At 37.6% G+C, this 72,089-nt stretch overlaps 2 long non-coding RNA genes across 2 annotated transcripts; one reads left to right on the top strand and one right to left on the bottom strand.

Annotated features, from left to right (window-relative positions):
• Positions 1 to 36,767: 36,767 nt before the first annotated feature.
• Positions 36,768 to 43,893, top strand: LOC109193536. The gene is made up of 3 exons (XR_002056300.1): positions 36,768 to 37,087; positions 40,124 to 40,289; positions 43,876 to 43,893. It is a non-coding gene; the product is annotated as an uncharacterized LOC109193536 (long non-coding RNA).
• LOC109193535 lies at positions 38,654 to 39,263 on the bottom strand. Its single transcript, XR_002056299.1, has 2 exons — positions 39,140 to 39,263; positions 38,654 to 39,019 (listed from the first exon to the last, which is right to left on the bottom strand). It is a non-coding gene; the product is annotated as an uncharacterized LOC109193535 (long non-coding RNA).
• Positions 43,894 to 72,089: the final 28,196 nt, after the last annotated feature.

The raw sequence follows: 72,089 nt of genomic DNA, 5'->3' as shown, positions 1-72,089 counted from the left end.
TCACATTGGAGAAAAATAAAGACAATATAACTAATGAAATTATTTCTCTTAATTAATTTATTGATAATGAATACTTTTTTTTTAAAATAAAGACATTGTAGAGACAATGTAGCGAATATAATCAATTGATGAATTTTAATTTTGAATGTGAAGAATTGTTATATTGGAGAAAAATAAAGACAATATAACTAATGAAATTATTTCTCTTATTTAATTTATTGATAATGAATATTTTTTTTGAATAAAGGCATTGTAGACAGATAATTCTAAATTAAAGAAATGCATATGTATTATTTTTTTGTTGTAGCTACTAAATTATTATTTATATTTATTTTAATTTAATAAGAGTAAAATAGAGTACTAACTATGCCAACTTTGATTGGGATGGGGTTCGAACCTAATACCTTTCTTATTAAAATCAATAAGTAAGTTAACGGTGAACTGACAGAAATTAACGGAAAAGATAATATTTAATGGAAAAGTTAACAGATAATCATATTCATTAAGGATAAATTAGGAAATCTCAAGGAAAAATTAAAATCTGATCAATCTGAGCCATTCATTTGATTAAAAAAATTTGACCGCCATTTTTTCTACCCATTATAGGCCTAACTCTCTTGGCTTCTTATTAGTATAGTAGATTATAGGCCTAACTCTCTTGGCCTCTTATTAGTATAGTAGATATATAATATATAATATATATACATATATACGGTTAAATACAAATATAATCTATACATAATCCTCAAATGCATATATTTCTATATATATATATATATATATATATATATATATATATATATATATAATAGTTTTAATATTAAAGTAACATACCATCAAATGAGGCTAAGGAGGTGAAAGTTGTGATGTCGTGATGGTAAGGATCTTCATATTTCAAAGGAAAGGTTAGGGTTCAAAACTCAATATAACCAATTTAATTTTTCATACCTATAATGATTAAGTATTTTTCCTACTTAAATAATTTAAAATTTTTCGGGGTATCACAATCTACCCTCTCATATATCAAAGAAACTATTCCCATTATCAGCGTGGATAGAGCAGAAAATATCATCAAAGTAACCGCATAATAAGATCACGCATGGCTTCCCCCTCCACCCAATCCCCACAATCATTCATAAGTCTAGAAATAGTATTTTTTTTTTTTTTTTTTACGATGAGAAACATACCACTGGAAAAATTTGGTATTGGCATCAGCACCCTTAAGCCAGTGTTGCTTGGCCCTTTGTCTCCAATAAACGTCCTCCTGGTTCTCAATTCGGGTCAATTGCTCTTCCAGACGTTGAAACTCAGCTAGTGAAGCTGGGTCATTACGACCTCTCAGAAGTAGTTGCTCTCTTCAGAGGTTCATAATTCGCTCCCCAAACTTATGGAAATGGTCACCCCCCATCGCGACAATCGGGTGTCACATAACTGAATGCAATCCTGTATGCCCCTGCCTCTCCCATCCTCCCACGACTCCTCCACTACAGCCCTACACCCCTCATCATATCCATGTAAGTGGACACATAATGATTTGATGGGTATATATATATAGCGGTTCAAATGAGGTAAGGATTTCATTTAAAATGTGAAGACCATCACAGATCAACGATTTAGAGTTTTAGTAATAATAATAATTAAAAAATATATATATGATTCAATTTTATAATTATTGTAAATTTTTAAGTTTTTAATACTTATATTTTCAATATTTATAAAATTTATACCGTTATTTTTCTATTTATTTTTTTTAGCAACGCTCAACTGTTTGATCTATTGAAATAGATGGATCATATCAATCCTAACTCTTTACCTAAGATCAGAACATGTTCTCACATGAACCATTCCATATACACCCACAATAAGATCTCCATATCTTTCAATGTTGTCATGTAACCATTAAAAAGAAAAAGGATATATATAGGTATAGTTTTAGAAGAAACTTTTGTTTTTCTTCAACTATTGATATGATCAAAATATCCTATTATATTTTTGGTAGAACACATCATAAAAAATTTCATTTTATATGTGTCGCATAAAAAATTTCATTGGGGAATGGTAAAATGTATTACACCCTCTGTCCCATTTTGTCTATTCTGTTTACTATTCATTAGTCAAATCAACTCTTTCTTCATTGCTTATTTTTTAGTAATTTTTAATTATTTTTAAATTTATTTTTTTTTTTGTGTTTAATAATACTCTAAATGTAGTTTCTAAATATATAAATTTTATATACTAATACTAAATTTAATATTATGAAAAATGGAAGTAAAATAATTTCAGTGAAGCCTCATTAATCGAACCAGACAAACAAAATGGGACGGAGAGAGTATATCATATGAGAACAAGTGTAACACCCCCCAAAAACAAGACCTAAAAACAAGTCTTAACACATGCAGATTAACAACAAAACACTAGCACAGCGGAAGATAGAAAGATAACTGGATAAAAGGAATCCAAAACGGGGTGTTATGCCACGTATACCACACTTGGCATACGCTACGACGACAATCTGCAAGTGTATCACTATCCCAAAAACAACAAACTAGAACAATCTAAAGACATTGGCACACAGACCTCAAAAATACTGTCTAAAGATACAGGTGCTAAGCTACCGGCTCTAGACATCGCGCTCGACTATGCATCACCTGAAAGATACAAAGATAAACATCGGGGCGACGCCCGGTCAGCGAAAGATGCTGGTAACCCACCAATACCGTTAAGTATCATAAATAGGTAGATATATAATATGAAAACCATTTTCGAAACGGAATACATATATATATAAGTCAAAAGCCAAGATCAAAATACAACACAAGACTCACCACTCACAAGGATAACACCGGGAACACGTCCCAACCACAAAGGTTAACCACACACAAGGATAAAGACTCACCCAACGGCAACACATGCCAAAACACCACAAGAATCCGTGACTACACACGTCACGAGAGAGGATCAAACAACAACAGCTTCACAAGCCCTCGTGACATCACACATCACGAGTTGATATACCTTCCTTATGCCCAGTTCCAACCTTATGGCTACCCCCAACCTTGTACCTTCAAAGCCAACCATTACCTCCAGAAAACCCCTGTACAGCCAAGTCCAATCTTATTCCTCCGGGACCGTCGTCCCCCACCTATAACCACCAATGAAAACCCACCAATTCACGGCAACACATGCCCGAATAACACAATGTTATCCCCCAAACACGTGGGCTCAGCCACAACTTCATAATCACGTCACGGCCACCACGAGGACCGCTGCAATACCTTGGTGCCTAGCATCCCATACCACTAATCGTGCAATCCAGGTAGAGCCACACACACACCACCACTCACACGAAACAAGCAACGGATTGCAAAAGAGGTATGAAACATACTCAATCAGGAGACGGGTCACCACCCATCGACAACAACGACGCTAGCATTAGGATAATAACTAGCAAGCTCAACAACGGGGAAACTCAAGATAGTTCCGAGGAACACACAAGACACCACACAGTTCAACGAAACACAATGTTGAACACTTAGCACGATTCACAACACCAAAGATCCTACATGGATACCTACCATAAAGCTCTAGACCTACGAAACATCAAGAAGACGCTCAAATAGTTTCACAAAAGAACATCGGGAGGCCAAAAGATCAAAGACCGAGACAAACAAATCACGAGGAACAAATCCCATCACAACACCAACCATGTACCCGCGGGTGGACCCACGGGTAGCGCCCCACCCATGGTTCCGCCCGCGGGAACATATTCCCACAGGCTATGTACCCGCGGGTAGGCCGGCGGGTGGTGCCCCGCCCGCCGTTCCGCCCGCGGGAACATCCCTGTTCCACAACAAATCCCTTCGGGAATTTTCTCCTCCAAACACAAATTCAAGTCCAAAACATGCCAAATCTCACCAAACACAACAAAATGACTTGAACCAAGGAAAATGCCAAGCAATGGCACAAAGGAATCCTAAACACAAGCTCTAGATATGCAATATCACAAGATAAATGCATAAACTCTCACATTTCATAGCAAAACACAAATAGAAGCCAAGAAATCATATATAGGTAAGCAAAATAGGTTTTATAGAGGATGGGTTACCTCTTGAAGACCAAAAGACTCTTCTTACACCACAACAAGCTCTCCACTAAGCTCACTAGCCAAACCCACTTCAAGATCAAACCAAAAGATGATAAAGATCCAACCTTTAAGAAAAAAGACAACTAAGATGGAACCAAAAAGACTAGACAAGCTTAGATCCTACCCTTCTAGATGCCAAAATAGAGGAAAGATTGAATCTTGGAAGCCAAACTTGGAATCTTGACAAAGGCTTCTTTTGACTTGAAGAACAAGCTACTCTTCTATTCTAGAGAGAAGGTAGAGATATTTTCTAGGAAATGTAAGGGATGAAAAATGAAGAAGTCTTCTAGGTTTAGGTTACAAGACAAGGATACCCTTACTAACTCTTAGAAAGTGTAAGGAACAAGGGAACTCCTCTCAAAGCACAAGGTACAACACCACTTAAAGATTGACTAGTCAAATACTAGTCCTTGAGTATCAAAAATCAGGATTTTAGGAATCAATTCCTCAAAAGAAATAGAATTAATTACTCAATTAATTCATGGTTTGGAGTGTGGATTTTTGGGGTGTCATATCCTCTCCCCCTTCAAAGAAGTTTCGTCCCCGAAACTTGGGTACAACGAATTAAGAACGAAAGGTAACAAGGAAACAAAATTGTGACAAGATGTCCAAGAATATCCCTTTTGGTCAAAAACTCCAAAAGTTCTCACAAGGTTCCAAGGCAAAGAGAAAGACATTACGAATTCAAGGATAGGCAAGAGGTCAACAAACGGATAGATTGGCCATCAAGAACTCTAACCTCAACACGAAAACCAACTTCTAGACTACAACCAAGAACTAAATTACTAACCCAAACACCAACTAACACACTAGCTAAACAACAAGGCAACAAACAAAACAAGCAAGCACACAAAGCACACAACAACCAAACACCAAGCTACAACAGCTAAGAAACAACAAGGAAAAAGCGAACGGGGTTACCACAACACCACTAGAACTCTTCACTCTCCAACTCTTCGGCCTCTTCAGACTCTTCTTCTTCGGCTTCATCTCTGTGACTAGAACTAGCTTCAAACCGATCCAGCCTCTGATGCACTGCGGCAAACTGCGACCTCACAAACGCAAAACCTTCGGCGATCAAACTGTTCTGCTGACGAAGCAAAGAGGCGACATCCTGCCCTCTCTTGGTGCGAGCTTCTTCCCTTCTACGGCGTTCCTCACCGTCTGATTCACTTACTTCAGCTTCAGCGGTCTCCGGTGCTCCTTCCTCTTCTTCCTGATCTGCTTCCTCCTCAACTTCTTCGTCACCACCCAAACTCTGGACTGCAAGGCTCAACTTCCTGGCATGAATCTCAAGCCCAGCAGCTAACTCTGCTCTCTCAACAGGTGCTTTCCTAGCAACCTCTTCAAGCGTGATGTACTCACCACTATCCAACTGAAACAGATTACAACTTCGGAGATTGGCGGTATCCAACACCATCTTTCCCACAGCCTTCGGGGGACAACCATCCACACTAACACCTTTCTTAACCAAGATCCAACTTAGCACCATGCCATACGGCAAACTCTTCCGGTTGTGATCCCGGCAAAACACCATGTGTTGCATCATCAAAGCAGGCAGATTGAACTTAACCATATTCTTCAAACAGAAAGCAAAGGTACATTCCAACTTACCCAACAAACTGCTCTTGTTGTTGTTAGGCAACAAACAATCTGACACCAACATCACCAAGATCCTTTGTTCCGCAGACAACCACTTCCTTTCCGGCCTCGAAGCTTGAGTGAAACCACTCGTACGGCCAAACAGATAACTTAAATAGTCACGGTACCCCATGGTATTCGTACTAATCCAAGAATGGCCACTGTACTGAGCCACTCCGGTAGCAGACAAACTCAACAACTGAGCTAACCTCTTCCCAGACAACACAACCTTCACACCTCTCACCTTAGAGGTGATCTCAAGCCTTTCACCTTCCTTCGTCACCACCATATGACGGTAAAACTCCTTCACCAAAATCGGGTAAGTCTCGGCCCTTATGGTGAGAAAACCATCTAGCAAACCTTGAAACTTAAGCAAATCCAACAAGGAACTTGAAAAAGATTCCGGGTCAAAAGCTTTACCTTCAAGCACAAGGTAGTGGGCATCCACCCATTCCGCTTTTCTTGCCAAACTTGACCTTCTAGGCATGGTGAAAGATGATCCAAAGCTCAACAAACAAAGCCCACAACTTCTTCTTCTTCTACCACACTCTCGTTGCTCTCTCTCTCTCTCTCTCTCTCGCTGCTCTCTCTCTCTCTCTCTCTCTCTCTCTCTCTCTCTCTCTCACGGTTGCTCGGCGGCACGACACACAGCAGGACGGCGGCGGCGACGGGACGGCGAGGTTCCGGCGGCGAGGCAGCAGCGAACGGCGATGGGCAGGTTGGTGGTGGCGGGTTGCGAAGGAGCGACGGGGTGGGGTGGCTTCGGGTAGCTCACGGGTAGGGAGAAGGAAAAAGAAGAAGAGAATTTTGGGGGAAGAAATTAGGGATTTGGGTGAGATTGGGGAAAAAGATGATTAAATTTGGGGATTTTGAACAAAGTGGAATTTAAGGTTTAGAAAGAATTAAAATGGATTAAGTTCCAAGAAAGATAATTGGCTCAAGTGGTTTAGAGGTTGGGTAGAAAAGAAATTGGCTAGGGTTTGAAACTCAAAGGTTATAAAGAAACATTAGGCTCAACTTTTAGGCTACACAAGGAAAGATTTTGGTAGGGATTGCTATTTTCCAAATCAAAGAATACTTGGAAAATTTAGGGAAAAGCTCAAGGAATTGTTGTAAAAACAACCAAGTCCAAAGGTGAAAGAATTGGGCTACACACAAGATAACTCAAGGATAGATGGCTACCACAAACAAGGTGCCAACTAAAGAAAACACTTAGCAAGAAAAGAGTCTATACTAAGCATCCAACGAAAAACAAGCAAGGGAAACAAGCCAAGGATTGCCAAACAAAGACAACTACGAAACACAAGATAGCACCCAAGGCCACAAAGAACACAAAGACAACTACGAAACACAAGATAGCACCCAAGGCAACAAAGAACACAAAGCTCTCGGGGACACAAGGATAGGCTCAAAACAAGGGTTACCTGCTAACTCCTCCTCCACCAGACCCTCCGACTCCGCCTGCGAACGCGCCATCACAAAAACTCTCCCCGGCGGCCTAGCTCCAACAGCTCCACGACTCGAACTCCCTCCTGGTGCTCCTCCGACTCCCGGGGGTGGCGGCAACGCTCTCTGACCGACAAGCTAAGGACACTCCGCAACTCTATGACCAACAACCCCACAGCGAAAACACTTAAACGCCTGGCCAGAGCAAACTTGACCCGGATGCACCTTCCCACACTTGCGACAACCAACCGACTTAGCTTGAACCGGAGGCTCCATCCTAACTGGTCCTTGAGAAGAAAATGACACAACTCTAACCGGAAAACTCGGTCGGGGCTTCTTGAAAGCAAAAGAACCACCACTCTCAACTCTTTTCCTAGCCAACTCAAGTGAACTCTTCTGAAGCTGCTGAACACGAAACAGATCCGCGGCACACAGATACGCATCCTTGAGAGAACTAGGCCAACTCACCGTCAACGCTTTTCGTGCCTCATAATTCAGACCGGCAACGAAATGCTCAACTTTGGAAAGCTCTGTAGGCACCAACACCCTCGCGAAGCGCGCCAGCTCTAAAAACTTCTTGTGGTACTCCACCACAGATCAACTTCTTGGCAGAAGTAGAACGTTGCCAGTTCTACTCTCCTCTCTTCGGGACAACCCACCAAGGTAAAAATCTTATCAAACACCCGTAGCCACTCTTCAAGGACTACAGGGTCTTCTTCACCAGCAAAGGAAGGCGACCGATGCCTGGACACTAAACGACCCACATCGCGGTGCCCAACCGGAGGCGGAGGCGGCGCAGCTTGATTGTTGTTCAACAGAGCTTCACTGAGAGACTGCATCGTCTACGTCAACTCATGGAGATTCTGGGCGAGCTGCTCGTTGGTCGGGGTCTCTGGGGAGCGGGCGCGAGGACGAGGAGGCATCTCACTTCTGCTACAACAACAAGGTTACCACAAAAAGCAAGCAAGCAAGGCAGAAAACAACACACATCTCACCGCGCATCCTAGAGTCCTAAGCTTAACACTTAGCTTCTTAAGGTCACTTAGAGGTCTCAAAACAACCTAAACACTTAGAAAGTCTAGACTCAACTCTTCCTAGGCTCTAAACCAAGGTTCAAACCAAGGCTCTGATACCAACTGTAACACCCCCAAAACAACAAGACCTAAAAACAAGTCTTAACACATGCAGATTAACAACAAAACACTAGCACAGCGGAAGATAGAAAGATAACTGGATAAAAGGAATCCAGAACGGGGTGTTATGCCATGTATACCACACTTGGCATACGCTACGGCGACAATCTGCAAGTGTATCACTATCCCAAAAACAACAAACTAGAACAATCTAAAGACATTGGCACACAGGCCTCAAAAACACTGTCTAAAGATACAAGTGCTAAGCTACCGGCTCTAGACATCGCACTCGACTACGCATCACCTGAAAGATACAAAGATAAACATCGGGGCGACGCCCGGTCAGCGAAAGATGCTGGTAACCCACCAATACCGTTAAGTATCATAAATAGGTAGATATATAATATGAAAACCATTTTCGAAACGGAATACATATATATATAAGTCAAAAGCCAAGATCAAAAGACAACACAAGACTCACCACTCACAAGGAAAACACCGGGAACACATCCCAACCACAAAGGTTAACCACACACAAGGATAAAGACTCACCCAACGGCAACACATGCCAAAACACCACAAAACTCCGTGACTACACACGTCACGAGAGAGGATCACACAACAACGGCTTCACAAGCCCTCGTGACATCACACATCACGAGTTGATATACCTTCCTTATGCCCTGTTCCAACCTTATGGCTACCCCCAACCTTGTACCTTCAAAGCCAACCATTACCTCCAGAAAACCCCTGTACAGCCAAGTCCAACCTTATTCCTCCGGGACTGTCGTCCCCCACCTATAACCATCAACGAAAACCCACCAATTCACGGCAACACATGCCCGGATAACACAATGTTATCCCCCAAACACGTGGACTCAGCCACAACTCCATAATCACGTCACGGCCACCACGAGGACCGCTGCAATACCTTGGTGACTAGCGTCCCATACCACTAATCGTGCAATCCAGGTAGAGCCACACACTCACCACCACTCACACGAAACAAGCAACGGATTGCAAAAGAGGTATGAAACATGCTCAATCAGGAGACGGGTCACTACCCATCGACAACAACGACGCTAGCATTAGGATAATAACTAGCAAGCTCAACAATAGGGAAACTCAAGATAGTTCCGAGGAACACACAAGACACCACACGGTTCAACGAAACACAATATTGAACACTTAGCACGATTCACAACACCAAAGATCCTACATGGATACCTACCATAAAGCTCTAGACCTACGAAACATCAAGAAGACGCTCAAATAGTTTCACAAAAGAACATCGGGAGGCCAAAAGATCAAAGACCGAGACAAACAAATCACGGGGAACAAATCCCATCACAACACCAACCATGTACCCGCGGGTGGACCCACGGGTAGCGCCCCACCCGTGGTTCCGCCCGCGGGAACATATTCCCACAGGCTATGTACCCGCGGGTAGGCCGGCGGGTGGTGCCCCGCCCGCCGTTCCGCCCGCGGGAACATCCCTGTTCCACAACAAATCCCTTCGGGGATTTTCTCCTCCAAACACAAATTCAAGTCCAAAACATGCCAAATCTCACCAAACACAACAAAATGACTTGAACCAAGGAAAATGCCAAGTAATGGCACAAAGGAATCCTAAACACAAGCTCTAGATATGCAATATCACAAGATAAATGCATAAACTCTCACATTTCATAGCAAAACACAAATAGAAGCCAAGAAATCATATATAGGTAAGCAAAATAGGTTTTATAGAGCATGGGTTACCTCTTGAAGACCAAAAGACTCTTCTTACACCACAACAAGCCCTCCACTAAGCTCACTAGCCAAACCCACTTCAAGATCAAACCAAAAGATCATAAAGATCCAACCTTTAAGAAAAAGACAACTAAGATGGAACCAAAAAGACTAGACAAGCTTAGATCTTACCCTTCTAGATGCCAAAATAGAGGAAAGATTGAATCTTGGAAGCAAAACTTGGAATCTTGACAAAGGCTTCTTTTGGCTTGAAGAACAAGCTACTCTTCTATTCTAGAGAGAAGGTAGAGATATTTTCTAGGAAATGTAAGGGATGAAAAATGAAGAAGTCTTCTAGGTTTAGGTTACAAGACAAGGATACCCTTACTAACTCTTAGAGAGTGTAAGGAACAAGGGAACTCCTCTCAAAGCACAAGGTACAACACCACTTAAAGATTGACTAGTCAAATACTAGTCCTTGAGTATCAAAAATCAGGATTTTAGGAATCAATTCCTCAAAAGAAATAGAATTAATTACTCAATTAATTCATGGTTTGGAGTGTGGATTTTTGGGGTGTCACAACAAGTCCTTAGGAGAAAATTAATAACCAAACTCAGCTTTACATTTAAAAAAAAAAAAATTGAACAGATTAGATCAAATTTTTAAAATATGCGGTGGTATTTTCGTAATTATCACCAACTTTACTATGCAAAATTGAACACTAAAACCTGCACTTCTCGGAATTTTTCAGGAATGCACAAAATGGGACATTCCTTAGTAGAGAGTATATCATATGAGAACAAGTCCTTAGGAGAAAATTAATAACCAATCTCAGCTTTACATTTAAAAAAAAAATTGAACATATTAGATCAGATTTTTTAAAAATGCGGTGGTATTTTCGTAATTATCACCAACTTTACTATGCAAAATTGAATACTAAAATCTGCACTTCACGGAATTTTTCAGGAATGCACACTTAGTTGTTACGGAATGCATATTTATTATTAACAAAATGCACATTTAGTATTAAAACATTGCACTTGCAAAAATATGAAAGTGCATTGCACTTAGGGTTTGAATTTTAGAGTTTATAACTGAGTTTTTTGTTTTATTTGGTTTAGGAGTTCACTTTTTACTGCTTAGGGTTTAACATTTATGATTTAAATTTATGATGGCTTCAGAGCGTCCTACAGCCCCCAATGGGCTTGCCGAGAATGACCAAATGCGCGATTAAGCGCCCTTTCCCATTGTTTTGATATTTTTAATGAGTTGTTTAATTTGGAATTGTCAGGGCGCGGCCTCTAAATCATTTAGGAGCACCCTTCTTCAATTTTGTTGTTTTTATAAACATTCTATTGTTTGTTTGTTAGAACCAAAAGTTTCAGGAACACATGCTACCACAATCTGCTCGAAATTCGGCTTTGACGATTGGATTAGAGTAGAAGCGGTGGGCTTCTCAGGCGGAATTTGGGTGCTTTGGAAAAGCCCATTGCGAATTAATATTGTTCGTACACATCCCCAGTACATCTCAATGCAGGTGAACGACACTCAGTCAGATGTATGGCTCCTAACGGTAGTCTATGGCAGCCCTAGCCACCAACTTCGTAGACGCTTATTTGCTGAACTAACCCAGAGTTCCCTTAGCCCCCAAACCCCCTGGCTAATTGCAGGTGATTTTAACTCAGTAACCTGCCAACAGGAGGTTAGCAATGCAGGTAATTTCGCGTTATCAAGATGTGTGGAATTCAACAACTGGATATCAAGCGAGGGACTTGTCGATCTTGGCTACTCTGGCAGCATTTACACTTGGATAAGGGGCCTAAACACACCATCATTCAAAGGTGCACGTCTTGATCGCGCATTAGGCAACTTGAACTTGAAATTCAGCTTCCCCAACACCACTGTAGAGCACTTACCCATGGTAAACTCTGATCACTCACCTCTACTAGTTCGCCTCGACAACCAAGCCCAAGAATTAAGATCACTCCACTTTAAATTCAATTTAGCCTGGACTACTCACCCCTCTTTTTTATCTATTGTACACCAATTCTGGAAGGAGGACCGTGACGTGGCATCCAATCAGCAGGAACTAGCCACAGCACTCACGATCTGGAACAAAAGAACCTTCGGCAACATATTTCAAAGGAAAAAGCATTTGTTGGCAAGATTGGGAGGAATCCAAAAACGCGTATGTTTAAATGCCCGCGCAGATTTACTAAGACTCGAAAGGAAGCTAAGGCTAGAGTTGGAAGAGACTCTATATCAGGAAGAATTAGTCTGGTTCCAAAGATCTAGGGAGAGCTGGATTACTTCGGGAGAATGCAATACCTGCTTTTACCACGCCTCCACCGCAATCAAAAAGAAAAACACAAGAATCGCAGCACTGAAGGATAGTCAGGGACTGTGGATAACAAATGAAGATGATGTCGCAAGCCACGTTAGAAACTACTATGTGAACCTCTACACCGAAGAGACTAATCATAACCATCACACTCCACTGTATGGTCGCTTCCCAAAGGTAACTGAAACAGAGTGGCAGAACATCAATGCTCAGTTCGGGATTGAAGAAATAAGAGAAGCACTCTTTGACATGGAACCTTGTAAGGCCCCAGGACCCGACGGTTTCTCAGCTAGTTTCTATCAAAAGACATGGACTATTGTGAAAGAAAGCTTGGTGAATTTAGTCCAAAACTTCTTCGAAAATGGAAGCCTACCACCCGGGACCAACGACACGCTCATCTCACTAATCCCGAAGGTCCCAAATCCAGAAAGCATAAAACTATTCAGGCCTATCGGACTGTGCAACGTTCATTATAAACTGATCTCCAAATGTCTTGTAGCCAGGCTTCGGAGCACTTTGATTAAACTAGTTGGGCAACACCAAACAAGTTTTGTCCCAAGAAGGTCTATAACAGGGAACATCCTAGTATACCAAGAAGTCTTACATTCGATGAGGTATAAGAAAGGAAGATTAGGCTGGTTTATCATGAAAATTGATTTAGAAAAAGCCTATGACAGGCTCTCTTGGAGGTTCATAGAAGATACTCTTAAGGACATCGGTTTTAATCAAGTCTGGAGGAGGAATATCTGGGAATGCATTTCAACTTCGAAGCTTTCAATCTTGTGGAACAGTCAGCAAACAGATTGGTTCAAACCCGAGAAAGGAGTTAGACAAGGGGATCCACTATCTTCCATCCTCTTTGTTTTATGTATAGAAAGATTAAGCCACATCATAGAAGATTCGGTCAAGACAGGCAAATGGAAAGGCATTAAAGTTGTAAGAAGCGCCCCACTAATTTCTCACCTCTTTTTTACAGATGATCTAGTATTATTTGGAGAAGCTTCAACTGCACAAGCAATGGAGATGAAGAAATGCTTGGATCACTTCTGTGCTATTTCTGGACAGAAGATGAACCTTCAGAAATCCAGCGTGTTCTTCTCAGGCAACACGCCGCTAGATACACAGAATGCAATTGTCCAAGCTGTAAATGTATCCAAGGTGACAGATCTCGGCAATCTTGGCCTCCCATCTCTACACGGGAGAATAAAGAGTGAAACTTTCTCAAGTCTAATGGAGAAGATGCAATCAAGGCTAACCGGCTGGAAATCAAAAACTTTGTCCTTGGCGGGTCGACAAGTCCTTGCACAGTCAGTACTCTCATCCATCCGATTTTACGCAATGCAGTCCACACTGCTCCCACCAGGTCTTATCAACAACATGGAGAAGCTAACCAGAAATTTTCTATGGGGAAACAAAGAGGGCGAAAGAAGATGCCATCTAATCAATTGGGACACAGTCACAAAATCCAAATCCTTCGGGGGCCTAGGCATACGCAAATTGGAGCCTATGAACCTAGCATTCTGAGCAAAGTTGGGTTGGAAGATTCTACAGGACGACAAAGAGCTATGGATTAGGATTTTCAGAGCCAAGTATTCAGCATCAACCTCGGACTGCTTTTCCTGGCATCTCAAAGCCAACAGCTCTAATGCTTGGAGAGGAATTATCAAAGCTACACCTATCCTACAAGCAGGCATCAAAATGAATGTGAGAAATGGAGCGGGAACCTTATTTTGGCAGGATAAATGGATCAGTGACACACCATTGAAAGAGCTATCCCTTGTAGACTTAACAGAAAGAGATTTGGAAAGAACGGTAGCAAGCTATTGGGAAACAAACTCCGGTTGGCTATGGAACAGTCTGAATCAACTCCTACCCGAAGAAATCATAAACAAGTTAGCAGCATTCATACTAATTGATGACCCGGAAGCGAAAGACGCCATAGCGTGGGCCAAGGAAACATCTGGTGAATTCTCAGTGTCTTCAGCTTATGATTTAGCAAACGGAGACTCAAACACGGTCGAAGCATCCTTGTGGAATAATATATGGAAACTAAAGGTCCCTAATCGCATCCGTTCCTTCATATGGTTAGCAGCTCACGAAAGAATCATGACTAACAGTTTTAGGGAAAGAAGGGGTCTCACCGACAACAACAAATGCCGAAGCTGCAGCGACACAGTAGAGGATACAGATCACGTCCTTCATTCCTGCCCTGAGGCAGAACTCATTTGGAAAGCAATCCTCCCCGAGTCATTCAATAGGATGAAAACATTACCTTTCTCAGTATGGCTGGAAACAGGCATAACGGGCAAAGCAAATGGAAGAGAACCCCTCAATGCGAACTCGTTATTTGCTACAGCCCTATGGTGGATTTGGAAGTGGCGAAACGAAGCAGTGTTCAACAACATAGTCAGACCACTCGGCTTCAAGATCCCATGGATCAAAGCTCAGACCAAGGAAACAGACAAAGCCTTCACCAAATTCTCAGGAAGGTTAGCACCGCAAACAGCAGTATCGTGGAAACAACTAAATTGGGAGAAACCACAAGACAATCAATTCAAACTCAATGTGGATGGTTCAGTTCTGGGCAACTCAAGTAAAGCTAGCTGCGGTGGTCTAATCAGAGATAGCTCAGGCAAGTGGTGCAGTGGCTTCGTCTATAACATAGGCAATTGTACACCCCTCGAAGCCGAAGCTTGGGCCACGCTAAAAGGAATTCAACTAGCGGTAGCCATGAAGCACAATAATTTGATCATAGAAAGCGACTCCGCAAACGTCATTAACTACATAAAGGAGAGCAGCCCCCCTCGTATTCCAGCCCACAACATCCTCGAAGCCTGTAAGAAGGAGCTCCGTCACATTGAAACTTGGCAAGCAGTACAAGTAGCAAGAGAGCAGAACATCACAGCAGATCGCATTGCTTTCTACTCCAGAAATTTCCCCCCTGGAGTGCACATTCTGAACTCACCACCAGACGACATTTTAAGCTTTTTAGAAGACGATATAGCTGGTTTCCCTTCGTGGAGATTTATGTACACTACTCTCTGATGTTTTTCATACCCCTCGGGTCTCCCCCTTCCTAATAAATAAAAAAATTTAAAATTTAACCTTTTCATTGATTTTTTAAAATTTATCTAGGAATGCATATTTAGTTACGTTGTTATAGAATGCATATTTAAGTGTTCAAGTTTGCAAAGTGAAGTCGACTAAATATGCGAACCTAGTATTTTATAAAATCAATGAAAAAGCTAAATTTTAAATCTAAACTATAAATACTAGACCTTAAACAGTAAAAAGTGAACGACTAAACCAAATAAAACCAAAAACTCAATCATAAATTCTAAAATCGAAACCCTAAGTGTAATGCACTTTGGCATTTTTGTAAGTATAATCTTTTAATACTAATGGGCTGTTTGGTTCACGGAATAGGCCTGGAATGGAATAGCATTCCCAGTAATAGGCTTATTCTTCTGTTTGGTAACCACTTGTATTCCCAGGAACATTGTTTCCGAGAATGACCTATTCCCCTTGCAAGGGGAATAGAGATTCCTGCGGGGCCCCCCTGGTATTAGGCTATTCATGAGTTCTCAGAAATAGCCTAAAGTTTCTATTTATTATTTTATCCCCAATTAAATTTATTTCCTATTCCACCACCGTCGCCGCCACCGCCACCGCCACCGCCACCACTACCACCACCACCATCGCCAACAGCGCCGCCACCACCCCGCCACCGCCACCCCAACACCACCACCACCACCGCCCACGCCCACGCCACCACCGCCACCACCACCACCACCACCACTACCCCACCACTACCACAGCAGCACCACCACCCCACCACCGTCACCGCCACCCCAACACCACCAGCACTGTAACACCCCAGATTTTCAGGATATTTAAAACATATAAAATAAAGGTGAAATCTCGTTGAATCCCAAAACATAGTACAAGAGTATGGGGTGCTATGCCACACCTAAGCTAGAGAACTCAGGTGCACAGGCTAACTAACTAATATCCTCAACTAGTATCAGTACTAAATCATGGCACGCAGGCCGAAAGGGAAAAATTATCTAAGCTACGTCCAAGCTTCTAGCGCGCTCCAGTGACCTACTCGTCTGTGCCTGAAAGCCAAATATATCTGTTCAGTGAGAGATGCTGGTAACCCACTCCAACGTGTTGAAATACATTACATATAGAGATATATATAGATATACAAAAACCATTTTGAAGCATGAAGATATATCCTACGAGACTCTAGCTTTTAAAACCGGGAACGACTCGACAGATAAGGCTAGACACAAGCAACAGTTACAACAGGCGTATACAATCCTCCACAGGCAAGACAGATAAAGCTGAGCACAATTAATAATCATAACCCAATGTAAACAATCCCCAGCATAGATCCCGTAGTCACATCCCCCAATATAATCATAAACACACTCATCCATATCTCATCACATAGCACACTTTGTTGGCGCTACAGGACCAATCGCATGCCCATACATGAGGGTCAGCGCATATAGCTCTGACACGGCCCCGCAGCACCCTGCCCCGTCTCACATTACTGAGGAGCCGATCGCAACCGACTAATGAACCGCAGTTCTATATAATATTTATATACCTGACCGGTCTCTACCAGCCTGGTTAACAGTTGGGATGGTTCTCAGCCCATTCAACTGCCCGTATAGCCCGATTGATCTCAACCAATTCGGGGTGACACGCACACATAACACGTAGCAAGCACATGCAACCCATATTAACACATTGGGAAGGGGGAGAAAACATATAACAAAACCTATGCGTGATCCTTCACATACTAAGAATGGTCCTAAGGGGTTCATACTCCTTTCACCTAGGTCAACGGGATACCAATTCAATTAGCATGCAATATATAAGACTCATACAACCTACGAACGGTACCCGAAACATCATACTAGACATAGGCACGATAGACGGAGTCCGTTGGGACACCACAGGGGTCGGGGAAACATCAAACGGGGAAGTCGGGGTCCCAAGGGTGGGAATTTCCAGCGGGTAGCCGGTGGGTGGGGGGGCCACCCGCTGGCTGCCCGCCGGTAACACTGTTCCGGGCAGCGGGTCGCCGGCGGGCAGCTGCCCGCCCGCCGGCCGCCCGCTGCCGGAACTGCCCTTTTCGACCGCGGGTAGGTGGCGGGTCCCCTACCCCCACCTACCCCCCACTGACTCATTAACACCAAAAACGCCCCGGGAACCTTCGTGGAACCCGAGACCATGCTTAGACACTTTCAAACGCAATTGATAACACACGTAGACAATTTAACGGATCAAAATCAAGAATCAAACGGCACATAACCTATCATGCTTTTCTAGACATAATAAACACCCAATCATGCGAAATCCCACCCAATATACCAAGAATAATACCATACGAATTCCACGATATAACCTAGGGTTCTAATTATTTTTAATCCCACAAGAATACGATTCGTCCTCTAATTACAAGATTCGGTAGGAATATCACATAAGCATCAAGAACGCTAACAAGAACATCAACCTAGGGTTCTAATTATCTTTTTATCAACAAGAATACGGTTCGCCTTCTAATTACAAGATTCGGTACAAATAACACATAAGCATCAAGCACGCCATACAATTATCAATAACACCATATAATCATTAAGAACTCCACATAATCGTTAAGAACACCATGGTTATCAAGAACCTTTCATCATCAAGATCACCCATGGAATTATCCCATCAATCGTTAATAATAACACCACAAATCATCAATACACAATAATATGGGGAAAACCTACGGGGGAGATCATAACTATGAAAATAGGTTTTGTTGAGACATGGGTTACCTCTTAGCCTTAATTAATTCCTCGGCTATGAAGGGCCTTTCTTTAAGCTTTCTTGCTTTCTTGATTTCTTCTAGGGGGATTCTTGGAGCTCTTTGGGGTGGTGGGCGTTATTCTTGTGGTGGGGGGTTTCTAGGTGCCCCTTAAGTCCCCTATTTATATATTTAGGAGTCCTAGTTAGGAACTAATATTATGGGCTTGCTAATTCTATTTCTTTTGGAACTAAGGATTGGGTTTAGGGATAAGGGCCCGTGGACTATGGTGGGCCTTCCTAATTAATTATTGTGATTTAATTCTTTCTTTTGGGTAATTGATTAAATGATTTAATTGATCTTAGGGGTCGTAACACGGGGTGTCACAAGCACCACCGCCGCTGCCGCCGCCACCACCATCACCACCGCCGCCGCCGCCGCCGCCACCAATGCCACCAACACCGCCACGATCACATATTTTTATAAGGGTATTTATGTCTTTTAAAACATATTTCATTTCTATTCCTTAAATCAACCAAACACTAATATAATTCCTAAAGTATATTCCTTCCGCGAACCAAACAATAGAATACAATTCATATTCTATTTCTTGCCTATTTCATTCCTTAAAGAATAACATTCCTATTACCTCAAAATTCATTCCGTGAACCAAACGTGTGAGAATTGCAGAAAGTTTTGATAGTAATATATATCCCTAGTTTGATTATCGGATTCTTTGAATTTTTTTTGAATTTTTTTAATGCTACTAACTCTATTACATTGTAGTATCTGTTCAAACATACTTTCTCAACCTAATGAAGCACACAGAATCAACAACGCCTCCACTAAGACTCGATCTCATGACCTCCCACATCAGATTTTCTGAATTAGTCAGTAATATGCAACCAAATCTACTTTTGGTAAAAAGTTAGTAAAAAAATTTGGTGTAGCAAGTGCAACTCTTTTCAGAATTTGTCTAGGAGATATATCACAATGATGTTGTTCTCTTTTAGGATATGCTTGTGAATGGTCAGTTCCAAATTAAAGTGATAACATTAAGTTAACAAGTTGAATATTTTATGCTAAATATTTAGTTTAAACTCAATTATTGGCTGGCGACACAATAATATAAACACAAAATTAATGCTAATATTTTTGAGATCTTGTACTTTATCGAGTATTATATATTAAGCAATTTCTATCGATAGGTTGCAATTAATATCTAATCAATTAAGTATTTTCAAACATTATCTATGCGTTGGAGCAACATATTATCAAACATAGTAAGAACTCTAAAGTACAATGTAAATACGACATGCGGATTTGGTAACATCTACGGAGTCATAGCAAGAGCGTATTTATTTAAAACTTCCCTTAATAGCATATTAGTCGAAGATGTTCCAATTGTCACAACATACAACATACTCAAATACAGTGACTACATCATAATTCTAATTGTTAAAAATCATGGCAACATAATGATATTTACAATTTTCCGTATATATAATCAAGAAACCCATTTTACACGTTATGCTAAACTTAAACTTGAAACCTTTTATTCAAGACACGTGACTTAAATATTTTTTTTTTATTACAAAGGAAGGAGAATACCCATACAATCTAGACCTCCCACATAGAGGAGCAATCCGATACCAGTGGACCACAAGCCACTTGGTAGACGTGACTTAAATATTAACTCAACTATATATAAGTTATTATTGTATACGAAAATACTTAGGAGTTAAATAATTAAGCAATTGCAAGTTGCAACAGGTAGTTTGTTAAACAACAACAATATTGTCACTGACTCACATGTGATGAGAGTACGTTTTTCTGTTATGACATGTAAACCTCTTTATATATATATATATATATATATATATATATATATATATATATATATATATTAGTTTTTTCATGCGCATCGCGCGAATGAGATAATTCCCAATGTTAATTTTTAAATAAGTACTTCAAAGTATATCATTGCAAGATTATATAGGAGACGTTCATGCATATGTAATTGAATATTGAATTTGTTTATTTAAATTGGTAATTCAAATTATATGAATGTAAGATAATATAAGAAAGATTGATTATAATTGTCACTAAAATAAATGTTTACAACTTTATAAAAATACAAATATAAATAATACTTAGTGTAAAAATGATAATCTAAATAAATATTGGTCAAATAATTAAAGTAGATTTATATTATTATTACAACACGTAGAGCCATCAGTAATTCTGGTAATTGATATGAGTAAAACCTCTCTTTTTAAAAGGAAAAACTAAAGAAGAAATTATTATAATGAGGGGGAGCTGCTGCCAACTTTATGTGGCTTTTTATGGAGCAATTAAAGAGAGGGTGAACTACTTCCCAGTTGCCATGCATGCCAGAAGTTCTGTGCTTCCTCTGAGGCCAGGCCCCTTCCCCTTCTGCTTTGCCTCATCAATCCCTATATATATATATATATATATATATATATATATATATATATATATAAGGAAGGGTTCAGGTGCAGGAATGATTTCCCGTGCGGTTGTGCGATTGGACGCAATTTAAGCATTAAAATGACGCACCTTAAGTACACAAATCACCACGCACCTTAAGCACACAAACAAAGCACCTTAAAAACACAAATCACTCACATTAAGTACATAAATCACGCATCTTAAGCACAGAACAAAGCACATTAAGCACAAAACTCATGCACCTAAGATTTTAAAATGGCTTACATTAAACACAAACGCACGCACATTAAGCACAAATCTCACGCACCTTAAGCACAAAACTCACGCACTTTAAGTTTTACCAACTACATTAAGCACAAAATTCACACACCTTAAGCACAAATTCACGCACATTAAGTACAAAACCCACGTACCTTAAACACAAATCTCACGCACCTTAAGCACAAAACCCACACACTTTAAGTTTTAACAACTACTCACATTAAGCACAAACCCCCACGCACCTTAAGCACAAACTCACGCACATTAAACACAAAATCCACGCACTTTAAGCACAAATCTCACACACCTTAAGCACAAAACTCACGCACCTTTAATTTGACTTAGATGCAAAAATTACTAAATTGTCACCGCATTTTTTTTTATTTTTAAGTTTTAATAATCCTGAACCTTGATTTAAGCAAGATCAATGCCTCAGATTTAATCCCACAATCACACCTGAGTCTGCCAATCGCACCAGAATATATATATATATATATATATATATATATATATATATATATATATATAATTCATCAATAATCAATGCTTCTTTCTAATTTCTCAGCTGGTAGGCCTATGTCTACCATGGAAACAATCCCCCACACACTTCCAATTCGCGTGCACTGTGAATTTACAACTTTGCACTTGAACATCTTTTCACTTAATATATATTAAGATAACACTTGTGTGAGACCGTCAGCAAATTATACTGTAGACTGCGATACACAATGCATTATGGCCCAGACATTAAAATGGTATCGTTTCTTTTAATTAAAAGAAACGACACATGTTTCGCGCCGTCCGCAAAAAAAAAAAAGTAACTTTGATTGTATAACATATTCGGTTTCATTTTGTATACACTGCAATTTCATTTCGATATAACTACAGTTTCATTTCGATATAACTACAGTTTCATTTGATATTATACACTCAAATATGTGAAAATGTTATTTAGTTTCATTTTATATACACTATAGGTTCAGTAAAACACAACTACATTATCATTTCGATATAACTACAATTTCATTGAACAATATACACTCAAATATGTGAAATGTTATTCAGTTTCATTTTATATACACTACAGTTTCATTTCAACACAACTACAATATCATTTTGATATAAGTACAAGTTTCCTGGACAATATACACTCAAATATGTGAAATTGTTATTCAGTTTCATTTTGTATACACCGCAGTTTCATTTCAACATAACTACAATTTCATTTCAATTCAATTCAATTGTAGTTTCATTTGATAATATAAAAATAATACGTGAGGCAGTATCAGTTTAGATACACTGTAGTTTTAGTTGGTAATTAACACACCAAAAAATGCGTGATCCGTTAAGCTATAATTAACGGCCACTGTTGTTTCTTTACTTAAAGAAACGACGCCATATTAGGACTGCGGCCCACAGTATAATTGCTGGAGACCATCACACGAGTCTCAATCTGTGAGACTGGTCGGATCTTTGATTAATGGGTTAAATATTTGACCTCATTAATCAAAGATACAACCCGTCTCACGGATTGAGACCCATGAGACGGGGCAAATTATGCTGTGCATCCGTGTGCACCATGCATGGTGCACACGGATGCAAAAACGACGTCGTTTGACTAAAAACACGCGTCCCACTTAAAAAAAAAAATCAGTTTTGATTCCCAGCAACAACATTATGTTGTTCATTCATTCTAGATTTTTAATTCATTCATTATGGATTTTTAGTTATGAAATTATGGATGTGTAGTTATGCAATTCTGGATTTATAGTTATGAAGTTATGGATGTGTAATTATGCATGGTTTAGTTATGCAATTCTAGATTTATAGTTATGAAGTTATGGATGTATAGTTATGCAATTCTGGATATATAGTTATGAAGTTATGGATGTGTCGTTATGCAATTCTGGATTTATAGTTATGAAGTTATGGATGTGTAGTTACGCAATTCTAGATGTATAGTTATGAAGTTATAGATGTGTAGTTATGCATGCAATTTTGAATTTATAGTTATGAAGTTATGGATGTATAGTTATGCAATTCTGGATGTATAATTATGAAGTTATGACTGTGTAGTTATGCAATTCTGGATGTATAGTTATGAAGTTATTGATTTTTTTTAAGTCGACGTCAAAACGACGTCGTATTTGCATCATGGTGCACACGGATGCACAACATAATCCTCCCTGAGATGGTCTCACACAAGTTCTTGTATATATATTTTGGTTTTTAATTTCTATAATATTGATAAATACCGGATACAATTATATTATGTCTAATATTTGTGATTGTTCAAGATAGTATTGACACCAACATTGACAGTATATAATACAATAAAAAAAATGTAATATATACATGACTCAATTTAATACTATTAACATCATATCAATACCAATTACCAAAGGCCTTGTGATCAACCGGCATAACTGTGACTCTTCCAAATGAGATGTGCTTCAGTAGGTTGAGATAGTATGTATGAACATTGTAACAAAGTCGATAGTACTAAAAAAAAAAAACATCCATACCAATTGGCATCGTGAAAAATCCATAAATATACTAAACAACCTCTCTTTTAATTTTTACATATCTTTTCATTTAATCGTTAAACGAGTTATAAATTCAATTTGATGATTAATTGAGTTTGTATATAGGATTTTATGAATACCTATTTATAACTTTTAATCTATTTATATTTTCTCATAAAACCTTAGATACAAATAGAATTTGACATCATAGTCAAGTTTAAAATTGAATTTACAACTTGTTTAACATGTTAATAATATCTACATTGAAAAAATTGGCAATGAATTATGGGTTTATAATGCCTTGAGAGACTAGCTAATTTTTGACCCATGTACATTCTTACACATGAACTAGATTTATAACTCAAAAATAATTAAAAGACTAAAAGTATGACTTTCCAATATTTTATTTTGGTTCTTAGGGGTGTATTAAATCCAAACTTTTATACGTAGTAGATTTTTATTAGACTATTTAAATGATAAACTTTTATATATTTTAATGCATTTTAAATGATTCTTATAGCTAAGTACCTTGTGCTCAGATGATATGTAGTGACCTCTCTCATATGGGAGGGCATGAGATTGAGCCTTGACAGATACTACAAATGATTCTTATATAATATGTTCAAACTTTTGTAAATTTGGAAAAGCTTATAAAATTTCTATATCACAAATATTTATAAACTTTTATAAATGTTTTTATTTTAAAAATTCTGCAAAATTCATTAAAACTTTAAACCACTAATTTTTATTGACTTTTATTAATAATATTATTTATATTTTAACTTTACTTCAAAAACTATTATAGATCTCCAATTAGTTTATGTATTGCAATTGGAAAAAAAAAAATTAAATTTGATTGCCACACAAATACTGTATTATAAATTTAAAAAAAATCTATCACTTTCCACTGTGACATAATATTAGAAGAAAAATAATACTCTGTAATACACAATATTTAAAAAAAGGCTAAAACTTGTATAGGGAGACCGTCTCATAGATCCTTAGCTTGTCCGTGAGATTGGTCGGGTCATCAAGATGAAAATGTAATACTTATACTGAAAAATGTAATACTAATCAATAATAAAATATTTGTTACTTATAAGGAAAAGTATAATATTTTTAATGAAAAATATAATACTTTTTTACATTTTGATTTAAAAGTATTACAGTTTCTCTTATAAATATATAATAACAAATACTTTATTCATGATTAGTATTATATTTTTCAGTATAAGTATTACATTTCTTTATTGACCCGACTCATCTCACGAATAAGAATTCGTTACATGATTTTACACTCAGTCATTAAAAAAAGTACTCAAATAATATGTTTTTAGGCTAGCTTGAAGGAAAGGGCTTCCCTACTGAGTGTTTAATTTGTTGGGAAGAATAAAACAATAATTAGAGAAGAAAAAAGTTATAAGTCTTGGAATTGGGAGGTATTTCAATGAATTTTACTATTTACATTTGAGAAAAAAAAAAGTAATAAAATTCTTAATATAAAATGATATAAAGTTTGAATTAAATCCGAAATTTTTAAACATTTTGAATAAAAAATCACTCAATTTTAAAGATTTCCCTTAAAATTTTGAATTAAATACCAACTTCTAAAAGTTATAATTGATCAGACCCTGAGAATGTAAAATACATATTGTGCAGTAACTAATTAGTCCACGGATCGAGTGTTTTCACCATGAAGTTATTAAACTGTCAGTAAAAGTAAAAAAAAAAAAAAAAAAAAAAAAAAATCAACCAGTCCAAGGAAAAGAATACAAAACATATTATCCAATGGATTAAATAGGAAATACCGACAAGGCCAGAATGTGTTACCTTTGCAAGAAGAAATGTTATCCAATTTGCAACCACTAAACTGATCAAAACCTTTGACGCCAAACTGTCAAAAATCAGGGAGGAGTCCCTACCTTCTCTCCTCCATTATTAGTATCTCAGTCTGGCTGTGAAAGCATTACCCCCACTCATCTCTTGGTGGGGTATGTCTTATATTTATAAATTCCTAATATATAAAAAGTCAAAAAGAATTTTACAATGTTGAAAATGTATATCTCACACACAATCGTCTCTTTAAATGCACACAATATACAATTTCAGGAAAGATTATGTATATTAAAAGGTTCCGTGCGGTTGAATGCTTCCCGTGCGGATGTGCGGTGAATTAATGTGTGTGAGATTTGTACTCAATGTACGTGAGTGTTGTGCTTAATGTGCCTGAGATTTGTACTTAATGTGCGTGAATGTGTAAAATGTAGCAGAACATATTGATGTCAGCTTCTTCCCCATCCCCAGTAGCCATTTTCCCCCTCCCTGATGATGATGATGCGGAGGCGGGCTATAGTGGTTAAGAATTATGGGAATAATACAACAGAAATCCACACTTAGCTACTGTGCAAATTTTACTGTGCGGGCGTCATTTATATAAACATTCAACTTCGCTGAAGGTAGCTGATAATCCAGAATCCATGGCCAAATTGACGGAAGAAGTAACAAGAAGCTTGGGCGTTAATGTGCGTGAGTTTCTGCTCTGCTTCCTTCTGAGCTCGTAATTCTGAAATAGTCACGCACATTAAGTACAAATCTCACGCAAATTAAATACAATACTCAGGCACATTAAGTACAAAACTCACGCATATTAACATGACGCACATTAAGTACAAATCTCAGGCACATTGAGTACAAATCTCACGCACATTAAGTATAAACCTCACGCACATTAATCCACCGCACATCCGCACGGGAAGCCACAAATGCACCTGATCCCTATATATATATATATATATATATATATATATATATATATATATATATATATATATATATATATATATATATATATATTTATTTATTTATTTATTTATTTATTTATTTATTTATTTATTTATATAAGTTTGAACCTCAAACGTAAAGTGTCCTCACGCCCATACTTTTGAGTTTTGTGAAAAGAGATAAATCGCAAGATGTGTTTCAGTGACACATGATCATATATATATTATTATATTATAAATGATATTAACATTTTTATAAATAACTATATATTTTTATATTAAAAAAAAAAAAAACTCACTCCTATCTCTTCGATACATTTCCAATATGATATAATAATATAATTTCCTATAAAAATTATCAATAAAGTTTAGTTTTGTCCTATTTAATATATATATATATATATATATATATATATATATTTAAGTTCCAGTGCGGTTTTGTGGTGAGTAATGTATGTGAGTTCTGTACTTAAGGTGCGTGCGGCTTGTGCTTAAGGTGCGTGAGTTTTGTAAGTGGGCGTGTACTTAATGTGAGTAGTTGTTGAAACTTAAGGTGTGTGAGTTTTGTACTTAAGGTGTGTGAGTCTTGTGCTTAAGGTGTGTGAATCTTGTGCTTAAGGTGCGTGAGTTTGTGCTTAATGTTAGTAGTTGAAACTTAAGATGCGTGTGTTTTTGTGCTTAAGGTGCATGAGGGTTGTGCTTAAGATGCGTGAGTTTTGTACTTAAGGTGCGTGGGTTTGTGTTCTGAAGATATTTTGTTTGTGTGCTTAATGTGCATGTGTTGTGTGCTTAAAGTGCGTCAGTTTAATGCTTAATGTGAGTCAAACTGCACAACCGCACAGGAAGTTCTCTCCCGCACTTGATCCCTTCCCTTATATATATATATATATATATATATATATATATATATATATATATATATATATATATATATATATATATATATATATATATACTCCATCTGTTCCATTTTATCTGTCCTAGCTACTTACTATTCATTGGCCAAACTAATTGTTTGTTCTTGTTTATTTTCTTTAGTATTTTTAACTTATTTTTGAATTTGATTTTTAATTTGGCATTTAATAGTATTTTTAGTGTAGTTTCTAAATATATAAATTTTGTATATTAATGCTAAATTTAATATTATAAAAAATTAAATTAAAAATAACTTTAGGCAAGCCTTTTAACCGAATTAGACACATAAAACGAGATAGAGATACTATATGTAAAGCGATATATAGCAATTATGGATCTAACATGGGGTGTGTTCCTAGTCACCACTCAATGGATTTGGAATATTATACAGATACTTTGGCATGTTGGGATGCCATTTCTTGACGTCATTGGAGTGAATCCACTAATGTGAGTATATAGTATTTAGGATTTGGAGTTGACAAGAGCTCTGAGGTCAATTCTTTTTATTTTTATTTTTATTTTTATTTTTATTATTTATTATTATTATTATTATTATTATTATTATTATTATTGTTATTACTACTATTACTATTACTATTACTATTACTATTATTACTATTATTATTATTATTATTATTATTATTATTATTAAGAAAATTGCATTATTGGTCATTAAGTTGTACCTAAGAAAATTGCATTATTGGTCATTAAGTTGTACCTATGGTACATGCTTAATCTCTAAAGATGATGTGGCTAAGGAGCTATGATAAGGAGGTGCTGGCGGCTTTCGAGGCAAGGCAGAGATCTTCACGGCACAACACAACGGCCGGCACCGTACAAGCGGCGTGGAGGAAGCCGATGGACGGATGGCTCAAGTTAAACGTAGATGGCTGCGTCAAGGGCTCTGGCGTGGCTGGATGCGGTGGCGTTTTGCGAGACAAGCATGGGGCATGGCTTAGGGGGTTCATGTATCGCATTGGCAGATGCAAGGTGGAAGACGCAGAGGCTTGGGCTGTCCTTCAAGGGTTACGCATAGCGAAGGACTATGGGGCGCAAAGGATTATTGTTGAGAGTGACTCCAAAGCGACGATCGATAGCTTAAAAATTCGAAATGGAGAGCCTGATCAGAGACATAATATTATTCGGCTATGCGCAAGAGAAGCAGGGTATTTTAGCGAGGTCATATATGAGCACGTGTATCGTGAGCAAAACCGCTTGGCTGATCGGTTGGCTGCGATGGCAAGTGTCCACCATAATGGATGCTGCTATCTCGAGGATCCCCCGCTGGAGACCCTGGAGGTTTTACATCATGATAAGATTGGGGCTATGACGCCCCGACGAGTTCCCCAGAACACCAGGGAGGAAATGTTTAGTTGTTAGTTCCTTTTGGGTATCCCCCTCTCACATGATCAAAAAAAATGGTACATGCTTAATCTCTGAGTTATATTTATGATCATCTTTAATCTTTAAGTTATGCGCGAAGTGACAATTCTAATTACTTAATGACTATTTAATTATGTCACCAATATCTTATTAATTCAAATTTTATTAGAAATGTTTTTAGTGGAATTATAATATAATATTTTGTTTATAAGATTAATACTTTTTATTGTTTAAAATGTTGTGTTTAGTAATTGTAACTAGTAAATATTCATTAATTGTATTTGAAATATTTATTGACTAACTAAGATTATTATGTGACGATTATTGGACACCCAAATGCGCGAATTGGATAATTCTCAATATTTATTTTTAAATAAGTACTTCAAACAGTTCAAAGTATATCAATACAAGATTATATAGGAGATGTTCATATAATTGAATGTTGAATTTGTTTTTTTAAATCGGTAATTCAAAGTATATGAATGCAAGATAATATATGAGAGATTGATTATAATTATCATTAAAATAAATATTTGCAACTTTGTAAACCGCTAGTCTAAATACTTAATCTAAAAACGATATTCTAAATAAAAACTACTTTTGGTTTGAATTTCTCTAAGTCTTCCTAATTTTCTTTTGGGTAGTATTGCCATTATCTTCATCTTCACTACTTGTCATCCTTTTTTTATTGGTAGTGTGTCATGTGCAATTGGATTACTGGTGGTTGCATATATAGAGAGCGGTGTCATACAATAAGATGATGGTGTAGGAAGCTGTGGATTTTACTTGTTGTGTATATAACTGGGATCTTAGTTGTACTATGAACTTTTGATCTTACAAGCGCTTATTGATATTTGATAGTGGTAGTTTTTTACCCTACATGCTTCATGTGTTGTGAGATGTGTGTCGTATATTCTCATGTGAAAGTATTGAACAAAATATTAATATTTATTATATTTTTAGGAGGTTCATGAGTATTACCTCTTGTTCTAGTTCCATAACTTGTTTACTTGATAATAACAACAATGACTCTGCAAATAGTTCGAATATTGATGCCACAATGTGTCCAGTTTCATAAACAATTTTCACATCCATTTTGCACATGTTCATTTTGAAATTCATATTTTTAGAATAAGTATGGATGGGTGTAGTACTGATGCAAACGTTCCCATGAAGTTTCCGATCAACTCTAGAACAACAAGAGTGGACTAAGCGTATGGGAGATAAAAAAACCTGAACCCAGATTGCGATCGAATTAATTAAGGGAGGCGTTGATCGCTTGTTCTCCTGGTTCAAGTTGTTTACAAACTAGCATATAATTCTCAAAGGATCAGGGGCCATCATCAATGATTCGTTGTGCCTCTTTAGGGTGAAAGAACTGGAATTCATATAGGTTCGGGCATATACCTTAATGATGCAAACTCCTCGAACTGGTCTCCAAACATTCGAGAGTGTGTCGAACTTGATATGTTTTGTCGTAAGAAATCTGCCGACTAAGGTCCAGATCTGTCTTTTTTCGATGGTAACGTTTCGCTAGATGTTAGGTAGGCCGAAGGAAATTCCTTTTGCTTCGTTCTATAGGGCCATATTCGAATATCGTTCGGCTAGCGAAGACGTATAACGATCACTCATATTTAGGCCAGTGGGTTGATGAACAGAAAAGGCTGAGGAAACCAAATAAAGAGTGCTACGCAAGGGTGGAGCAAGGAACCATGCAAGGGAGTCGACGTTTAGTTGTTGCAAACCACCAAAGGTGGAGAAGGAAAGAAACCCTAAAATGCCGAGAGAGAAAACTCGAAAGACTTCAAAGAGAATTCGAGAGAGATCAATCATACGCACTTTTGGGTTTAACATATTATTAGTTAGTGATTTGACAACCACATCGTTGCCACATCAACATATTTAACAGTTTAATTACGAGCGTTAGTAATTTCACTTAATTGCTCTATTTTAAATAGTATATAGACTAAATTGATAAATTTTATAGTACAAAAACTGAATTGAAAATTTACAATAGTATAGGGATTAATGGTGTACTTAAACTCTAAACCCAAATATTACTTAATGATTATTAGTGCCATAAAGTAACAAAATTGTTATCATATGATTCATAATATTACTTAGTTTATTTTTTAGATATCCAATTTTGATATGTTATTCAAATTTTACAATTTTATCAGGATCAATCTAATCATTTTATAAGCTCAAGTGTAGTGAAAACGAGGTTACTTAAAATATGAAGTTAATGTATATGAAGTATGAATAGTTCCCCCCAATTCTAAGAAATATGTGCCTTATTTAATTGTATTATTAATTTAAAAGATTGAAATAGATAATTGGAAAAGATATTAAATGAAAACTTTGTAATTGTAAGTTTAAATATTTACTTATAGAGTTAATACCCAAAATCGTCCTCGACTATAGTGGTTTTTCTCAATTTCGTCCTAAACGACTTTGGTGACCTAATATCGTCCCAGACTTTTGTGTTTCGCTCAATTTAGTCCTCCATTTGTTATTCCGTCAAATTGGTGTTAAATAAAGGGACAATTCAATAATGTCAATATTGATCTCTGTTTACTTTCAACTTGTGAAGTGCGAAATTCCTCTTTCTTGTACGAATTACACCCAGAATTACTCCCGGACCTGCAAATCAAATTTTATATTCGCAGTTTTAGGAGTAATTCTGGGAGTAATTCGTAAAAAAAAAAAGATTTCGCAGTTCACATGTCTATGAATAAAGAGATGTCAATATTAAAATTACTGAATTGTCTATTTATTTAACACCAAATGGACAGAATAACAAATGAGGGACTAAATTGAGCAAAAACACAAAAGTCTGAGACTAAATTGAGCGAAACACAAAAGTCTGGGACGATATTAGGTCACCAAAGTCGTTTAGGACGAAATTGAGAAAAACCACTATAGTCGAGGACGATTTTGGGTATTAACTCTTTACTTATATATAGAATAAGAATAATAATATTTTAAAACTTTATTGAAAAATAAATTCTTGGACTAACTAGGGCCCCTCCAAGCATTGAACCCTGGGTAATGATTCATGCTACTCTTACTCAAGATCAACCTCAAATATCATGAGTTTAATCGAGTAGTATATATTCTATGTAATTTTATATTACGATATCATAGTTTACCATATTAAAGTTCCATTATAATGTCATACAATTCATATGAATTTTTACCATGATATTATAAAAAACAAAAATTCCTTTCTTGTATTATAATGTACAAGTAAACTTTTTTTTTTTTTTTAAACTTTTTATGTTATTATTACTGGTGATGACAGACTATATATATACTTGGGGTTAATTTTAGGAGGGTGCATGATTGGTGCAGAGGGTACCATGGATGCGGATACCACCAAATGTGAAACCAAAGTGAGAGTTCACTTTCTCAAAATGTGAGCAAAGTTATTAACTTTTGTAATCAAGTGTGAAAACGATATTTCTTGCTAACCCCCCCACCCCCACCCCCCATTCCAACATTCATTTGTCGCTCTCAAAACACTATAATAAAGAAAATGAGATAGAGATCAGAGAGATTACAAAAAGAAGAATATTGGGGTGAGTAATCAAGTTACTTTGTGGTCTCCATTTTAACAATAAAGTTCACTACCATGCTCCATGTACTTTAAGCATATCAGTTTTATTTTATTTTATTTTATTTTATTTTATATTTTTAAATTGGAAAATCAGTGTTCCTCAATTATAGGAATATACTAGCTAGATTCACGATTTTAATTGTTGAGATTTTTTAAGTTGACACTGAAATAGTGTTTTTAGATTATTCATGTAAGAGACCATTTCAGTGTAAGAGGGTTTAGAGTATTTTTGAATCCAAACACTCTTTTACTCTAATCTCATGCAGATTATTCATGTAAGAGATCAGACGAAAAACGTGAGTTTATGGGGCGTTTGGTAGGATGAATTTGTAACTCCATTCCTAGACAATTCTATAGAACTTACAATTCTATTGTTTGGTTGAAGGGACTTCAATTCCTAGGATCCCCTAGAATTGGAATTCCACAGCCTATGAAATTGGAATTCAATAATAAATGATAATTTTGCCTTTATAATAATAATTATTATAATTACTAGTATTTTCACCCTTGCATTGCACAGAATGGATTTGTTATAATATTTTAAGAAATATTTGGATCGACATACAATTATATAAACTAGAACAACAATTATTATATGGTGCAATTGATGACATGGGTTGGATCGATTATATTTTCTGATGTTATCGTTGCTTGAATTGAAGAAAATAATTGTCCAATTAACGTGCGATGCACGGATAGAAATTTTTATTATATATTTAGATAATAAAATTAAAAACAATTAAAATATTTGAAAGTATACATTTATTTGATTATAAGATTAATGCAAAAGTATTACTCAATTAATTGAATAATATATGACTCGTTTTTTTGTAATTATCTTTAAAAAAATCAACTCATTTAATTTGTCTGCAATAATCTTAAAAAATCGATATGTAATATATATGTAATTATATTATTACTAAAATAAATATGGAAAAAAAGAAAAATAATTTAATTGTAATTATTATAAAAATAAATTCAACGATCCATATTTTGTTTAATTACCATAATAATTATTAGCTAATTATATTAATATCTGTGCAATTATAATTTTATAAATTGCATCAAGTATATTATTTATACATCAAGTATATTATTTTTCACCATATCATATTTACTTTTTCCTCATCCGCAATATCTGAATGAATCAATTATATATATATATATATATATATATATATATATATATATATATTAAAAAATTAATTGTAATAATTAATTGTAATATATATATATATCGGTGGTGGCCACAGTTGCCGTCAGTGTAGCACCGTAGACGGCTTCTTCCCACCATGGCCACTTAGTTAATGTTCATCAAAGAAGAACAATCTAAAAAGATTGTTGTGTACATTTCATGGATTGACTAACAGAGAATCACGTGAGGTAATTTTTAAAATTCGGAGGACTGTGTTTGGTTGATTTAAAAATTTAAGATCATAGCTGGTAATACTTAAATACTCAGAGAATCATTGAAGGTATTAATAATTTTGAAATTTTGTTTGGCTAAGTGGGGAGTGGGGAGTGGGGAGGGACTGGAATGGGGAGCCCACTAAGCATAGTGATTGTACAAGAAGCCAATCCATGAAGAGCTGTAACACTGGCCTTTTATGGTGTGGCAGTGATCTTTCACTCTGCTTCTCCCAATCAATGAATTTCAGTGCTTTTCTGGTCCTCAATTGTCCCTTTTCTCCTTCTTCACTTATTATTGCTTCAATGCCTACCTAAACCCTAATCTTACCCCAGCCCAAATATTTTAAACGTGCTTCAACTTAACCTAATTGCCAATTGGTCACTATAAAATCTTCTCCACCTTCAATTCGGTCAAAACTCAAGTAATTCTTTGTGGGGTTTCTTTATAGGTTAGGCTACCAATACCTATTATATAACGTAATTGAGCGTATTGAGAAATTATATCGTGGAACACCGATAGATGTTTATTTTTATTATATTGAAAGTTTATTTTTAATATATTAAAAAATTCATTTTTAGATAATATACTTAAAATTACATTCAGTAATTATGAACATAGAACCGTGTTCACTTTGCAAGGTGGACACGGTTCCAAAGCATAACGATTGTCGGCAATTTATATCGTGCACTAGGTGCGCATTGCATTGTGCGCCCTGATGCAAAATAACGTCATTTTAGAATTTTTTTTTTTTTTTTGAAATTTGGCTATCCTGTATTGGCGGTTAATTTTCTTTAAAAAAAAAAATCACATGTTTAAAAATGTACATAATTTTATACTAGAATACACATAATTGTATACATGAATGTACATAATTGTATAACAAAATATACATACTTTTTTTTAAAAGATAATACATATAATCTAACATAATACATAATATACATAAACTTTTAATATAATAAACATCAACTCTTAACATAATACACATAAATTTTCTGTTTCGAATGTACATAATTGTATAAAAAAAAGATACATGATTGTATAAAAAATGTATATAATTATATAAACAAATACACATAATTTATAAAACAAATACACATAATTGTGTCAACTCTCTGCGTAATTTACCAAAACGACTTTTTTTGGGAGGCGCGAGACGCACGGTGCTATGCGCGCCGTGGTACAGGGTATAACGATTGAAGGATTGTCCCTTACTTTAGTGGGCCCAAGATTGCGCTTCTGGTTTAGATTTGGGCTTGTCCGTTGGATCAGTACGTCCAACATATTAGAAACTACAGATAGGCCCAGGCATTTAATACATTACCGTTTTCGAATTGGGCCAATTTTAGATGTCCATCCTAACTCAGCTTTTCCGATATTATAGCTTGCAACCGAACTGAGACACGGCCCATTTCGTCAGTTCATGGGCTTGTCAGTCCATTTACTCTAATGGGTTTGAGTCTCACCACTTATTTCATTTAAATAGATATTCAATCCATTGAGGTATTGTAGGCAATTTATATCGTGCACCAGGGCGCATATTGTATTGTGCGCCTTGGTACAAAACGACATCGTTTTGTACTTCTTTTTTGAAAATTCTGCTTTCCGTGTTAGCTGTTAACTTTGTATAATAGAATGTACATAATTGTATAATAGAATGTACATAATTGTAACAGAACGTACATAATTGTATAACAGAATACACATACTCTTTTTTGAAAAGATAATACACATAATCTAACATAATACATAATACACATAAACTCTTAACATAATACACCGTGGTGCACTGTATAATGATTGGGTATTGTATCAATCATTATACTATCAACTAGGGTCCACATTACAATGTGAACCAAGGATAAATATTCATTTTTAATAGGGAAAATCGCACTTTTAGTCCCTCAATTGTTTTCTAATCTGCAATGTGGTTCCTCACTGTCAATTTCATTAAATTGAGTACTTCAATTCTTTAAATCGTAGTCAATTTGATCCCCCGGTTAGGGGTGTGCAAACTTCGGATAATTTTTGGTTAACCGATCGAACCGACAAATTTCGGTTAACCATTTTCGAACCGAACTTTTTCGATTCGGTTAATGGTTAAAGGAATTTTAAAACTTCGGTTAACGGTTAACTCGGTTCGAAAGGTCAGTTAACCGAATTAACCGAACGGTTAACCGAAGTTTGTAATATATATATAAATAATAATATAAATATAAATACTAATTTGAAGTTATGGATGTTTGGAGTTTATAATTAATGTTTTTGTATATTTTGTTATGAATTTATTATAATATGTATTTTATTTTAATTGGATTTATTATTTTAGGTGTTATTTTTAGAATTTTAAATTTTAGCTTTAAAAAGTTCGGTTAATCGGTTAACCGAAAAAAATTTCGGTTCGGTGAATTCGGTAGAGAAAACTTCGGTTCGGTTAACGGTTAAAAGAAAAAAAACTTCGGTTAATTCGGTTCGGTTAAAACAGTTCGATTAACCGAACGGTTAACCGATTGAACACCCCTACCCCGGTCATATTTCTCTCAAACCAAGATTAATATCATGCACATTTTGGTAATTTCACAATAACATTAGTTACCTCATTCTCCTCCCACGCCTTTTACCCCAAATTCATTTCAATTCCGGCCTTCCCTCGAGAGCTAGAAACGCTGCCGGCGCGGCGATGCAGCCGCCGCCTCTATCAGTGACGGCGACCGGCTGCGGCAGCGGCGTAGTGCAATTGGAGTTAACTCCTCCTCCGGCGGCATGGGGGACAACAGCACCGCGATGGCGTGGATTGACGTCATCATTAAGGATCTAATGATATTGCACCGCCTTCGCTTTCTCACCATCGCCGCCGTCGACACCTCTCGCGGCAAACGTTTACGACGATTGGAGAAGGAAGGAAACGCTGCAACCTCAGAGCCTGCGTTTCGGCAACTCAGTAGAAAAGGACCTAAAAAGCCTCATTGGATTGGGTCCGAGTAGAGCCGACCTGTGCAATATATTATGCACATACCGCCATGTGAGACCACCTTCACTGCTTGTGGGCATGAGAAGAAGACTGCGACTGCGCTGCTGAAGGTTTTGACCAATCTAAACACATCGTAACTTTCACTCCCATTTTCACACCTAAACAAAGAAAACGTAGACCAAATCTGAAAAAACAAGAAAAAATAAAAACCATTGAGAACTTTAACAAAAAAGAATAATTTTTTCTTGCAACCTTGAAAAAGATCTCTGCTTTCCACCTTTGAACTCAACTTGTAACCTGCAAAAATAAAACCGGCAATAACTAGTCAATCCATGTTTGTAATTTTTCTCGAAAACACCCGAATTTGGAATACTAAGCTTACAATGATTATACCCACTTCTTTTTTTTTTCTTCTTTCTCGCCATAAAAATCGGATCATAACAGCAACCCAAATGCCAAAGTAAAAGAAAATGAAAAAGAAAAACCCAGGAAAAGATTAATTATGTTGACTCAAAGTATTTTGTCAAAGTTATGTGCAAAAAGAATTTCAGTTCTATAAAGGAATATCAGTACTAAGAGGAATAGTTATTGAAGAATACTAGTTCTAAGGGGATTTGTTGTTGAAGATTTTCTAGTTCTATTTTGATTAGGAATAGTTTGTTATTCACGAATCTGTTAGGAATAGCTACTATAAATAGGGGATGTTCTTTATTGTAGATCTCAAGCATTCAACTTTAATCTTGTGAGGTACGAGAGTCTTTGAGAATAGGATACTAAATTCCCCTAGAAAGTAGTACATGTGTTTAGGTTTCAATAGTTTGGTAGGAAAGATCATTCTATTGTGTAATCTCAGGTTACAAACAGTGTACTTTAAATATTGAGCTTTTAGTGGATTTAGGCAAGTTCTCAAATTGAGAAGTGCCTCGCAGATTAGGGTTGTTTGCCCGAACTGCGTTACAGATTATTTGTGTTACAACTTCAGTTTCGGTGCTGCGCTTTACAAATTTTCAATTGGTATCAGAGCCAAACTGCTTAAATTATTAGCAGGATCCTAATGGAGTTTCCCAGAGAAGGACTGTCAAGCACCAGGCTCCCTGCTCTCTTTGGTACAAATTTCTCCTATTGGAAAGCTAGAATGAAAATCTATATTTTGGCACAAGGAGAAGGAGTTTGGAAAGCCGTTGAGAAAAAATGGAAGAATCCAGTTGATGATAAAGGTAATCAAAAACCTAAAGCGGAATGGAATGAAGAAGAGCGAAGAGAATATAATTACAATTCAAAAACAATGAATGCCATATATGGAGCGGTAAGTGAAGATACTTTCAAACTAATCGCTACCACTGGCATAGCTAAAATTGCTTGGGATATACTATGTGATCATCACGAAGGAAATACTTCTGTTAAGCAATCCAAGCTACAAATGATACAAACACAGTTTGAGAATTTAAAAATGGAAGAAGATGAGGATATCTCACAGTTTAGTGCAAAAGTTTTAGAGATTGCTGGAGATGCGTTTAACCTAGGCGAACCTAGGCTCGTAAAAAAGGTCCTACGTTCCCTACTTGAGAGATTTATGATAAAGGTTACAGCCATCCAAGAAAACAAGGATCTAAACACCTACAAACTCAGTGATCTAATGGGAAATCTTCAAACATATGAGCTTGAGATACTGCAAAAAGGGAAAAATAATGACAAATGAATTGCGCTCCAATCAAAGCAGAAAGAGAGTCCAGAAATTGATACTGAAACCATGGAACAATCAGTTGCTCTCCTAACAAAGAATTTCAACAGAGTTCTCAAAAAATTCAACAAATTTAGAAGCAAAAGTGCTTCAATCAATCAAGGGAACTTCCCAACTGGACAAAATCAATCTATTTCAAAAGGAAGGGAGAGTGTAAAACCTGAAGGAATTCAGTGCTACGAGTGCAAAGGGTTTGGACACATCCAGTCAGAATGTCCAACATACTTTAAAAGGAAGAACAAAACATATGTGGCAACACTAAGCGATGACTCAGATAGTGAAGAAGACACCAACACTAATTTCGTAGCATTCACCGCAAATCATGAGAATGACAACGGAAACGAAAATGATATGCAAGAACTGCTAGAGTCATATACCCAATTGCATGCTAAATGGGAACAAATCATCAAAGTGAATCTAGAGCTCATGCAAGAAAATCAGTTTCTAAAAGGTGAAAAAGAGAGAGAAGAAAAGCGCCTCAAAGAAACTCAAAATGAATTATTAGAATCTAAAAACAGAGAGGCCAAACTGTTACAAGAAATCAAGGCACTAGATGGAAGGCCTAGATCTCCAAATCCAGCGTCCAGTGAAAGCCACTCTTCTGAAAATCCTGAGGTGTCACAACATCACTTTCAACACCGAAGGAGAATAAGATGTTATTACTGCCACAAATTAGGACACATAAAGGCGTACTGCTTCAAAAGACAAAATGATCTCTATTACAGACAAAACAACAGAGATTGGGCAGTACAAAGCAAAAATAACAGTGAGAAAGTATGGGTAAGAAAGGAACAAACACAAGCTGTTGCGTATACCTCAGAAACAAGCCAAGAACAAAGTGTTTGGTATTTTGACAGCGGATGTTCAAGACATATGACAGGAAATCCACATTATCTTGAGAATATCCAGTACAAAAATGAAGGGCATGTCACTTTTGGAGATGGATGAAAAGGACAGATTATCGCAACTGGTACCTTAAATGTCCATGGACTGCCCAGATTACCAAGAGTCTTTTTGGTACAAGGACTCAAAGCAAACCTTATCAGTATAAGTCAACTGTGTGATGATGAACTCAAAGTAGAATTTTCCAAAGAGAATTGTAAAGTCTACAACCAAAAACATGAATGTGTTATGATGGGGAAAAGATCATCTGATAAAAGTTACACATGGGATGGTGATCTAACCTGTCATTAATCTACCATCAATCAAACACCACTGTGGCATCAACTAAGGGGGAGAAAGACAGAGACCAAGGTGTTTGCAAAAAATTTGACAAAGGCGGAGAATGTTGACTCAAAGTATTTTGTCAAAGTTATGTGCAAAAAGAATTTCAGTTCTATAAAGGAATATCAGTACTAAGAGGAATAGTTATTGAAGAATACTAGTTCTAAGGGGATTTGTTGTTGAAGATTTTCTAGTTCTATTTTGATTAGGAATAGTTTGTTATTCACGAATCTGTTAGGAATAGCTACTATAAATAGGGGATGTTCTTTATTGTAGATCTCAAGCATTCAACATTAATCTTGTGAGGTACGAGAGTCTTTGAGAATAGGATACTAAATTCCCCTAGAAAGTAGTACATGTGTTTAGGTTTCAATAGTTTGGAAGGAAAGATCATTCTATTGTGTAATCTCAGGTTCCAAACAGTGTACTTTAAATATTGAGCTTTTAGTGGATTTAGGTAAGTTCTCAAATTGAGAAGTGCCTCGCAGATTAGGGTTGTGTGCCCGAACTGCGTTACAGATTGTTTGTGTTACAACTTCAGTTTCGGTGCTGCGCTTTACAAATTTTCAAATTAGAACAAATTTCAATGTAAGCTGTAAGAAACTTACGTTGCCGGAAGTTCAAAAGTTCTTTATTTCTCCGACGAGTCAGAGGAACAATCGCCGGCGGAAGCTTCTTATTGGAAGCAAAGTGCGAGCACCATACCCTCACTTATAAAGATGAGCTGCTCATTTCAGCACCGTACCCTCGCTTTTCTCCGGCTCAAATCCGGCTGAAATGAATTTGGGAGTAATTAAGGTTATTGTGAAATTATCAAAATGTCCATGATATTAACCCTGGTTTGAGAGAAATCTGACCGGAGGATCAAATTAACTACGGTTTAAAGATTTGAGGGGCCTAATTTAATGAAATTGATAGTGGGGGACCACATTGCAGATTGGGTAACAATTGAGGGACCAAAAGTGTGATTTTTTCTTTTTAATATATTGAAAGTCCATAGTCCACCTTGTATACTATTAAATACTGAACTTTTAATGCACAAAAAATAAACATTTAATATATTAAAAAATGAATCTTATGTCAATGATCCACCTTACGATGTAAATTATAATCCATTTGATTGTTCTCGAAAGTAAAAACATATGGGGAAGTACCCATTTGATTGGGTGTACCTCTATCCTACTATTAGGTGTACAATCTCTTGGGAAAAGTACATACCATGAAAAGATTTGTGGTTCTCATTTATTTAAAGAAGAATTTCATTAGTTCAGACAATTAAACAAGGTTGTCTGTCTCTTTCCTATGTCATATTATTATTTAGAGTATGATGTGTATATTCCAATCCCTGTTTTGGGTGCACGGAGACGAGAATTGTTGTGTTAACCTTCGGGGGTGATGCTGTTGTTGTGAGCCTATACTAGTAGTGGCAAATTTGCTTCTATGGCAGTTGTTATACCACGTCACAACATTTTATTATTTTCACATTATCAACCTAATTTCTCAATAATATAGAAGCGAATTTTATTAGTGCCGATAATAGTGAATGAGGAACCAAACCAAAATTGAGAACGTCATCACCATTGCTCATCATGCGAAGGCCAAGGTGGTTCTCGACGTCTCTAACCAAGATATCTATCGCTGCCTCGTACGATGTTATGGATGTGAAGGGCATGGATATTCACATTATTAACGAACTGGAAGGTGATGCTGGCTCAGTCGTTGGTGTGGATAATCCAATGCAACGTTCATCCCGTTACTAACAAAGCTATGCATTACCTATAAGGCGAATAAGCCGATTTTATAAGTAACGGTCTAGCCTCTATGTTTAGAGAAGTACAAAGACTTTTCAGTGACCCCAAGAAGTCAACTTACTGCTCTGCTAGGTCGAAAAGTAGACTCTCGCCTGTGACCAGAATGAACGTTTACTTCTCGGTTACAAGGCCTAGAGGTGCTTCTGGCGCTTTTCGCTTACGTCCAAGAAGTGGTATCACTTCTTCGTCAATGAAAATCATTTACACCACTACTCGAAAAATCAAGTGGTTTATGATTTATTTTCATTTCAATCACTTTGTCTCAATTTTAAATTTCATACTAGCTCAATTTGGTATTTTTGATAAGGTTAATTTAACACAATTAACAAGATCAAGTCTAACAAATTCTCAAACTAGTTGAATGAGCTTATATACTCGCATCGAGAATATTATTGAAAATATTCTATATACTTGAGCTATGACGCTCACGATTATATAACTTTTCCAATTTCGACAAATTGATTATCCTTGAAATCGTTATCATTCAATCATGAATTAGAACCGAAGTCCTTTACAAGATTTCAAACATGTAACACATTTTGTTACATTCCATTTTTAGCATTTTCCACATAATGCTACGTAATGCACAAAGCATTAACATTGAATCTTTTATACATTCAAAAATTAATTCAATAATTTGCATGCAACCAGCTTCAATTAACATAATGGAACACATTTGTTTTTATTCAATAAAAAAAAAACATATTACAAGAATACTACAACATTTATTGAAAAATAAAAGTAAATACATAGGGAACTAATTTTCAATATTTCTCTCGTAGTAGTCCTTCAACCCGTGTATTTTTCAACCGTTCACTTCTCGAGGGTGGTCCATATACGCACATCGAGTGTACCTGTTAAAGAAACTAGGTTACACTCGTCCAATCATCTACATTCTTTAACGGTAGCGAAGTTGTCCTCAACCTGTTCAACAAGATTGAATTTATCTTCAACCTTTTCACTAGAATGACGGTTCGCTTCATTGTCGCTGCTCACCTTCTTCTCATAATGTTCTAGAAATCAAAGCTTCCTCTTGCCTTTTCCTTGATTACAGTTGAAGTAGTTGTTTACACTACAACAATCATTGAACCATGTAGTGAACACGTTGCCACTTGATCTTTCGTGGCTTTTAGCCGAAACACTAGATATCTCAATAGGCACCAATTGCATGCCACTAATCACTGATTTACCGGTTTGTGAACCAAAATTCTTCGGAACACCATCGTGTGATTGTGCATCTTCCATGAAAATATTACTCTAATCGTTGTTGCTATTTATCGTCATTTTGGATTGTGCAACATTGTTGCCGCTCGGATCATTTAATGTGCAACATGAGCAACATTCATAGTTCCATCTTTCGTGGAGTCTATCGACTTATTCATCATCAAAATTTTATTTTAAGATTGTAGGGCGAATAAGTTGATTTTACAATTGTTAGGAACACATTGTAACAGATTTTGATGATACCAGACTTAGGAGTTTAGACCCCTCAATTCTTTTTATTTTTTTGATTTAGTTAGTCTGCTCAACCATTCGAATATTAACCAAATGGTTACCAGAGTGACTTAAATGTAACATCTGAACGAACACTCGAGGCAACAGTCTCAATACCGAATCATAGAGTAACCTGAGTGGTTAACTCTCTGTTAAAAGAAGAACAACGAGCCGAGATCAACCCGAGGGGTTATATCTCACCAGCTCGAGATGAAGTGTAATCAGAGACGAATGACTATGAAGACAAAAATTCGAAGAGCGAATTGAATACTTTCAAAACCGAGAGGTTGCAAACACCGAATGATGGAAGGGTTTACCTCTTGTGTATTATCAAGACCGAGTGATAAGAAAGATCATTCGAGGAATTAAGAGACGATTGGTAAATTCAACCATCGTATCTGAGAGAACCTAAGCTTCGAGGCATTAACCCAGTTAACAACTCGGTATGACTACTAGAAACATTCTTTGCGCATAAAGTGTCTGAAACCTTAAAGTGAGGAAATATGTCCTAAGAAAGAGTGAATCCTAGGAACATATCCCATGGATGATTTTCCATTAAATGTCTGTCTTTTTTTGCCGAACAAAAAGTAAGTGTTCAATACTTTTTGAGTATTCAACAGCTAGAAAATCTGACAACTCACATACCCTCCAGATTACCCGCTGGTCTCTACACGTTGGTCTGTAGGATTTTTGAAAATAGTTTTCTCCCCAACTAAACTATTTTCTCCTTGCCTCTAAATACCCTCTTCATTAATTGAAGAAGGTGCTGGTCTTTTAAGAAATTTAAGTGCGATAAAGCTTTCAGTTTTCAAGTATTCGTGACCAGTGATCAAGGAGAAGAGAGACAAAAACTTCAACATTTACATCCAGTTCAAGAAATCTTGTGTTACGACTTACGTCAAAAGTGACAATCTAGATCTACTCAAGTCAAGATTTTAGTTGGAGAAGAAGAAACTTTATTTCTTCAACTTTGTAAACTCTAGTCAGAAAAGTAGAAAGATGCGGAGTAAACTATGTAGGAGTATATATATATATATATATATATATATATATATATATATATATATATATATATATATATAGAGAGAGAGAGAGAGAGAGAGAGAGAGAGAGAGAGAGGGGGGGGGGGGGGGGGGATAATGAGTGAGTGAGTGTATTTGTGTTTTGAGAAGGAATATATAAGAAAGTAAAATATTCAAATTTAAATTTAGTGTGGATAAATTAGATGTGTTTGAACAGCTGATTAATCCTTAAACCCTATGCATGAATCCATATGTTTAAAGAGAAAATTATCCTTGTTTATAAGCAATTATTGCTTAACATGTTAGGCGGAATTCATTATCCTAAACGAATGCCCATATACGCAATTATTTTAAATGGCAAAGGCGTATGTAACTGTTGTGAAATAGTCAAGAACATGGAGAAAACAATGAGATAAGGGAGAGAAGAAAACTTTTTACTCATGGAACTGCAGACCACAACTCTCATTCATTAGTATTGCATTTTCTCAATACATACATCCGATAATAATGTACCTAACCCACTAAATAAAGGGGTAGTGGGACACTAAGACAAATGGATAGTGAGATTATGGCCATAAAGTGGTTATATTTACAACACTCCCCCTTGGCCATTATCTTACTATATTCATGTCTCATTACAAACCTTAATAAGAAAACCCTGTGGGAAAAACCTAGTCAAGGCCGGGGAAAAAGAGTACATAATGTATTTCAAAATATGTATTATGCGGGGTTGTCTCACTAAAAACCTTATGCTAAGAAAACCCAGTGGGAAAAAAATTAGCTAAGGGAAATAGAGTACAACCATAAGCCTTCCAGGTATAATCTTCTGGATAACAAATCATAAACATTCAGTGTATGCAACTTTCCCCTTTTTGACATTACTATATCATATTCATGCCTCGTTAAAAATCTCACTAGAAAAACCCAGTGGGAAAAAACCTAGTTAAGAAAAAGAGTATATAATATGTATGCATTCATGTGTTGCACTACCTGCCTCGTTAAAAAACCTTTAATTAAGAAAACAATATCAAAACTCAATTAAAGGAAAAAGAGTACAATTATTGGTCTTCAGGACCTAATCTTCAGGATTATTCAAGTCCAACCTTCAAGATTGATTCAAGTCTAATCTTCAGGATTGATTCAAGTGAATGACACTCCCCCTATAGATAACAATTTTCAAAGTCTACACGTTCTAATATAATCAAAAGATTGTTCCTAAAGAAGTGTAGAAAATGAATATGGTACAATATTCAAGATTGTCACTAGAGTGGACATTCTGTATAACAATCTCGTAACTCTTCTGGAAAACATTCTGTATATCAATCTCGTGACTCCTGGAGCTCACGTGAGTTGCATTTTGACACTATATATGCTCTGTCAAATATTCTTAAACATACACATTTTTATCATTTGTGCAACACAAGCTTTGCTGTCTTCAAATAAAACATTGGGGGTAAAATCATAGCATAACTAGTTCAGGACTTGGCATTATGGGAATCAAACAATATAGCTAGTACCTGAATAGCCTATCTAAATGACATATTCGTTTCTAAAATAAATGTCAAAATCTTTGTATCTCGAAGATACTAGAAGATATGTTAAACCCTTGAAAATGTAGTTTTGTGTGAGTGTTGTATTGGATGGTAAGAAGTAAATGAAGATTGAATCCCCGAGTGTTGTTCTCAAAGGATGGTAAATGGTAAATTTGGAAGCACGGAGATGATGCTAGTGAGGGGATTCAAGCTTATCACATACAAGTTTCAAGAGGAGCATTGTTTGAAAGTAGATTGAGAGCAAAAGTAAAAGAGAGTGCACAAGTAGAAATCAAATAAAGAAGAACGGGCGGAGGATTTCCCCTTCGTTGCAATGTGCCTTAGTGTATAAGATAGGAGTGTGATGAGGTTATGAGGATTGTGTTTTCAAGAGGAGTGTTTCGCAATTCGCCATAGCCATTTTGGCCTCTACGGCCTATCATAGATGAATATGGCACCCGAGTGTCCACAATCTCTATGAGGCAATTTATCAAACATTTAACCTACATTCTTTCCAAGGCTACGCCCTCTTGGATTTAAGGCGGGGATTGTGATTGGACTACAAGGCTATCCTAACCTTAGACATCTCTTGCCTAAGATTAGGAATCCTACACTATTCAAGAAGTTGAACCCCACTCCAAGAACACAATACAATACATCTATCACAACATGAAATAAACACAATCCCAACAATCACACTCCATCATTCCAATCAATTCACACTAATTAACATCATTGCAACAAAGTAGCAATCCTAACCCTAGATATTTAGCCACACATGATCTTGGATTGCAAAAATCTAAAATCGAAGAATAGCATTGCAAGAGAACGAAATTGAAAGATTAAAATGGAATTGTTACCAAACTTCAATCAAAGGAAGATTACAATCATCAAAGTTGAGAAGAACTAGCTCTAGATTTCAAGGTGTCTCAAGCCTTCAACCTAGATCTTCCTCTTTCTCCTTTAGCTTAGAAAGAGTTGTGAGAGCTAAAATATCTAGAGAGAGAAAGTAAAATCTGAAAAATGATCAAAAGCTTCTACAACTAAAAAATCTAGGATTTAAAGAATATTCCCACGCCAAAATTTCTTCACGCCCGCTGCCACGATTATGGTCGGTGCCACTTATGTCGCTAGGCGCTCGCCACGATCATGGTGAGCTACGTGGCAGTCCTAAGTATTTGGCCACGCCCTCCACCACGATCGTGGTCTTGTTGGGTTGGACATCCCTTCTATGTGGTAAATAGTCTAGTTTAGACCAATCCTTTATTGTATCCACTATATTTTGGTTGGATATCTTCTCATCTTGAGCCCTCATACATACACACACACACACACACACACACACACACACACACACATACACACACACACACACACACACACACACACACACACACACACACACACACACACACACACACACACACACACACACACATATATATATATATATATATATATATATATATATATATATATATATATATATATATATATAATATTAGGGATTACATAGAAAGTGGCGGTAGAATGATGTAAGGTTGAGGCGGCAGCAGCACAACAAAAGGAAACCAATTTATATAATTAGGGATTAGGGATTGTGAATGTTGGAAGGTAGAATGGTTAGGAAACCAATTTGCTAAATTGTGAAAAAAGAAACTCAATTCCCTTTTCTTTCATTCATCAATCTATATATATGTGATATTCAGGCAGAGATACTTGACCGACTAGCCAGACTTGGCCAGTCCTATGAGGACATTCTCCACTACTTTCAGCGACATGACGACAGGTTTTGTGACACGTTTGATAGATTTACCGAGAGGTTCGTTTGATAGATTTACCGAGAGGTTTGCCCAGGTTCTTGCCGAGGTTTCGATGTTCTTGGGTGGTATTTTCATCAAACACTTTTGAGAGGTCAGCTTGTTTGTTCCATGCATCATTTGGGTATTCTCGTAACATATTTGTATTCTTTTCATCTCTCGTGGTGGTTGAATATTTTCAGTACGAGTTAGTATTCCTTTTTAGCCTGTGGAACATAATAGAAGTCTTTGGCCTAAAGTTATTGTATTTGATGATTTGTGGATGTTTGGCTCGTGTGGTAGCCTGAAACTTTGTACCCAAGTTTTATTATAGTGGAATAGTTGTTGGTGGTGGTCCCGTGGTTTTTCCCCGTGATTTTGGGGTTTTCCACGTAAATCGAGTGTTCTTGTGTTTGACATTTATTTTTGGCTTATTGGGTTTATATCGTATTTGTGCGCCGTGTCGGGTTTGTGATTTTTATTGTCACAGGAAGTGGGATTTTTCCCAACAGGTCTGCTGCTCCCTCTTCCCGTACTCTTCCAAGGTTGCTCCGTTTTAAGCTCCTATGCTACTCCTCTTGCCCAAGGGTTATTCAAAGCACTAGAATGCACAAGTTAGAGGACTTTGCAATGCATAAACAACATTTCATAGCTTTTTCTTCATAAATCAAGCACAAGTGATCCTAAATAAGCATAGAATGTCCCCAAATTGACCCTTAAATTAGCATCTTTTGGTACTTATTAGCCATATTCCAATATTTCATTGTAGGATGAGCGCTACATGTTGCTAGCAATTTCATCCCAAAAATTAGACCTGTTGCGATTATAGAACTTCTGGTCTAAAGTGATGCTCCAATGACAATGAAATAATAGAAATTTGGTCATAATGTATCTTCATTATCCTCTTTGAGTCTAAACAGTTCCTTATATACTTCAAGAGATTTGACAACCATTAGTGTGATAAGTAAATGATACTTATCCATATATATAAAATATCTTCAAGACATTTTTCAACGTAGGCTAACTAGTTTGTAAAATTCCTTTAGGGAGATACTCGATTTGCAGGTCGAGACAATATTTGGTTTCCCAAGTCTTTCATTTAAAAAAAAAAAAAACTCGATCTTTATGCATGAGCTAATATCATTAAACTCTTTATGTATTTCAATATCATTTAAACCATCAAAATCAACTGAGATAATAAATAGATAACTCTATTAGCAACTCTTTAGTGAGCATATAATGGCACATATTCATCTACCATCCAAAAGGTAACATCTGGGAAGTAAAATTTCGAGAAGTGAAAAATCAATAACTGACTTTCTGAATGACCAAAAATTAACTGCTCGGATCATGCATTCTATGCATTAAGGGATCATAATAATTTATTTATTATAGACTAATGGCGATCCTTCAGGGATTGACTTAGGGTCTATGGATATTTTTTGATCAAATATTCATAATCGATGGCATGCATAGGCCAAGGGGGGTGACAAAGGAAAATTAGTGCTTTTAGTTTACCTTCTGGGCAAAACTATATTAAAAAAAATAGGCACTATTATTTTGTTTAAACACTCATATTTGAGATTTATTTCAATGCCCAACACTCATGTGAAGTAATTTTTATAAAAAATTAGCAGCATAAAAAAAACTCGAATTTGGACAAATAACAATTGACTTTTAAACCAATACCAACTCAATTTTATGTTGGAAAAATTGTCCTTAGTGTTGTTATCTTATAATTAATGTTATGACTTGTCGCCTGGGCAATGCTATAACCACTTGTTGATCAAGACAATGCTTCGGTGACTGTCATATAATAAGTGTATCGTTTCTAATTAAATATTTAATTCATGAGGTCATGCATGATTTTAAAAGGTGACAAAGTAAAGTCAATGGCTTTAATTTGGCATTCAAGCAAAACTCCCACTAAGATTTAAGATAAATCTCAACATATATACATGACCTATAGCAAATAATTGTTATCATCAACAACAAATCAACATTTGCTCTTTTATAATGGTTCACATTACTACAAAACAGATTTGAACAAATAAATGTTTTCAAATTTGAGCAAATGATAGGCAGTGATATAAAACACATAGTTAATCAATTAGGCATAAGTAACACAGCTATCACAGGTTAGATATAAATAAATAATCTAACAGTTTATGAGTACTTAGCTTTGGGATAAGACAGTGAATACTCATGCAAAAGGCTTTCTTGAATCCATGAGGCCATGATCTGAGGACTGTCGATAATGAATATTACATTTTCTCATAGTATTCATGGACTACAGGCCACAACTCTCAATCATCAATATTACATTTTCTCAATACATACATCCGATAATAATGTACCTAACCCACAAATAAAGGGGTAGTGGGACACTAAGACAAAGGGATATTGAAATTATGGCATAAAGTGGTTATATTTACAACAGTAGCCAAGTACTAGAGAGTAATTTTTTGTTTTCATTTATGTATGCGTATATAAATTTTGAACATTTAAAAATTGATCACATTAAAATAAGTGAGATATTAATTAAAAATTATTGGTCACACTAAAATAAATCTCGCATTAAAGGATGCGTTTTTCTTGTTTAACTAAAAATAAAACGAAACAAAAGCAAACAAACAATTATTGACCAAGTGACTTGTAATCCATTGGTATCGGATTGCTCTCTTATGTAGGAGGTCTAGGTTTCAAGCCTCGTTGTAGGCGTAGTTTGTATGGGTATCTCCCTTTCTTTGTAGTAACAAAAAAAAAAAAAAAACAAACAATTATTGTTGCATTCCTAATTTAGATTTTTATTTTATTTTATTTTTTTTTTTGGTGTTTGAAAACACATTCCTAATTTAGATTAGTAGTTTTCTTATTAACTACAATCTAACATATCTATCTATATTATCTATATTATCAAATTGATTGGGATGAGACTGGAATTTGTGACTTTCTGTTGTGAATGATAACGGTCATATCATTAAACTACAAGATAATTGGCTAATGTAGATTAGAACATCCTCAATAGTGAAGGTTTTTTTTTTTTTTTTTTGTTATGTTAGTTTATAGGAAGCCAAGTAGGAGAGAGCGGAGAGAGATCAGAGAAAAAAAGGAAGAGAAAAAGAAAAGGAAAAAAAAAGAATTTGACAGAATTTTAAAAATAAAAATAAATAAATAAAGGGTCGTGAGTTCAGGGGTGTGTGTGTTTATTTATTTATTTATTTATAGAGTTAATGAACAATTTGATCCCTCAATTATTAGCGAACTGTCAATGTAGCCCTTCAATTGCTTATTTATCGATTTGGTTCCCGAAAATAATTATTTTTAGTCGATTTAGTCCCTCAGGACGTCTTCTGTCGATGGCAAGAGGGACTAAATCGACTAAAAATAATTATTTTTCGGACCAAATTGACGGTCGGAGGAGTAAATCGACTAAAAATAATTGTTTTCGGGGAGCGGGGACCAAATCGATGAATAAGCGATTGAGGGACTACATTGAAAGTTCACTAATAATTGATGGACCAAATTGTTCATTAACTCTCATTTATATGTATGAATGTATATCAATGCTAAAATATTATAAAAACTAAATATATAAATATACACACATGTATATTTGATTATATAAACATACATATTTATTATTATTATTATTATTATTATTATTATTAATTAATAATTGTAAAGTTGGAATAATTCAAGGTAATCTAAGATTACTTAAGAAAATTAGAGTAACCACGATCATTACCATCACATCAGCTTTCAGGTACTATAATATTATCAGGTAATTTCATAATTTAAATCAAATAAGCTAATATAACATTAGTAGCATTCAAAAAAAGCTAATATAACATTATCATACTCAAATTACTTAGGTAATTTAAGATCACCAGAATCAAAGTTCATCTAGTATTAGAGAGTAATGTGTGTAAATTAGGTAGGGAGGTTTATCAATTGTGATCTCACCTGTTATAGTTGACCTACGAATTCATTAGCTATACATATGGTGGGCCAGGCTAGCTTGATATGTCATCATCAACTTAAACCTTACGTACCATTTTTTTTTTTTTTTTCATTGCATTAATACTTTTCATATTCATATTCAGTGTTGATTCACACAATTACATGCTATCTGTCGTAAATTTATTGTATAAATTTCTATTTTAGTACATCATAGCACAAAAATATATTACCAAAAGTGTGTGCAGTACTCCAAAGTGTGATGTATCATTAATTAGAGTGGGGTGTGTGTTCTTCTTGGTATCCCCTCTACTTAAATTCATGAATTTTGTGCAAAAATTTTATCTTATAAAGCGTAAATTGTTTATAAAAAACATATTTCTAGTTTTAGAATTTCTAGTTACGCCACATAAAGTCATAATATTTATTCAAACATATCGGATAAAAATATTTTAACTACACCACTAGAGAGAATCATCACATATTTGGAGTTAATAAAGTATTTTAACATGCATGCAACCCGTTAATGATAAATCAATTGCTGGAAACTTTTATTATTAAAAAAGTAAAGAAAAATTGCACTTTTCTTATTGGGTAATTTTAAGAGTTGTCCCTACTCGTTAATTGTGTTCACTTCTCATCCTTAAATTTTAACTGACGTTTCAAATTTCGTTTTTTTTTTCCTAACAAGTCGTCCTCGCTTTTCATCTCTAAGCTATAACTGACATTGCATATTTTGCCATAAAATTTGATCTTACCCGTCTGATTTTTACATATATATCTAAGGTTGAGATTGGTTCTTAATTTTCTCATAGGGGTGTGTTCTCATGAGATCATAAGCCTCTGTGTGTGTGTGTGCGCTCGCGCGTGTGTCTATATATATATATATATATATATGGAGGGGTTCAAGTGAAAAAGAAGCCGCAAGTGAAACATGCGGGTGTATATCAGCCATTCATCAACTCATCTTCAAAAAAAAATTGCCACAAGCGAGCCACAACAATGTGCACTGGAAGGCAAAAATGTGCAATGTAAAGCACAAAAATATGCAACAACAATTGAAAAGACTAAATTTAATATATGATCTTCAACACAAATTATAAAAGATCACAATATTCAACTGAAATTTGTAATTACTAATTCATTTAAGATCAAATGCTCTTTAAATATATATATATATATATATATATATTGAATCCAGTGAAACCCCCCTATCTGGGTGAGTTCGTGAGATCAGATCTGATTCGTTTATTTTTTTTTTCAACGTTTCTGATGTGCTGCAAATTGGATCCATGTGCGCTGTGTGTATTAAGGTTGGGGTAGTATGGTTTTTTGTCTCTGTCTTTAATATGGTGAAGTAATTATTGCCGCCGGTTTTTTGGGTTTGTGTAGAGATATTTTAGGTGATAAATCTCTTTTCAATGTCTTATTATTCTATGCTATTGCCGTCTCTTTGGTAAGGTTCACCCATTCATCTTCCTTTCTTTTCTTCCCCGTCCAGTGCGCTAGAATTGAATTCATTCAGTTGCGATAAAATTGAAAGTACAAAGTATATCTACAACTAAACACTAACTACTCCTAACAATCAGGTTACACTAGGTCAGCTAGTCTAATACCACATAATTACAAGCATATAATATAACACAATAATAATAATAATAATAATAATAATAATAATAATAATAATAATAATAATAATAATAATAATAATATTAACACACCCCCTCAAGCACAAGGGTGGTGAGGCACAACATTGAGCTTGTCCCGTAGAGCAGTGAACATCGGTGATGGCAGCGGTTTGGTGAAGATATCTGCGAGCTGATCCGTAGTAGAAACATAGTTGACCACAAAGTCCCCAGATGCGACCTTGTCACGGACAAAGTGGTAGTCAATTTCTACATGTTTTGTGAGTGCATGGAAAACTCGATTGGCACAGAGGTACGTCGCCCCGAGATTATCACACCACAATGTCGCCAGCTGGCCGGAGTGTAACCCCAGCTCCAGGAGTAGAGACACAACCCAGGTAACTTCAGCGGGCACATCAGCTAGGGTCTTATACTCCGCTTCGGTGGATGAGCGGGCAACAGTACGTTGTTTCTTGGAGAGCTAGGAGATGAGATTAGTCCCTAGGTAGACAGCAAACCCACTTGTACTCTTACGATCAATGGGCACCCAGCCCAGTCGGAATCCGAGTATGCATGAATACTGGTAGAGGATGATGGTGATAGCCGTAACCCGTAGTCAAGCGTCCCCTTGATGTAGCGTAGAACTCGTTTAACAAGACCCTAGTGTTCAGTAGTTGGAGAGTGCATGAACTGGCATAGACGGTTGACAGCATACGCAAGATCAAGCCGAGTAATAGTTAGATACTGTAAGGCGACAACATATGACGATACTGGGTTGGGTTGTCGTGCGGCACGTCCATCTGTACAACCGCTTTCGTGACAGCAACCGGTGTAATAAGAGGCTTACAGTCAGTTATTCCAGACCGCCCAAGGAGATCAGTCATATAGCGTCGCTGTGAGAGAAGAAGGCCGTTATTAACGGGGACTGTCTCAATACCTAAAAAGAACCTCGGAGTTCCAAGATTCCGAATTTTGAACGCAGCCGCCAGACGGCTCAACAACGTAGTGACCAGAGTTGCATCATTCCCCATCATAATAATGTCGTCGACATAAACAAGCAGAAACACACGAGCGATCTCAACAGTGTATTAAAACAGAGAGACGTTTATTTTTGATGAGTTGAACCCTGCAGATAATAAGAAATCATGTAATCTCTTGAACCAGGCCTGTGGTGCCTGTTTCAAGCCATATAGGGAATGCTGTAGATGACAGACATGCCCGGGATTAGTCGGATCTTCATACCCTGGTGGCTGTTTCATGTACACAGTTTCTGCCAGGTGACCATTTAGAAAAGCATTATGGACGTCCAACTGGCGTAGTGTCCAACCGTTGGACACATCAAGAGAAAATAACATACGCACTATGGTCAGTTTGACCACAGGGCTGAAGGTATCAAAGAAATCTTCACCTGCTACCTGGTTGAACCCTTTGGCGACGAGGTGCGCTTTGTAACGCTCCACAGTGCCATCATCGTTGAGTATAGTGCGGAACACCCATTTTCACCCAATAATGTTCATATGAGACTCCGGAGCCACTAACCGCCAGGTGTTATTGTGCAGCAATGCATTGAATTCCTGATCCATAGCCTCGCGCCAATGTGGATGTCCCACAACTTGAGAGTAGCAAGATGGATCTGTAGTGGCGCTGAGCGCATGAAAAGGCTCATAAGTGCCCTTAGTCATATAGAGAAACTGCATGACATGATCCCAACTTTGGGGTTGGGCGCGCGGTTTCCTAGTCTTTGTGGGTGCTGTATGAGTGATGGCTAACCGAGCTGGTTCACTGGCTAGTGGCATGGGCTCAGGCTCAGAGGGACACGGAGCTGGTGTCGGAGTTGTTATAACAGCTGTAGCAGATGGTATAATAGGCCCAACCGCCCAAGGCAAAGCGGGCTGGGTGATGGCCTGTTTAGCAGTCCCTGTGAAAAAGGAAAAACAGCTTTGTCAAAACGGACATGACGACAAATATAGGTTTTTACACTCATCAGATCAATGCATCTGTATCCCCTAAAGGAGGGTGGGTAACCTAGAAAGACACAGGGTGCCGAGCGGTATTCAAACTTATGCCTGTTATACGGGCGTAGATATGGAAAGCACCGACACCCGAAGACACGCAGGAAAGTGTTTGGTGGTGGTGTTTTAAAGAGACGGGTATATGGGGTGTCAAATTGTATAGCTGATGATGGTAGAAAGTTGATTAGACAAGTTGCTGTTTCAAAGGCATAGTCCCAGTACTGATGAGGTACTTTGCCTTCGGCGAGAAGAGCTAAGCCGATTTCGACAATGTGTCTATTCCTGCGCTCTACTCGTCCGTTCTGTTCATGTGTATACGCACAAGATTGATGATGGTTTATACCAAGTTGTTGAAATGTGTTATGCAAGAGCGCGAGAATTGTCGCTCTACCAACACACGGAACGACTCAAAAATTTTATATATTTCTGATTTTACCCGTAACGGATAAAACCAGCAGAAACGGGAAAAATCGTCCACAAACAGCACAAAATAACGATAACCGTTCGTAGACATTACAGGAGAAGGGCCCCATATATCAGTGTAAAGTAAATGTAGTACATTTTCACTAGAATTTGGAACCCTATCTAATTTGAATATTGAGGATTTGCCAAGATGACAGGCTGTGCAAGACTCCAAGGACTCAATTTTATTTGATGTGACCGGGCAATTTTGTAGCACTTTATTGAGGACTTGTTTGTGCGGGTGACCGAGCCAGTTGTGCCAAACTGTGGGAGAAGTCCGGGAACTGACAAACGCAACATGAGACCGGGAGCCTGTACAAACCGCCTGTGGTGGGACCTCTATGTAGAGTGGCTTTGGTTGTAGAGTCCTTCACAAGAAAACAATCGTTATGAAATTCAAAATAAACGTTACTTTCAATAGTGAATTTATATACAGATAAAAGCGGAACAGACAAAGACGGGACATATAGAATATTTGATAAATTAAGGGAGATTTGGATGGGATGGATGCATGTCTGATTCGTGAAATTGCTAGACCTGCGCCATTACCAACATGTAACACATCAGAGCCACCATATTCATCCGAATGCGTCATCATCCTGGGATCGGTCTTAGCGTGAGCCGAAGCCCCAGTATCCGGGAACCAACCATCACTGGACGAAGCCGCCGCTGCAACTGATGGAGCCTCACCGGAAATAGTAACGTGCGCTTGCGAGGGTTGCGTGGTGTATCGTTTGAAGCAGTACACCGCGGTGTGTCCATGGCTACGGCATATCTGACATCGAGGAGCTCCTCGACCACCTCGGCCACCGCGATTCTGGCCGCCAGGCCCGGAGCGGCCGCCTCAACCATGCTGGTTGTGCGACTGTCTACCGCCGCTGTGACAACTCGAACCGTCGCGACCAGGGCTAGCATACAGGGCAGTGTGAGAACTGTTGACGTCGACCGCCGAGGGATAATCATCCACCAAGCTAAATTCATTTGCCTGCAGAAAATCAAAAAGATGAGCCAAAGACACCGGCGATCCCGTCGCTGTGAGTGAAGTCACTATGGCTTTGAGCTCCGGTCGCAAGCCACGGAACACATACAAATTTTGCTCCGTGAGAGACAACGAACGTCCGGATTGCGCAAGGGATTCCACAAGCAGCTCAGCTCGCCCTAAGTACTCCGCGGTGGTAGCATTGCCTTCCCGGAGCATTTGGAACTGCCCCAAAAGATTGAGGCAGCGAGCTTGACTGGATGAACCAAGGGCGGCGATTATGGAGCTCTAGACATCGGCAGAGGTGTTCCTGCCCACTGCCAGGTGAAGCACCTCATCCGCCATAGAAGAGATGAGAAGCGAGAGGATTTCCTGATCTTGCTTCTCTCATGGCTTGTAGGCTGGATTTGGAATAACAGAGGCAGGTGCAACGACAGAGGTGGATTCGCCGGAGTCCGGTGATGAGATGAACGCCGGTGGACACTTGAGGCTTCCATCAACATACCCGAGCAAATCTTAGCTTCATAGGAAGGGGATCAATTGTGTACACCAGAACAAGAAGTTCCTGGACGTAAGTTTCATGGACACATAATGATGTGCGCCCGCGAGAGAATTCGCACTGACCGGAGATGGAGTTTCGACCGATACAGTGCGCTCGGATGATTCGGAAGCCATGGCCAGAGAGAGAAACGGTGAGAGGGGTAATTTTTGCGGTGGAGGTGGAGAGAGAATCGATACCTGACTGATACCAGATTCGAGAATTGAATTCATTCAGTTGCGATATAATTGAAAGTACAAAGTATATCTACAACTAAACACTAACTACTATGGGCAAAAAAAATTCTCTCTCTAGAATGCTAGGGTTTTGCTTCCTCTCCTAGGTTTGGCTAGGGTTTCGCAATTTCATACGTTTTTCCGGTAATTTGGACCGTGTTCTTGCGTTGGAGACTGTTCGTTGGTGCGTGTTAGTTCTCGGTGATATGTTTCTGGAGACCAGTGCTGAAGGCGAGCGGTATGGCGAATGAGGGAGGGGAGGATCACGTCGCGGCACTGGCAGAGAGGTGGGCGGATATTGCCATTGATGATGAAGATGATTTCTTCGCTCTGGTTGTTGAGGAGGAGCAGGCAGGTGCAGAACCACCGGTGCAGACATGAAATGTAGTTGGCAGGTTCCTAACGGCAAAGTTGATAAAGCTAGAATATATGAGACAAGTGTTGGCGTCGGTTTGGCAGCCGGTGATGGGGGTGAAGGTCACGGAGATACAGAAGGGTTTGTTCCTATTCGTTTTCTTTCATAAAACGGATGTCGATTATGTGTTGGAAGGAGGGCTGTAAGCGTTTGAGAATAGTACCTTGGTGTGTCGCCTAGTGGGTGATGGGGTGCTGCCGGTTGATGTAGTTCTAAACTCGGTTGACATATGGGTGCAGCTGCATGATGTGCCTATGGGTTATACGTCGCAGCCGATACTTGAACAGATGGGAAACTTCATTGGATCCTTTATTAAGCATGTTGAGAGATTTGTGGGGGCGTTATGGCTTGCCTTTTACCGTATCCGTGTGTCAATCCCGGTGGATAAGCCGCTACGGAGGCGTATGAAGTTATTGAAATGTGATAAGACCACATGTTAGGTTAACTTCAGGTATGAGAGATTGCACTCATTTTGTTTTTTTCTGTGGATTGATGGGGCATTCGTACAAATTTTGTGTGAAGGCGCGGATTTCTATGGTTCCGGTTCAACAATATCCATATGGCCCGGAGATGAGGGTGGGGGGTAGTCGGGGTCCGAGGGAGGTGGGGGAGAACTGGTTGGTTCCCGTGGGTGGCAGGCCGAGGACGGCTGTTGGGGCTGTGGTAGTGGGGGAACGGGTGGGTGTGGTGAGGGAGGAGGAGGGGCGAGTGGTCTCGGGTGGGGGTGGGTTAGTCGAACCGGCAGTGGAGGCGGTAGCTAAAAGGAGAAGGGATGAGGGATATGAGGGTGGTAGGGGGACTGGTGAGGAGGATATTACTATGACCGATGTGTCAAAAAACATGCAAATGGCGGGAGCTACTGCGCAGTCCCGCTCGTCATTATGAGTACGTTATGCTGGAACTGCCGTGGCTTGGGCAATCCATGAACAGTTCGGGAGGTGGTGGACATGGTGTCCAGTAAGAAGCTAGACTTTGTATTCTTGATTGAGACGATGGTGAAGAGTGATCATGTGGAAAGATTACATATCAAGTTGGGGTTTGAGGGGTTTTTTTATGTGGATCCGGAACGACAGCGAGGTGGTTTGGCAATGTTGTGGAGGTACAATAACACTGCAAGGTTAATTAGTTACTCTAATAATCATGTGGATGTAGAAGTAACGATAGATAGTCACCCCCCGTGGCAAATGACGTATTATTATGAGTTTGCCCAAAGATCTAGGAGGCGGGAGTCATGGGATCTGTTGAAGAGGTTATCAACACAATCCAAGCTACATTGGGTTGTGATTGGTGACTTTAATGATCTTCTTTTCCAGTCCGAGAAGCGTGGAAATAATCCACACCCGGAGAGTTTGCTATGAGGGTTTGGGGAGACTCTTGATTCATGTGGTTTGTTACAGCTGCCTATGGAGGGGTACCCGTACACTTGGGAGAGGGGTGAGGGGACGGAGGACTGGGTTGAGGAAAAACTTGATAGGCGGTGGCAACTATGGAATGGCGTGGACTGTTAGTGGAGGCCAAAACGGTTAATATACTCACACGCAAATCAGATCACTCGGTGATCTTTATGAGTATTTCTAATCTGTTAAGATATGGTGGAGGAGGAAGGCGGCCCTTTCGCTTTGAGATGGCTTGGTTGCTGGATTCGGGCTGCCGTGGGGTTGTGGAGCAGGCATGGCTGGATGGCCAGGGGGACGACCTTCTGAATAATCTGCAGTTATGCAAGGACCGGTTGCAGGCTTGGGGAGGGGACCGGTTTCATATGTTTGGTAAGCAGTTGAAACTATTGCATGGCAAGCTAATGAGACTTAAAGGAAGCAGGGGCCCAACGGTTTTAGCTGAGTACAATACTATTAGTGCTCAGCTGTCTTGTTTAGAAGCGCAGGAGGATATTTATTGGAGGCAGAAGGCAAAACAACATTGGTTGCGGGGGGCGGATGCCAACACCAAGTTCTATCATAGGTACGCATCATATCGTAAGCGGAAAAATTATCTGTCTAGATTAAAAGGGGTGGATGGAAACTGGGTTACTAAGGGTGCTATGAATGCTGTTGTTATTGATTATTTTGTTGATATTTTTAAGTCGTCTAATGCCCCGTCCCATAGTTGTTTTTTTGATACGGTGCCCCCACGTGTGACTGAATTGCATAATGAGTCTTTGTTGAGGCCTTTTGTGGCAGAAGAGGTAAAGGAGGCGTTGTTTGCCATGTTCCCGGATAAGGCACCTGGGCCGGATGGGATGAACCCAGGTTTCTACCAGCACTTCTGGAGTGTTGTGGGGCCTGAAGTGATAGGGTTTATGCTAAATTGTCTTAATTCGGGTGTTTTCCCGGAGGGATTAAATGATTCTAATGTTGTGCTTATCCCGAAGAAAAAAGTTCCCGAGCGCCCTGCGGATTTGAGACCAATTGCGTTAAGCAATGTGGTCTATAAGATTATGGCCAAAATGATAGCAAACAGGATGAAGCCGTTCATGGATACTATTATTTCAGAATCTCAGAGTGCATTCATTCTAGACAGGTTGATAACTGATAACATTTTAATTGCTGCTGAGGTGGGGCATTTTCTGAATAGGAAGCAATGTGGAAAGGCAGGTTGGGGGGCCCTAAAGCTGGATATGGCGAAAGCATATGATAAAATGGAATGGGCTTTCTTGAGACAGATGATGAGGGCGCTAGGTTTTGCAGAGAGATGGGTAAATTTGATTATGTTGTGTGTTACTTCTGTTTCATATAACATTCTTATAAATGGTGTAGTTGGAGGGGTTGTGGTGCCTACACGGGGCCACAGACAAGGAGACCCCCTGTCTCCCTATCTGTTTATCATTTGCGCAGAAGGGCTTTCTTTGATGTTGCAGCATGCACAGACTATGGACGTTATCCATGGGTGTAGAGTAGCAAGAGGGGCACCGGCTATTTCCCATTTGTTTTTTACAGATGATAGCCTTTTGCTCTTCAAGGCAAATGCCCAGGAGAGGAGTGCAATTAAGCAGTGTTTGGAACATTATGAAAAGCTGTCTGGCAAGTCTATAAATTACCATAAATCCAGTATTTGCTTCAGTAAGAATACAACGGAGGAGATAAGGGAGGAAGTGGGAACGGTTTTGGGGGTTGCCCAAGCGGATGATTTCGAGAAATATTTGGGTTTGCCGTCGTTTATTGGAAGGAATAAGAAACAGGTCTTTGCATTCATTGAGGAAAAGATTCGACAAAGGGTAGGATCATGGAATAAGAAATTGTTGTCACAGGCAGGTAAGGAGATTCTGTTGAAAACGGTAGCCCAGGCTATGCCTACCTTTTCAATGGGTGTCTTTCTGCTAACAGATTCCTTTTGTGTGGCGATTCTGAGGACAATGAATAGGTACTATTGGATTAAGGGGGGTGCAGGTGGAGGTGGTATTCATTGGATGGCATGGGATCGTCTCAGTGACCAAAGGTTGCTGGGGGTCTGGGTTTTAAGGATGTAAAGGCCTTTAATCTTGCAATGTTGGGAAAACAGGCATGACGGTTCCTTACAAAGCCAGAGTCATTGGTTGCAAAAATGTATAAAGAAAGGTATTTTCCTAAGTCAAGTTTTATTGATGCCACTGTGGGAAATAACCCAAGTTATTGTTGGAGAAGTATTATGGCTGCTCATGGCCTATTATGTGGAGGGATAAGGAGGAGGGTTGGGAATGGAGAGACTACATTAATAGGAAAAGATCCTTGGCTTTTGGACTTGGATTATAAAATTCATACGGTTTTACCACATAATATCTATGAGTCGGGGGTGTCGGGTTTGATTGACCAGGATACTCGTACATGGGACCTAGACATTCTGAATGATATTTTTGACCCGATTGATGTAAATCATATTCGCAGGGTGCTTGTTTGCCTGGATTAGGAGGATTCGTGGTATTGGTATAAGGAGCAGAATGGAACTTATTCTGTTAAAAGTGCGTATCGTTCAGTTGTGGGAGAAGTACAGAATAATACTGGATTTGATAGATGGACTGCGTTATGGAAATTGGATGTTCCACCAAGGTAGAAGACTTTCTTGTGGAGAGCTGTAAGTGGTATTTTGCCAACCACAACAGCCTTGGCAAATAGGAGAGTAGATGTGACCCTAGCCTGCCCTATGTGTCTTGATTATAATGAGGATGTTATGCACTGCTTGATAGAATGTCATTATGCCTGTCGTGTATGGAATGAATCTTGCCTTGATATAACCTCTGTGCTTGGTGGATCGTTTGTTGAGTGGTTTCAGAATGCAATGACTGTGCTAACAATGGATAATCTTGTTAAAATTGTTGTAGTCTTATATCATCTGTGGAATGCATGAAACTCGGCTGTATGGGAGGGGTGCGTGTGGACACCGAGACGGTTGTGGTCTTGCTCCAAGGCAGCCCTTGCGACCTGGACATCAGCTCGGCCACAGGCAGCTCCACATGAACAGCAGCAGCGGCATGGTGTCACGCTAGGAGGACCGGGTTGTTACGTCGATGCGGCCTGGAATCCCACAACGCGAACCACGGTTTTTGGCGCGGTAGTTCTGGACGAGCACGGGGCCTTCGTGGCGGCAACGAGTGGACAGCTCCCTTTTTGTGAAAATGCTCTCACAGCGGAAGCTCTAGCTTGTAAGGAGGCATTATCTTGATTGAAGGATCGGTATGTAACGGTGGTTATTGTTTTCACTGATTGTTCAATCTTGCAATCCTATCTATCCAAAGTTGGCTCGTAGCCCAGATCGTATGTTGGAATTGTGGTCCATGAGTGTCGGGTGATTATGACACAGTTTCTTACATGTCAACTTTGTTTTATTCCTAGACGTTTAATATTATTGCTCATACTCTAGCTTCGATGGTCTCTGACCAAGATAATACTATGTATTGGGACGGTGTCCCTCCTGATTTTATTGTTTCACACTTACAGTAATGAAAATTCACAGCTTTGCTTTCAAAAAAAAAAAAAAAAAAAAAAAAAACACTAACTACTCCTGACAATCAGGTTACACTAAGTCAGCTAGTCAAGTACCATATAATTACAAGCATATAATATAACACAATAATAATAATAATAATAATAATAATAATAATAATAATAATAATAATAATAATAATAATAATAATAATAATAATAATAATAATAATAATAATAATAACAATAATAACAACAACAACAATAATAATAATAATAATAATAATAATAATAATAATAATAATAATAATAATAATAATAATAATAATAATACTAACAGCCCATTCATCTTCCTTTCTTTTCTTCTACGTCCAGTGCGTTAGGGGTGGCTTCTCCGGTGCTGCGTTGCTTGTGTCATCCCAGTAGTCTTCATGGCGGGTTCGAGTTCCACCCGGTCTAAACGTCTTAAGGGGTCTTCGTCTGTTTCCCTTCGAGGTATTCCGATTTCTTACTCTTTGTTTACATGGTTTGATTTTGTTGTTTTTTCACGTTTTGGGCGTTTTCAGTAGAAGGGGGCAGTGAGTGGGTAATTAATGGGTGTTTATTGTACTCGGTATGAGTTTTTTTTTTTTTTTTTTTTTTTTGTGTGCATGCTAATTGTTAACTTATGCAGGTTTTACTTCTCCGCATTTGCGAATAATTTTTATGTTGATGGTTCTCAAAAGTATTATTTTGTATGTACCTGAATTTCTGTCGGTTGTTTGTTTTTAGGTAAAAAGGTTGAGGGTACAAATATTTGGTGTGTGCATCAGAGTCTTATGGCGTGTGCGGTATATTATTGCATCATTGTGTGTGGAAAAAACAGGTTTGGTGTGGTTGACTTCTTTAAATTCATTGGGTTTCTCTTTTAAAAAAATAATTCTTAGTGCACCTTGTATGCTAGATACTTCTTTTGTTTGGTGTGTGCTTTGGAGTGTTTTGGCTTGTGCAAATTACTTCTAGGGGAAGATTTTGCATCACTTTTTTTTTAAGTGATTTGTGTGGCTAACTTCTTTTTCATTGAATTACCTCCTTTTTTTCTTTACCATTTGTTAAGATAGAATGAATTGTTGGAGTTTGTGATTTCTGCCAATCATATATGTTAGTGAGTGCGTTTCAGTTGTGATAAATGTGCAGTAAACACTATGTTAATCAGTACTGTTGCGTGTGCGTGTTGTCAAGACTTAGGTGTGTGCGTTGCAGTTTACAAATTCATTATTATTGTGATTTGAAAAGTAAGAGTATAGTATACTGTTCATAATAAAATGCCATTTTATTTTTTTAATATGGCATAACAGTTCAACTTAGTTTTAAATAAAATGTCAAATTGTAGTTCCATTACATTGCAATTACTTAAAAATATAAATTGGACACTATAGTTGTTCAGTGTATGCGGCGGGGCTCTTAATTGTTAAACTTTTTTCATTCTTGACTTCGCATCCATTTAGTGTTTGCACACGCCAAAACTCCATACTTAGGTGCGTGCGCGGTAGTTGTTGGGTGTGTGCGCCGAGCTAACGAATATCTAAACTAGGTCTATTCTTGATATGGCTATCTTTGTATACTTTTGGATACCTGTTGTGGATTTATTCCACATCCTAAATTTTGTTATATATATATATATATATATATATATATATATATATATATATATATATATATATATATATATATATTTTGCCAGCCGTACGCTTCGTGAGACTGTGGCTTTCGTAGGTGTGATGCACGAGCCTTAGTTGCCCTACGCGTGCGCTTCTTGTATGAAATTCTAATGTTTCATAGCAACACATATCGGAAATCAAATGTCACTTGCGTGCTAGGTTTTGGAGCTAGTTCACGCTGAGGCCTATAAGTAGTTTCAAATATTTAAATTTTGTGTCTACACTTTTGTAGCGCTGACTTACGGAATATTGATGTATTCTATTTATTGTTTTTAGTTTGGGTCCGCAATTTTTTTAAAAACAAAAAACATAATACAAAATTTTCCGCTGACCCTATACAAATTTATTCCCTTTCAAATGAATCTTGCTCTATTTCAGTATAATGCACGCACCTTAAGTCACACATGCACCTACCTATGTACCCATTCGCACACCCTATTGCACATACACGCACACACCACGAAACATATCATCTCTGGTGCACAAAAAACAAAAGGGCTATTACTTTTTACAATATATTCCTTGTAAAACAAACCAACAACAAGAAATCCCTTACACTCCAAATAAAAAAATTTTGCTTAGGAGGGTAAAAAAATGCACAACCCCCATCCTTAAAATATGCAACCGCAATAGCACATCTACGCATACAGTAGTACGGTATATTGAGTTATTATATTTATTGTTGGTAATTTGAATCAACACTTTTTTAAAAATCCAAAAAAATTATACAAATTTTTCCCATCACCCTATACCGATTTGTTTTCTTTGAAATGAACCTTGGTCTATTTCAGCATAATGCACGCACCTCCAAACGCGCATGCATACACCTCTGTTACCATTTGCACACATTGTTGCGCATACACACACACACACCACCCAACATATCATCTATGGTGCTCAAAAAACAAACGGACTATTACTTTTATAATTTATTCCTTGTAAAACAAACCAACAACAAGAAATCACGCACACAACCAATAAAAATTTTGGTTATGAGTGACAAAAAAAATCACAACCTCAATCCTTATAATATGCAACCGCTATAGCAAATCTACGCACACACTACCGTAAAAAACTCTTGCCCGTCCACATAACTATTATTTTCAAACTAAAACATTAAAAAAAAACATTTAATAACAATCACATGCCAATGACTTGTTAAGCTATTGCACACGCTTTTTAACAAACAAAAATCAACTAAAAAACACGTACAGCAGCACAATATTGCATCATAAAGTCCACATACAGCAAGCTGCACACGCCATTACATTCAAACGAACACACTCACATACAAAAATCCCCTAAAATAACAATACAAATGCACATACCCGAGATTACCATTAATATGCTCCCACATATCATGCTAAAGATTACATTTTAATTCTAACTAAAATTAATCACAATACTACAATTACTTTTTATCCTTCTCTTTTTGATATCTCATGATCTCATTTAACATAGGGATCTCACTGGATTCGAGCATATATATATATATATATATATATATATATATATATATATATATATATATATATATATATATATATATATATATATATATATATATATATATATATATATATATATATATATATATATATATATAACACATAGGATCTTAAAGGTCGAAGGCACAACAATGTGCACTGTAAGACACAACAATATGCTCTAGAATAAGGGACAATGTGCACTGGAACTCTGGAAAGGCAAAAATGTGTGCATGGTAAGGTTTAAAGGTTGAAAGCACCAAAATATGCACTGTAAGACACAAAAATGTGCTCTGGAAGAAGGGACAATGTGCACTGGAACTCTAGAAAAGGCAAAAATATGCATGGTAAGATACAAAATATGAAACACTTATTGAGAAGACAAAATTTAATGCATGATCTTCAACACAAATCATAAACGATCACAATATTCAACTAAAATTAGTAATTAGTGATATGATTCATTCAAGATCAAATGCTCTTTAAAATTATATATATAACACTTACGAACTTAAAGGTTGAAGACACTCCAATGTGCACTGTAAGGCACAACAATGTGCTCTGGATGAAGGGAAAATGTGCACTGGAAGGTATGGAAGAAAAAAAAAATTTAACTAAATTACACAAAATTACCATAATACCACCACATTTTTTGTTTCAATTGTTTCATTCTAGATGTTGATTTGATCTGAATCAATGGATGAGATTACATCCTATATTTACCTAACTCTTCTTTTTCACTTTAACCTTTATATATATATATATATATATATATATATATATATATATATATATATATATATATATATATATATATATATATATATATATATATATATATATATATATATGTGTGTGTGTGTGTGTGTGTGTGTGTGTGTGTGTGTGTGTGTGTGTACACACACAGACATATATATACACCTCGCTTCGTAGCAGTAGCCGATGGCATCGAACCAAGATACACTGTATGAGAAGCGGTCTAGTCAACGACGTGGCATTGATGATCCGTGTCAAATTTGTAAAGTTTTGGTTAGACGGGAGCCAATTGTTTTTGGTGCTATGATGATCCTTGTCAAATTTGTAAACGTTTTGGTCACACGGGAGCCAATTGTTTTTTGCGCTATGATGATCCTTTTCAAATTTGTAAATGTTTTGGTCACACTGGAGCCAACTGTTTTCAGAGTTATTCAGGGGCTCCGGGTTTTCAGGCTAATGTGGTCGTCTCTGGTGATAATGGTGATTCTAACGGTCCTCATCAGTGGTTCCCTGACACTGGTGCTACAAATCATGCTACGCCTGATTCTTCTTTGATGACTTCTATGACACGTTATGATGGCCTGGAGACTCTGCGAGTCGGCAGTGGTACAGGTTTGCCTATTGTTAATGTTGGTTCCGCTTCGTTAGCTACTGATTCTAGGTCATTTAAGTTACATGATGTTTTGCATGTCCTTGGTCTCTCTTCTTTTCTATTGTTTGTCTAGCGTTTTGCAAAAGACAATAATGTTTTCTTTGAGTTTCACCCCCTTTGTTTCTATGTGAAGGACATTTTGACTAGGAAGGTTCTTTTTAAGGGACGTGCGTCTGGGGGTCTTTACACATGGCTTGCGTTCTCCTCAGCTCCTGCTGCGTTTTGAATAAAGTGTAATAGTTTTGATATGCCAAATATGTATTTGTAGAACCCCCAATTTTATTTATATAGGTCTAGTAGAGTCTTAGACCATGATCGGAAAATTATTTAATTTGTAAAAGTGAAAAACAGAGGAAGATGTATGAAAATAGAAGAAGAAGATATAAAGCCTAAAATCAAGAATTTGTCTAGTGAAATTGACAAATTGAAGAAGAAGATGAATGATATGAGTTTCACGTCGCTACTACTCAAAAAGAATTCCCTGAAGAATTTTCGTGGAAGAAAATTAAGATTGGAAGATTGCATGAATTTGACTTGGAGATCAAGCATCTATGGAAAGAAAGGAGTACATCAAAGAAGATTGGAGATGTAACCAATAAACCGTACGGATGAGTTCAAAAATACCTGTTGTATTATGTGAAATGTCTCAAGTTCAAATCTCACCATCTACAATTTTACAAGGTAAAATTTGAGAAGCCAAAATTAATCAAGCCTGATGGAGTTGGGCGCTAGTTTGGCTTTTGGCGTCAATTACAAGTGGAAATTGAGACGATTTCAGAGTAAATTGAGCCGATTTCAGAGTAATTCAAGTTGGGAGTAAATTGAGCCTATTTCAGAGTAATTCAAGTTGGGAGCCGATTTCAGAGCAATTCAAGTTGGGAGCCAATGCAAAATTGAAATTGGGAGCCAATTCTAGTATGGGATGCAATTTCAAATTGGGGACCGATTGAAATTGGGAGCCAATTCTATTATGGGATGCAATTTCAAATTGGGGACCGATTCAAGTTGTAGTATGGGATGCAATTTCAAATTGGGGACCGATTAAAACAAGACGTTCGGAAGCAAATTGAATTGAGATGAAATTTAAAACCAGGAAAAGTCTGGGAGCCAATTTCGAAGTCAAGGTCAAAGTAATTCAAATTGGGAAGCAATTGAAGCCTCAAGGTCAAAGTAATTCAAATTGGGAAGCAATTGAAGCACCAGGAGAAGTTTGGGTGCCAATTACAAGTCAAAGTCAATTGGGTGCCAATTACAATGGAGAAATTCAAATTGGGTGCCAATTACAAGTCAATTGCAATTGGGTGTCAATTACAAAGGAGAAATTGAAATTAGGAGGAAGTTCAAAGCCAGTTTGAAATCTGAGAATACCCAGACGTGAGAATGAAGAAGATGAAGAAAACTTACAGTGAAGAAATTCTCAGAAGGAAAAATACTAGTCTAACTAGTATGGGATTAAATTGACGAATATTTTTGAAGTATTTAAATCCCAAAGAAACAAGAACCACTACAGAGCTGATCAGAGAAGCCGTTCTACATAAAACTGAGACCCAGATATTCCCAAGAAACGTGAGAACACCAGAGGAATATCAGATGAATTTTGGGAACTCATTTACATGAAGTTGAAGCTCTACAAACGGCTAGATTATCTTTTCTGACACTTTGCCAGAAGATAAGATAAGATCTCTGACAAAAGATACAAGAATTCAAAAATGAGATCGTCTCTTTCCAACGGACAGATTCTCATTACCAGCTATAAAATGATGAAGATATGAAGACTTGAAGATAGAGCAAGAAATATGAAATAGAGCATATGAGAGCAAAGAACTCAAAAGAGCAAAAGTTTCATTTGGTACAGAGCATACCAAAAGAAATCTTCAAGTGAGAAAAGAAAAAGAACTCAGAGAGCTTAAAAAGAAATATTCTGAGAGTTCAAAAAACAGAGCTAAACAGAGCATAAAAATCAAGTGCTTTACTTGATACACTCAGAGATACAGAGACTTCACGTGAAATCACTCAAGAGTGTTACATCTTCATCAACAAGAGATCTGCATCATATTGAAGATCATCTACAGAGTCTCAGAAGTTGGAAGCAAGAAGAAAACTTGTCCTTGAACAAGTGATATTCCTACGGGAGTGTAGGAAGGGAGGAAAGTAGTACGGAGCTGTGAAATCCTGGATTGTCACACGGAGCTGTGAGATCCGAAGCAGCAGTGTTGGAGACACTGGGCGTGATTAGTGCGGGCTTTGTGATCAAAGCACTAGATCACGGGATACGTTTCTACCGGAGTGTGGAAGACGAGGGGAAAGTAACGCGGAGTCGTGAAATCCTGGGATAGTAGCGCGGCGACATGAAACCCAAAGTAGCAGTGTGGTGTCACTGGGCGTGATTAGTGCGGGCTTGGTGATCAAAGCACTAGATCACGGAATTCATTGTATCTTGGAACCAAGAAGTGGTGGATATAGTGAATTGCTCTTGGAGCTAAGAGCAAGTGGAGTAGGAGGATTACACCACCTCCGAACCACTATAATTGTCTTGTGTTCTTTACTGCTTTCTTTACTTACTGCTCTTTACTTGCTTCTCACGAGATATACTTGTCACAATCTCTCACACACTTTATCTTTATTTATTTCCGCTACGTACCATACTCTAACAATCTAGTTAAGAGTTTTGGTTTCTCTGTGCCTTAGCAATTGTTGTGCTGTGCGAAAAAGCTTGAAAGTCTATTCACCCCCCCCCCCCCCCTAGACTTTCACCTTACCTCTTTTGGGACCAACAATTGGTATCAGAGCATGTTGTCTATTTGTGTCAATTTGTTTTTAACTGATACCAACAATTGGTATCAGAACACGTTGCTTATTTGGGTCAACCTGTTTCTGACTGCTAGGCAGATCCTTTCTACAAAGTGTGTGATTGGATTAATCTTTCATATCTCTCGTGATGATGATGAAGAAAGATTTAGCTCAAAATCTATTATTCTCACTTGATAAATTTGATGAATTGGAAAGTTCGTATGCAGGTACACTTATCGGCTTTACACGATGAAATGTGGGAAGTTATTTCCACTAGCCCTATAGAAATATTGAAAACCAATACGGCGTTTGTCTTATCTCTGGATGCTCCACAGTACATACAAAAGCCTACATTGGAATGGACATCGGACGATAGAACACGGAATAATCTTGACAATATTGCCAAGGATATTCTATTCAAAGCCGTGGATGATACAATATTTCCGAAGACCCGAAAGTGTGCTACTGCTAAAGAAATATGAGAAACTCTCATCAAGATTGGCGAAGGAGATGAACAAGAGAAAGACAATAAGCTCACAATCGCCATGAAGAAATTTGAAGATTTAGGGGGAAAATATAAAAAGCTTGGTTCCAAACTTACTTCGCTGGGCATTCGCCACAGGCAATCCTGTGCGTATACTCACGAGAAAAATGGTCGAGTGGAACGCAGACATCGTCATGTTGTTGAGACAGTGCTGTCTTTAATGGCTCAAGCATATGTCCCGTCTCGTTTTTGGGACTATGCTTTTGAAACTGCTGTGTATCTAATTAAAATACTCGTGTTCTGTCTGATGAGTCCCCTCACTTCCGTTTACATTGATCTCCCCCATCCTACTCTTACTTGCGAGTGTTTGGCTGTTTGTGCTTTCCTGTCCTACGTCCTTATAATCGCAATAAACTCCAGTTTCGTTCATCTCCATGTGGCTTTCTAGGATATCCTCCGTCTTAACGTGGCTATCGTTGTTTGGACACTAACACTAACAAGGTTTTTATCTGTCGCCACGTGTGATTCGATGAGACTGTGTTTCCCTTTGTTTCTCCTATTGCCTTGCAGGTTGCTACACCGCGTTCCGAACCGTGGGCTACTGCACCAATTGTGACGGGCCAAGGAAGTGATGTCTCGACCACGGTTACTGATGGCGCTCGGCAGATTCACTAGCCCGTGGCGGCTTCTGGCGGTGATGACATTTTAATTATGGGTTCTGACTCAGATCGTGTTACTGCTCTTATTGATAAATTAGCACTTGAATTTAAGGTTCATGATATGGGTGTGCCTTCTTTCTTCTTGGGAATAGAAACTATCCCGTTATCTGACGGTATGCTTTTATCCCAACAACGGTACATGAAGGATATTCTCAAACATGCTGGCATGGTGGACTGTAAGCCAGGAGTCTTGCTGGTGCTCTCCAGTATCTTACGGTAACTCGTCCGGATCTATCTTATGCTGTTAATCTATTGTGTCAACATATGCATGCTCCCACTACTACTGACTGGGCCTCTCTAAAGAGAGTCCTGCGGTATGTCAAAGGCACCCTTAATCTTGGTCTGCGTATTTCTTGGTCTACATCTATGGATATTCACGCCTATTCTGACTCAGATTGGGTTGGCGATCCGAATGATCGCAAATCTACTAGTGGCTTTGCTGTGTTCTTGGGCAGTAATCTTATATCTTGGGTTTGTCGGAAGCAACAGACTATGGCATGTTCTTAGACTGAAGCAGAATACAAGGGACTCGCTGATGTATCTGGGGAAGTTACATGACTCATTTCTCTGTTACATGAAATTAGCATCCCGCCTGCGTCTCCTCCTCGACTATGGTGTGATAATTTGGGAGTTACTTATTTATGTGTCAATCTAGTGTTTCATGCCCGCACGAAGCACATTGAGATTGACTATCATTTTGTTCGCGATAAAGTAGCCAAAAAGGAGTTAGAAGTGCACTTTATTTCAACCAAGGATCAACTAGCGGATATTTTCACAAAGTCTCTGTCATCTCTTCGTTTTAACTCTCTCCGTGACAAGCTCAATGTTTTGGCTAGCCAACCTTGTGCTTTAGGGGGAATATTAGGACTATATTATTCATATTAGACTAGGACTATATTATTCGTGTTAGACTAGGATTCTATCTAGCATCTCTATATATTCGCTCCCTGTACTCTCAGACATTATTATTGAATACAACACAATTATATTCTCATCGAAAAATCTTAGTATTTTACTAAAAAGTTTTTCTTTGTTCTTGGAAATTATTACATAATCACATAAAAAAGAATATTAGTCTTTTGATAGAAAAGTATTAAATTTTTCATAATATTAATCACGTCAAGAACCAAAAAAACTTAACAAATTATTCGATATCCTCAAAATAAAAATTCATCA

The sequence above is a fragment of the Ipomoea nil genome, unplaced genomic scaffold (assembly GCF_001879475.1).
Source record: "Ipomoea nil cultivar Tokyo-kokei standard unplaced genomic scaffold, Asagao_1.1 scaffold1895, whole genome shotgun sequence".
Taxonomy (NCBI): Eukaryota; Viridiplantae; Streptophyta; class Magnoliopsida; order Solanales; family Convolvulaceae; genus Ipomoea; species Ipomoea nil.
The sequence above is the reverse complement of the archived record's forward strand: the minus strand, read 5'-3'. Positions and strand labels throughout refer to the sequence as shown.